The 65,577-nt window shown below is 34.7% G+C and overlaps 4 protein-coding genes across 4 annotated transcripts; 2 read left to right on the plus strand and 2 right to left on the minus strand.

Moving 5' to 3' along the window:
* The first annotated feature begins 467 nt into the window (after window positions 1-467).
* Window positions 468-1,963, plus strand: LOC129795198 (odorant receptor 4-like). The gene is made up of 2 exons (XM_055836283.1): window positions 468-1,140; window positions 1,372-1,963. Exons 1-2 carry the CDS (start codon window positions 592-594, stop codon window positions 1,426-1,428), a joined length of 606 nt encoding a protein of 201 aa, XP_055692258.1. The 5' UTR covers window positions 468-591; the 3' UTR covers window positions 1,429-1,963.
* A 19,134-nt stretch (window positions 1,964-21,097) lies between these two features.
* On the minus strand, window positions 21,098-23,332 carry LOC129794549 (sodium-coupled monocarboxylate transporter 1-like). Its single transcript, XM_055835304.1, has 6 exons — window positions 23,178-23,332; window positions 22,867-23,110; window positions 22,494-22,657; window positions 21,763-22,327; window positions 21,419-21,618; window positions 21,098-21,353 (listed from the first exon to the last, which is right to left on the minus strand). Exons 1-6 carry the CDS (start codon window positions 23,330-23,332, stop codon window positions 21,098-21,100), a joined length of 1,584 nt encoding a protein of 527 aa, XP_055691279.1.
* A 10,612-nt stretch (window positions 23,333-33,944) lies between these two features.
* Window positions 33,945-39,892, minus strand: LOC129794550 (juvenile hormone esterase-like). Its single transcript, XM_055835306.1, has 6 exons — window positions 39,851-39,892; window positions 39,172-39,787; window positions 38,561-39,090; window positions 38,385-38,495; window positions 38,145-38,325; window positions 33,945-33,982 (listed from the first exon to the last, which is right to left on the minus strand). Exons 1-6 carry the CDS (start codon window positions 39,890-39,892, stop codon window positions 33,945-33,947), a joined length of 1,518 nt encoding a protein of 505 aa, XP_055691281.1.
* A 2,019-nt stretch (window positions 39,893-41,911) lies between these two features.
* On the plus strand, window positions 41,912-43,838 carry LOC129794551 (juvenile hormone esterase-like). Its single transcript, XM_055835307.1, has 4 exons — window positions 41,912-42,629; window positions 42,690-43,219; window positions 43,290-43,400; window positions 43,476-43,838. The coding sequence occupies exons 1-4, from the start codon at window positions 41,912-41,914 to the stop codon at window positions 43,836-43,838; spliced, it is 1,722 nt and encodes a 573-aa protein (XP_055691282.1).
* Window positions 43,839-65,577: the final 21,739 nt, after the last annotated feature.

Consider the following 65,577-nt stretch of genomic DNA (forward strand, 5'->3'; position numbering starts at 1 on the left):
TTTTTTATAAGATTCCTTAACGAATTTTTAAAATAAATTTATTTATAAAAAATCTGAAAAGGATTTTCTATGCAAAAAAAAAAAGAAAAAAAGCAACAGCTCGTTTTGCAATTTATAAGCAGTATTGAGAATATTTTTTAGGGATTTTTCTGAAAGTCCTGAAAGTGTCAAAAAGAGTGAGTTAATTAAGAGAAAGAAAGAACGAACTTTACTTAAGCTTTCGATGTTTGATAACGCCTTGCTTAGATAGGGTCATGAAGAGGAATTAATCCAAAGAATCTCTCAGAATCTCTTAAGAAGAAGTTCTTTCTGAAAATAAAATCAAATATTTTGACGAAAAAAATACACATAGAGCTTTAGGGGTCAATCACGTACCCCATCTTTGGCGTACGGAGGGTTATCAATATTACATTAAAAAATTAAAGGAAACCTCTAAAATGTTGAATTTTCTTTAATTTCAGAACGTACCATATCCTTTTTATTTGCACCGACGTTACTTACACGATTTTTAGTTTCTTCACTAGTGGTAAAAATGGTATTCTCATTGAAATTCCTTTCGCACCAGAAACCTTCTCAGGGTACAAAGGGACAATGCTCCTTATGCAATTGATGGTGTTGCTGAGTGCAGCCATCAATAGTGTGTTCTATGATTCAATAATTGGACTTATTGGTCTTGAACTAATGGCTAATCTCGATGTAATTCACGATTATATCCTCAACTATAGAGACAGAATTCAGGATGATCCTCAATTCCTCCCCACTGTGTTGAAGAGATACTGCAAAGTTATCAAACACATCAACATCTTCAATGATACCTTCAACATTGTCATCTTTTTCCGTCTCTTCATGAGTCTTTTGCTAAATTTAACGGGGATTTTTGTGATTCGCGAAAATATCGATGATATCCCCATTTATTTTGCTCAACTTTGTATTATTTTTCAAATTCTCATTCCTTGTCTTTTTTGCGAAATTATCGTGAATAAAACTGAAAGAATTTCCGCGGTTCTTTATCAAACCAACTGGTATGATCTTGGTGTGAAGGATCAAAAGGCCTTCATCCTTGCCCTGGGGATGACTCAGAGGAATTACGGGATGAAAGCTGCTGGGATGTACGATGTCAACATCTACACATTCATTCAGGTCTGTTGGTGAGACTCTTTTTTTTTAACCCCTTAATGACCAGGAAAAAGAATCCGATTAAGAAGTCAAAATTGAAAAGAAATCAGACTATACTTAACCACTTTAACGGTTTTTGAATTCGAATTAGTTTTTGAAAATTTTAAACATTTGATGGTCTTTAATGGGTTAAAATTTATTCAATTTCTTTTCAAACTTAATAATTTCTTTGCAATAAATTTATTTTCTTTGCAGATTATAAAACTTGCCATATCCTACTGCGCGCTTTTGTACACATTTACTGCAAAATAATCTACTGGAATTTATTCAGATTTCTGATGAAGAATATTCTAAATTTAAATAATTTAACTATGTTATTCGACGAATGCTTAATATATCGATAAAATGCCTAATTTGGATTCATTTTAATTCATTTTCATAGCTTAAAGAACTTCTTTTTTTTTTTATCTAATTTAACGTTTTAGAATTTTAACACCTTAGCTTGACTAAATTACATAATTGTTTGTTTTAAACTAGAGTAGAAGAGTGATGAAAAAAAAACTTTAGTACGGAATTTAAATAAAAAAAAAATCAGGGAATAATAAAAGAACAGAAAGAAATGAGAACATTTAAAAATTAATTTCACGAACATAGAATAATTTTATGTGCAAAAATGGATGAAAATAGCGCAATAAAATACATTTTAATACGCACTAATTTAACACATTCATTACAAAAACTATTGTATCAAGCAAATAAAACATTTTTTCATCCAAACTTTGTTATAATTTTACTCCAGATGCTTAATTTTGCTCCAGATTTGATTTAGAGGCAAAATCGTTGCCCAGACCTAAGATTACTTTTCTATAAAAGAATTACAAAAAATAAAAAAACAATACAGTAGAAGTCCACATCAACGAACAATCGGATGTACTACTCTCGCGCATTGTTTTTAATACGCGAGAATAGTACATCCGATTGTTCGTTGATGTGGACTTCAACTGTATTTGAAATATAAAAAAAAGAAAAAAATCGACTTGAACGTTATTTGAACTGAGGTAAGTTTGCTTGTTAATCCAGATGTTTAAAGTATTGCTGTCTACTTTGTATATTAGCTGTAAATGAAAGTAATTTTAATTATAATTCGATGGAATAGAGAAAATCAAAAGAATTTTTCAGATTTTCCGTATAAGCAATTTAAATGAGATATGCACCAGAATTCTGCACTGTTAAAAAAAATGTGTGCCGTTAAAGTGTCGGTAGATTTGGTAAAAGTGTAGGTAACTTTGGCAAAAGTGTAGGTAATATTGGCAAAATTGTAGGTAATAAAAGCAAAAGTGTCGGTAAGCTTGGTAAAATAGTCGGTAAGTTTGGTCAAACTGAAGGTACTAATTGGATAAAAGGGATAAAAAAAATCTGAAATATAAAACAAAAAGTCAATAATAACGTGTTCAGTTATAAAAGTTGATATAGCTCAACCTGGAGGCGTCAGTCAGTTATTTCTTTTATGAAATTAGTTGGTGTTCCACTTCGTGGCGAACACCAAGTATTTATTTTTAAAGATAAAAAAAAATGGTCATATCTCAAGTTCAATAAGATATTTAAAAAATTCTCAAGTATTTTTAATTAAGAATCAAACTCCGGACGACCGGAAAAATTTTGTGAAATACATTTTTGAGATAGTGAGGACACTAATTCGCGCTTATACCAAGGGGATAGTATAACCCGTATAACCTCTATTTCGAGAAGAAAAGTCATTATTTGTTGAACAAAATGTATGAGGAATTTCTCGAATTTCGATCCCCATTCTAGGAAAATGTTCCTTTTTAAAAGAGGTCTCTTTTTTAGAGGGGGTCCTTTTTAAAAAGAGGCCTTTTTTTAGGGGGGGTCCTTTTTAAAAGAGGCCTCTTTTTTAGAGGGGGTCCTTTTTAAAAGGAGGTCTCTTTTTTAGACGGGGGCCTTTTTAAAAAAAAGCCTTTTTTTTAGGGGGGGTCCTTTTTAAAAGAGGCCTCTTTTTTAGAGGGGGTCCTTTTTAAAAGAGGCCTCTTTTTTAGAGGGGGTCCTTTTTAAAAAGAGGTCTCTTTTTAAGAGGGGGTCCTTTTTAAAAGAGGCCTCTTTTTTAGAGGGGGTCCTTTTTAAAAAGAGGTCTCTTTTTTAGGGGGGATCCTTTTTAAAAGAGGCCTCTTTTTTAGAGGGGGTCCTTTTTAAAAAGAGGCCTCTTTTTTAGAGGGGGCCCTTTTTAAAAGAGGCCTCTTTTTTAGAGGGGGTCCTTTTTAAAAAGAGGCCTTTTTTTTAGGGGGGTCCTTTTTAAAAGAGGCCTCTTTTTTAGAGGGGGTCCTTTTTAAAAGAGGCCTCTTTTTTAGAGGGGGTCCTTTTTAAAAGAGGCCTCTTTTTTAGAGGGGGTCCTTTTTAAAAGAGGTCTCTTTTTTAGAGGGGGTCTTTTTTAAAAAGAGGCCTTTTTTTTAGGGGGGGTCCTTTTTAAAAGAGGTCTCTTTTTTAGAGGGGGTCCTTTTTAAAAGGAGGTCTCTTTTTTAGAGGGGGTCCTTTTTAAAAGAGGTATCTTTTTTAGAGGGGGTCCTTTTTAAAAGGAGGTCTCTTTTTTAGAGGGGGTCCTTTTTAAAAAGAGACCTTTTTTAGGGGGGTCCTTTTTAAAAGAGGCCTCTTTTTTAGAGGGAGTCCTTTTTAAAAGAGGCCTCTTTTTTAGAGGGGGTCCTTTTTAAAAAGAGGCCTTTTTTTAGGGGGGGGGGGGTCCTTTTTAAAAGAGGCCTCTTTTTTAGAGGGGGTCCTTTTTAAAAGGAGGTCTCTTTTTTAGAGGGGGTCCTTTTTAAAAGAGGCGTCTTTTTTAGAGGGGGTCCTTTTTAAAAAGAGGCCTTTTTTTTAGGGGGGGTCCTTTTTAAAAGAGGCCTCTTTTTTAGAGGGGGTCCTTTTTAAAAGAGGTCTCTTTTTTAGAGGGGGTCATTTTTAAAAAGAGGCCTTTTTTTTAGGGGGGGTCCTTTTTAAAAGAGGTCTCTTTTTTAGAGGGGGTCCTTTTTAAAAGGAGGTCTCTTTTTTAGAGGGGGTCCTTTTTAAAAGAGGTCTCTTTTTTAGAGGGGGTCCTTTTTAAAAGGAGGTCTCTTTTTTAGAGGGGGTCCTTTTTAAAAAGAGACCTTTTTTTTAGGGGGGTCCTTTTTAAAAGAGGCCTCTTTTTTAGAGGGGGTCCTTTTTAAAAGAGGCCTCTTTTTTAGAGGGGGTCCTTTTTAAAAAGAGGCCTTTTTTATAGGGGGGGGGTCCTTTTTAAAAGAGGCCTCTTTTTTAGAGGGGGTCCTTTTTAAAAGGAGGTCTCTTTTTTAGAGGGGGTCCTTTTTAAAAGAGGCGTCTTTTTTAGAGGGGGTCCTTTTTAAAAGGAGGTCTCTTTTTTAGAGGGGGTCCTTTTTAAAAGAGGCCTCTTTTTTAGAGGGGGTCCTTTTTAAAAAGAGGCCTCTTTTTTAGAGGGGGTCCTTTTTAAAAAGAGGTCTCTTTTTTAGGGGGGATCCTTTTTAAAAGAGGCCTCTTTTTTAGAGGGGGGCCTTTTTAAAAAGAGGCCTTTTTTTTAGGGGGGGTCCTTTTTAAAAGAGGCCTCTTTTTTAGAGGGGGTCCTTTTTAAAAGGAGGTCTCTTTTTTAGAGGGGGTCCTTTTTAAAAGAGGTCTCTTTTTTAGAGGGGGTCCTTTTTAAAAAGAGGCCTTTTTTTAGGGGGGGTCCTTTTTAAAAGAGGCCTCTTTTTTAGAGGGGGTCCTTTTTAAAAGGAGGTCTCTTTTTTAGACGGGGGCCTTTTTAAAAAGAGGTCTCTTTTTTAGACGGGGGCCTTTTTAAAAAGAGGCCTTTTTTTTAGGGGGGGGGTCCTTTTTAAAAGAGGCCTCTTTTTTAGAGGGGGTCCTTTTTAAAAGGAGGTCTCTTTTTTAGAGGGGGTCCTTTTTAAAAGGAGGTCTCTTTTTTAGACGGGGGCCTTTTTAAAAAGAGACCTCTTTTTTAGAGGGGGTCCTTTTTAAAAAGAGACCTTTTTTTTTAGGGGGGGGGGTCCTTTTTAAAAGAGGTCTCTTTTTTAGAGGGGGTCCTTTTTAAAAAGAGGTCTCTTTTTTAGAGGGGGTCCTTTTTAAAAGAGGCGTCTTTTTTAGAGGGGGTCCTTTTTAAAAGGAGGTCTCTTTTTTAGAGGGGGTCCTTTTTAAAAGAGGCCTCTTTTTTAGAGGGGGTCCTTTTTAAAAAGAGGCCTCTTTTTTAGAGGGGGTCCTTTTTAAAAAGAGGTCTCTTTTTTAGGGGGGATCCTTTTTAAAAGAGGCCTCTTTTTTAGAGGGGGGCCTTTTTAAAAAGAGGCCTTTTTTTTAGGGGGGGTCCTTTTTAAAAGAGGCCTCTTTTTTAGAGGGGGTCCTTTTTAAAAGGAGGTCTCTTTTTTAGAGGGGGTCCTTTTTAAAAAGAGGTCTCTTTTTTAGAGGGGGTCCTTTTTAAAAGAGGCCTTTTTTTTAGGGGGGGTCCTTTTTAAAAGAGGCCTCTTTTTTAGAGGGGGTCCTTTTTAAAAAGAGGCCTTTTTTTTAGACGGGGGCCTTTTTAAAAGGAGGTCTCTCTTTTAGACGGGGGCCTTTTTAAAAAGAGGCCTTTTTTTAGGGGGGGTCCTTTTTAAAAGAGGCCTTTTTATTAGGGGGGGTCCTTTTTAAAAGAGGCCTCTTTTTTAGAGGGGGTCCTTTTTAAAAGGAGGTCTCTTTTTTAGACGGGGGCCTTTTTAAAAAGAGACCTCTTTTTTAGAGGGGGTCCTTTTTAAAAAGAGACCTTTTTTTTTAGGGGGGGGGGGTCCTTTTTAAAAGAGGTCTCTTTTTTAGAGGGGGTCCTTTTTAAAAAGAGACCTTTTTTTTAGGGGGGTCCTTTTTAAAAGAGGCCTCTTTTTTAGAGGGGGTCCTTTTTAAAAGAGGCCTCTTTTTTAGAGGGGGTCCTTTTTAAAAAGAGGCCTTTTTTTTAGGGGGGGTCCTTTTTAAAAGAGGCCTCTTTTTTAGAGGGGGTCCTTTTTAAAAGGAGGTCTCTTTTTTAGAGGGGGTCCTTTTTAAAAGAGGCGTCTTTTTTAGAGGGGGTCCTTTTTAAAAGGAGGTCTCTTTTATAGAGGGGGTCCTTTTTAAAAGAGGCCTCTTTTTTAGAGGGGGTCCTTTTTAAAAAGAGGCCTCTTTTTTAGAGGGGGTCCTTTTTAAAAAGAGGTCTCTTTTTTAGGGGGGATCCTTTTTAAAAGAGGCCTCTTTTTTAGAGGGGGGCCTTTTTAAAAAGAGGCCTTTTTTTTAGGGGGGGTCCTTTTTAAAAGAGGCCTCTTTTTTAGAGGGGGTCCTTTTTAAAAGGAGGTCTCTTTTTTAGAGGGGGTCCTTTTTAAAAGAGGTCTCTTTTTTAGAGGGGGTCCTTTTTAAAAAGAGGCCTTTTTTTTAGGGGGGGTCCTTTTTAAAAGAGGCCTCTTTTTTAGAGGGGGTCCTTTTTAAAAGGAGGTCTCTTTTTTAGACGGGGGCCTTTTTAAAAGGAGGTCTCTCTTTTAGACGGGGGCCTTTTTAAAAAGAGGCCTTTTTTTAGGGGGGGTCCTTTTTAAAAGAGGCCTTTTTATTAGGGGGGGTCCTTTTTAAAAGAGGCCTCTTTTTTAGAGGGGGTCCTTTTTAAAAGGAGGTCTCTTTTTTAGACGGGGGCCTTTTTAAAAAGAGACCTCTTTTTTAGAGGGGGTCCTTTTTAAAAAGAGACCTTTTTTTTTAGGGGGGGGGTCCTTTTTAAAAGAGGTCTCTTTTTTAGAGGGGGTCCTTTTTAAAAAGAGGTCTCTTTTTTAGAGGGGGTCCTTTTTAAAAAGAGACCTTTTTTTTAGGGGGGTCCTTTTTAAAAGAGGCCTCTTTTTTAGAGGGGGTCCTTTTTAAAAGAGGCCTCTTTTTTAGAGGGGGTCCTTTTTAAAAAGAGGCCTTTTTTTTAGGGGGGGGGTCCTTTTTAAAAGAGGCCTCTTTTTTAGAGGGGGTCCTTTTTAAAAGGAGGTCTCTTTTTTAGAGGGGGTCCTTTTTAAAAGAGGCGTCTTTTTTAGAGGGGGTCCTTTTTAAAAGGAGGTCTCTTTTATAGAGGGGGTCCTTTTTAAAAAGAGGCCTCTTTTTTAGAGGGGGTCCTTTTTAAAAAGAGGTCTCTTTTTTAGGGGGGATCCTTTTTAAAAGAGGCCTCTTTTTTAGAGGGGGGCCTTTTTAAAAAGAGGCCTTTTTTTTAGGGGGGGTCCTTTTTAAAAGAGGCCTCTTTTTTAGAGGGGGTCCTTTTTAAAAGAGGCCTCTTTTTTAGAGGGGGTCCTTTTTAAAAGGAGGTCTCTTTTTTAGAGGAGGTCCTTTTTAAAAGAAAGTCTCTTTTTTAGAGGGGGTCCTTTTTAAAAGAGGCCTCTTTTTTAGAGGGGGTCCTTTTTAAAAGAGGCCTCTTTTTTAGAGGGGGTCCTTTTTAAAAGGAGGTCTCTTTTTTAGAGGGGTCCTTTTTAAAAGGAGGTCTCTTTTTTAGAGGGGGTCCTTTTTAAAAGAGGTCTCTTTTTTAGAGGGGGTCCTTTTTAAAAAGAGGCCTTTTTTTTAGGGGTGGTCCTTTTTAAAAGGAGGTCTCTTTTTTAGAGGGGGTCCTTCTTAAAAAGAGACCTCTTTTTAGAGGGGGTCCTTTTTAAAAAGAGGCCTCTTTTTTAGGGGGGGGTCCTTTTTAAAAAGAGACCTTTTTTTAGGGGGGTGCTTTTTAAAAGAGGCCTCTTTTTAGAGGGGGTCCTTTTTAAAAAGAGGTCTCTTTTTTAGAGGGGGTCCTTTTTAAAAAGAGACCTTTTTTTTAGGGGGGGTCCTTTTTAAAAGAGGCCTCTTTTTTAGGGGGGGTCCTTTTTAAAAAGAGACCTTTTTTTAGGGGGGGTCCTTTTTAAAAGAGGCCTCTTTTTAGAGGGGGTCCTTTTTAAAAAGAGGTCTCTTTTTTAGAGGGGGTCCTTTTTAAAAAGAGACCTTTTTTTTAGGGGGGGTCCTTTTTAAAAGAGGCCTCTTTTTTAGAGGGGGTCCTTTTTAAAAGAGGCCTTTTTTTTAGGGGGGGTCCTTTTTAAAAAGAGGCCTTTTTTTTAGGGGGGGTCCTTTTTAAAAAGAGACCTTTTTTTAGGGGGGGTCCTTTTTTAAAGAGGCCTCTTTTTTAGAGGGGGTCCTTTTTAAAAACAGGCCTCTTTTTAGAGGGGGTCCTTTTTAAAAAGAGGTCTCTTTTTTAGAGGGGGTCCTTTTTAAAAAGAGGTCTCTTTTTTAGAGGGGGTCCTTTTTAAAAAGAGGTCTTTTTTTTAGAGGGGGTCCTTTTTAAAAAGAGGTCTCTTTTTTAGAGGGGGTCCTTTTTAAAAAGAGGTTTTTTTTTTAGAGGGGGTCCTTTTTAAAAAGAGGTCTCTTTTTAGAGGGGGTCCTTTTTAAAAACAGGTCTCTTTTTTAGAGGGGGTCCTTTTTAAAAAGAGGTCTCTTTTTTAGAGGGGGTCCTTTTTAAAAAGAGGACTCTTTTTTAGAGGGGGTCCTTTTTAAAAAGAGGCCTCTTTTTTAGAGGGGGTCCTTTTTAAAAAGAGGCCTCTTTTTTAGAGGGGGTCATTTTTAAAAGGAGGTCTCTTTTTTAGAGGGGGTCCTTTTTAAAAGAGGCCTCTTTTTTAGTGGGGGTCCTTTTTAAAAGAGGCCTCTTTTTTAGAGGGGGTCCTTTTTAAAAGAGGCCTCTTTTTTAGAGGGGGTCCTTTTTAAAAGAGGTCTCTTTTTTAGAGGGGGTCCTTTTTAAAAGAGGCCTCTTTTTTAGAGGGGGTCCTTTTTAAAAGAGGCCTCTTTTTTAGAGGGGGTCCTTTTTAAAAGGAGGTCTCTTTTTTAGACGGGGGCCTTTTTAAAAAGAGGCCTTTTTTTTAGGGGGGGTCCTTTTTAAAAGAGGCCTCTTTTTTAGAGGGGGTCCTTTTTAAAAGAGGCCTCTTTTTTAGAGGGGGTCCTTTTTAAAAGAGGCCTCTTTTTTAGAGGGGGTCCTTTTTAAAAGAGGTCTCTTTTTTAGAGGGGGTCCTTTTTAAAAAGAGGCCTCTTTTTAGAGGGGGTCCTTTTTAAAAAGAGGCCTCTTTTTTAGGGGGGGTCCTTTTTAAAAAGAGACCTTTTTTTAGGGGGGGTCCTTTTTAAAAGAGGCCTCTTTTTAGAGGGGGTCCTTTTTAAAAAGAGGTCTCTTTTTTAGAGGGGGTCCTTTTTAAAAAGAGACCTTTTTTTTAGGGGGGGTCCTTTTTAAAAGAGGCCTCTTTTTTAGGGGGGGTCCTTTTTAAAAAGAGACCTTTTTTTAGGGGGGGTCCTTTTTAAAAGAGGCCTCTTTTTAGAGGGGGTCCTTTTTAAAAGAGGCCTCTTTTTTAGAGGGGGTCCTTTTTAAAAGAATCCTCTTTTTTAGAGGGGGTCCTTTTTAAAAGAGGCCTCTTTTTTAGAGGGGGTCCTTTTTAAAAGAATCCTCTTTTTTAGAGGGGGTCCTTTTTAAAAGGAGGTCTCTTTTTTAGACGGCGGCCTTTTTAAAAAGAGGCCTTTTTTTTAGGGGGGGTCCTTTTTAAAAGAGGCCTCTTTTTTAGAGGGGGTCCTTTTTAGAAAGAGGCCTCTTTTTTAGAGGGGGTCCTTTTTAAAAAGAGGTCTCTTTTTTAGGGGGGATCCTTTTTAAAAGAGGCCTCTTTTTTAGAGGGGGTCCTTTTTAAAAAGAGGCCTCTTTTTTAGAGGGGGTCCTTTTTAAAAGAGGCCTCTTTTTTAGAGGGGGTCCTTTTTAAAAGGAGGTCTCTTTTTTAGACGGGGGCCTTTTTAAAAAGAGGCCTTTTTTTTAGAGGGGGTCCTTTTTAAAAGAGGCCTCTTTTTTAGACGGGGGCCTTTTTAAAAAGAGACCTTTTTTTTAGGGGGGGTCCTTTTTAAAAGAGGCCTCTTTTTTAGAGGGGGTCCTTTTTAAAAGAGGCCTCTTTTTTAGAGGGGGTCCTTTTTAAAAAGAGGCCTCTTTTTTAGAGGGGGTCCTTTTTAAAAGAGGCCTCTTTTTTAGAGGGGGTCCTTTTTAAAAGAGGCCTCTTTTTTAGAGGGGGTCCTTTTTAAAAGAGGCCTCTTTTTTAGAGGGGGTCCTTTTTAAAAAGAGACCTTTTTTTTAGGGGGGGGGGTCCTTTTTAAAAGAGGCCTCTTTTTTAGAGGGGGTCCTTTTTGAAAGAGGTCTCTTTTTTAGAGGGGGTCCTTTTTAAAAAGAGGCCTTTTTTTAGGGGGGGTCCTTTTTAAAAGAGGCCTCTTTTTAGAGGGGGTCCTTTTTAAAAAGAGGCCTTTTTTTTAGGGGGGGTCCTTTTTAAAAGAGGCCTCTTTTTTAGAGGGGGTCCTTTTTAAAAGGAGGTCTCTTTTTTAGAGGGGGTCCTTTTTAAAAGAGGCCTCTTTTTTAGGGGGGATCCTTTTTAAAAGAGGCCTCTTTTTTAGGGGGGATCCTTTTTAAAAGAGGCCTCTTTTTTAGAGGGGGTCCTTTTAAAAAGAGGCCTTTTTTTTAGGGGGGGTCCTTTTTAAAAGAGGTCTCTTTTTTAGAGGGGGTCCTTTTTAAAAAGAGGCCTCTTTTTTAGAGGGGGTCCTTTTTAAAAAGAGGTCTCTTTTTTAGAGGGGGTCCTTTTTAAAAGAGGCCTTTTTTTTAGGGGGGGTCCTTTTTAAAAGAGGCCTATTTTTTAGAGGGGGTCCTTTTTAAAAAGAGGCCTCTTTTTTAGGGGGGATCCTTTTTAAAAGAGGCCTCTTTTTTAGAGGGGGGCCTTTTTAAAAAGAGGCCTTTTTTTTAGGGGGGGTCCTTTTTAAAAGAGGCCTCTTTTTTAGAGGGGGTCCTTTTTAAAAGGAGGTCTCTTTTTTAGACGGGGGCCTTTTTAAAAAGAGACCTCTTTTTTAGAGGGGGTCCTTTTTAAAAAGAGGCCTCTTTTTTAGAGGGGGTCCTTTTTAAAAAGAGGCCTTTTTTTTAGGGGGGGTCCTTTTTAAAAGAGGCCTCTTTTTTAGAGGGGGTCCTTTTTAAAAGGAGGTCTCTTTTTTAGAGGGGGTCCTTTTTAAAAAGAGGCCTTTTTTTTAGGGGGGGTCCTTTTTAAAAGAGGTCTCTTTTTTAGAGGGGGTCCTTTTTAAAAGAGGTCTCTTTTTTAGAGGGGGTCCTTTTTAAAAGGAAGTCTCTTTTTTAGAGGGGGTCCTTTTTAAAAAGAGGTCTCTTTTTTAGAGGGGGTCCTTTTTAAAAAGAGGTCTCTTTTTTAGAGGGGGTCCTTTTTAAAAAGAGGTCTCTTTTTTAGAGGGGGTCCTTTTTAAAAGAGGTCTCTTTTTTAGAGGGGGTCCTTTTTAAAAGGAAGTCTCTTTTTTAGAGGGGGTCCTTTTTAAAAAGAGGTCTCTTTTTTAGAGGGGGTCCTTTTTAAAAAGAGGTCTCTTTTTTAGAGGGGGTCCTTTTTAAAAAGAGGTCTCTTTTTTAGAGGGGGTCCTTTTTAAAAAGAGGTCTCTTTTTTAGAGGGGGTCCTTTTTAAAAAGAGGTTTATTTAAAAGACGACTATTTAAATTAAAGCATTAGCCGCAATTAATCAAATTTTAGTTGCAAAATTTCTTTGAATGCAATTTTAACCCATTGTGGTCTCTGGGTTGTGCGTTGACTCAATCATATAACAATAAAAAATTTCCTGATTTTAATATTTTAATTGTATTTTACAAGTTTGAAATGTATTGAATTTGAGGCCAAAAAAGACTATTCGACTTTGAAATGTTTCACGAGGACGTCAAAGGGTTAATATTAATTTCTGTTCATAAGCAATTTATGTTATTTCTCTGCAAATGACCATACATTGTAAGGAATTTTATTAAGAACGAACCAACCATGAGTGCAGGGCATTGTATGAGATAGTTTGTGCCAGAGAGAAACTCATTTAGCCCCACTGTGAGAAGTTACGCGGGGCATAAAAGTGTCAAGGCGACGGAAGAGAGTTGAAAAGCACCGAAAAAAAATGTAGTGTCGTAATGAAAATTAAAGAGGGTGGACGGAAATGAGTTGGAAAAAGTAATTTTGGGGACTTTAAGCGCACACATAGAGTGGGGAGATGGAAGAAAAAAAAATGAGGTGCGGATGAGGATATAAAATTTGCAGGGCATGGAAGGATGTGTTTAGGAGGTGTCGCTGAAAATCTCCTCTACCCCCACAGGGTGATCCCAACCACTTTGCTCTATGCTCTCCACTAATTTGCATACTTTAGTCTGAAACCCATTTTTGCAAACGAAGAGTGCACCACAAATTCATGCGGAGACTCTTCCTGTTGGGGGATTCGCTTCTCTTTGCGAGGTTACTACACTCCTTCTCCAGCAAATTCTTGCTTGAAATTTAGCACCCACCCACACACACACGGGTGTAAAGTAGAATGAAGAAAATTCCACGGAATTCCCGGGGAAATGGTAAAGAAGACGGAGCGGGAAAAAAGAAATGAAATCTCTATAATTATCACATCCACGCCACAAAATCCTCCAGCACGTCCATGGGCATGGAAATCTTCGCAAAAGGAGTTAGTTTAAAGCCCCCACGACGGGTTGGGGGGGATGTGGGGTTTAGACAAGGGGATGTTCTGGCTGTGATTATAATGCGCCAAGTTTTTCGCATTTTCCACCAGTTAATTGCTTTTGTCTGCCAACATATTCCCTCCGTCTCTTCCAGCTTGGAATGAATGAACATTTCCCTCCATGCCACCCCCGCAAGAACTCATCTTCTCTCTCTCTTGGCTACATGAGAGACAGTCCAGTTTCGTGCTGAGTGTAACTATCTACAGTGTTGGGGGGTTTTCTTGCTCTCTTCCTTTTTTTTAGTGTTTTAAACCACAGAGCTGAAGAAGAATATTGAGATAAAAAAGGAGACTATTCATTTTTAGTCCTTTCATTTTAATATTGCCAATTAATCCAATTATTTGCTTCGGATAATCAATACTCCTCGATGAAAATCGAAAACCTTTTCCAGGCTTTAATTTACTACTTTTATCTCCTAAACTTGAGCCTTTGTAAGACTAAAACCTAAATCTGTTGGAGCCTTTTCAGTTTAAATTAAATTCTCTTCAAGTTGGAATTAATTACTTTTACTGGATTCTTGTCCTTTAGGCTAAAAGGAGCCCATGCGCTTGATATGGGCGAAGTACCTAATTGAAGGAAACGCAGAAAACAATTTTAACCCACCCAGTCTTGTAGGGAATCAAAAAAGGATAAAGAATCGCCAAAAATATTCACCATTTTCCACTGGGGTCACAACGAAAAAAGGCAATAAAGTTTTGAAAAAATTCAAAAAAAATTGACCGCCATTCGCCATTTTGTCTCTTTCAATGCATCAAGCAGATGTTTCAATGCTTCGTCATGAGCTTGTCGATGGGAGTTTGACATTTCATTCATTTTTTTTTGGGAGAAAATAAAAAAAAATTGCGTATTTTTTTTTAATTTAATTATCGTGGTAAATGTGTTTTACGTGTTGTTCAAGAGTGATTTTTATATCTGAATACCTGAAGGATGAATTCCCGCACAGCTTGTGACCGTTTCAGCGAGCACATCTCTCGTTACAAAGCAAAGCAATCCAAAAACATTGGTCGTGGATCGTCTTGAAGATGACTTTTTCACGAATTGAGAGATCCTCTGCGCTGGAATCCTTTGCGTTTCACACCACCACGACGGACAAGACGATGGATTGCTGGTTTTGTGATTCCCTGGATGTTGTCATGCAAAACCTTACGATGTTTATTGGCACCACCTTTCCCAAGACCTTTTCCACGACCAATATTTTTGGATTGCTTTGTGTGGTAACGATAGATGTGCTCGCTGAGACGGTCACAAACTGTGCGGGAATTCATCCTTCAGGTATTCAGACATAAAAAATCACTGTCGAACAACACGTAAAACACATTTACCACGATAATTAATTAAAAAATACGCTTTTATTATTTTCTCCCAAAAAAAAAAAAATAAATGAAATGTCAAACTGTCATCGACAAGCTCATTGACGAAGCATTGAAACATATGATTCATGCATTGAAAGAGACAAAATGGCGAATGGCGGTCAATTTTTTTGAATTTTTACAAAACTCTTTTGCCTTTTTTCGTTGTGACCCCAGTGGAAAATGGTGAATATTTTTGGCGATTCTTTATCCTTTTTTGATTCCCTACAAGACTGGGTAGGTTAAAATTGTTTTCTGCGTTTCCTTCAATTAGGTACTTCGCCCATATCAAGCGCATGGGCTCCTTTACTACTTTTCAGACTTTTACTTTTTTACTTTTCTTCATGGAAGTTTCGGCATAATATTACTTTTTAATAAAAAAATCTAATAATGCTCTTCCCTCAACTCTGCTTTAGAGTGAATAAAAAAGGCTGCAAAAGGGCATAAAGATGGTGTTTTTTTTCACCGTCAAACTAATTCCCTTGCATGGTAATAATAAGACATGCAGAGAACGCAGAGATGGTGCGGGATTAAATTTAAAATCACAGTTGAAAAAAAAATGGATTTTTTACTCCACACGTTGCCCCTTTTTGGCCCTACTCGCATTGCCATCACCCTATTGTATGCATATACCATGAATATTGCAGTCAGGGTTGGAATTTTTTCATTGTCTGCTGGCGCTATTTTTTCCCTCACACCACCCACGCAAGAGAGGGTGAGAAGTGGGGTGCAATGGAAGAGAGTTTGCAACACTATAAATGCGAAAATTGAGAGTAATAATTTCACATAAAACTTTCCATTGAATTGAACACTAATGAAAGTCCATAAAGTATCACCCTATGCGCGGTGAGGTTTATTATTAAATTCAGAAAAGCATATTTTGCTTTCAATTAACTTCCTGCTAGCTGAATTAACTTTCAGCTCACAGCAAAATATTACTTTTTAGTATGATATTTTGTGTGCTGGATATTGCTTTCTCTCATTTCCATGATGATTTTTCCTCATTTATGAATTATTAAATTTTCTCACGAGGTGGCTCTGTGTATTAGAACTGGCCCTCTTGTGGGAAATTTTGTTTTATGATTTTCCTAATTCTTCAGTCAATCAGTCAATTTAAATTCAAAGGAAGGAAAGTAAATTAAATTTTAAATTAATTATTATTTTTTTATAATTATTCAGTCAATTTTGTAATTAGGTTTCTTTCTTCTAAAACTATTTTTCTCTATTTCTTTTTTTTCAGTCATTTAGTTAATTTTATTTAAAAAAAATGGTGTGAGTAATGGAAATTAAATATACTTAAGGATTTTTTCTTTGCTGGTTTTGCCCACAAGATGGCTTTATGTATTGACCTATTGCTGCCCTCTAGCGAGTAAATATTATTTTGTTTTTTTTTATTAATTCACTTAACCTTCTTTTAAAGAAAATCCCTTAAAATTTCTTACAAATAATAAAGTAAAGAAAAAATCTAATAAATAAATATATGTGATTTTTTTCTATATTTTTTTTAATACGTTGTTTCAATAAATTGTAGTTCATTTAATTTTCTCACGAGATGGCTCTGTGTATCTTTTGTCCCTCTGGTGGGTAAATTCGTTCTTTTTCAAATTTTTAACCTAATGTAATTTCAACTAACGGGTTTTTTTCCTACAAGAAAAATAAATAAAATTCTTCACAGTAAATAAAAATTCCTTTAAAGAATACAAAGGAATTGGAGAATTTTAATGGAATTCCTTCGTGTATTTAGGGATAAGAAAAATTCCAAATCAACAAACTTCGTATCAAATATTATAAAGAAAACCCCAAAAAAGATTCTTTCTTTCATCTCGCTCTTCACAAAGGACAAATGGAAATGAATGTTGGAATTTGATCATCAATCTCCATTAGAATATTCTTTCGTAATAAAAATTTAAAGGAAGAAATGAATCCAACAGTGGATGTAAAACAATGAGCGTAGGTGGTTAAAAAAAATGGGAGCTCGCTCATAAAAGTCTCTACCCCGGAAACATCATCACAGAGGATGGACGCGTTGGCAAATAATGTTATGTCAATGTAATTGGTGGGTGGAATCCAATGCGTCAGAGCTTTTCCTCCCTCGCAGCAATTATATTCCTTCGAACGTGGATCAATTTTATATTTCTTTTTTGCATGGAAAAAAGGTGCAAGGAAAGAAAAATAAAAATGGCATTGACTCGAAAGGTGAGATCCACAGTCGTGACTCCAATTTCAAAGACCAAAATGGTAACTGTTGCTAACCCAGACTTAACACAGAGCACACACCTTCAGGTGAACATTAAAGGGAAAGTGAGAACATTGAGATGATACGAGGACAGATTAATACTTCCGACAGATGACAGATTCTCCTTTTTTTCATGCTCTTTTGTGCTTCATTTATTTCTTTTCTTTTCTCTCATCCTCATGTGGGTGGAGATATTTATTCTACGTACATAATATGTAAGAGATTCCGTGTTGCTTTGAGACTTCTTCATCGTTATTCTTGTAAATTATTATTGTGAGTTTTTTCTTCAAATGGAGAATATGATTCCATCATTTTGGGATTCTTTTGTGTATTTTCCGTAAAAAGAGAATAAATTGGAGGGAGTTTACATATGTTTTTAAGATGTTTAAAATGACCTTTATAAAAATATTTTTGTTGGAAAAGCTCACAAAAAATTTTATCAAATTTATTGAACTCAATTTTATAGCAATATATTGGAAGAATTTGTTTAAGAAATTTATTAATTACCTGATTGATTAAAAATTACTCAATGTTTAACCAATGAAATAAAATCACTGCAGAATGACAAATACTAGGTTTAATTGAAGATTGAGAAGACTTTGAAAGAAAATTGACTGGAGATTGAGGGAAAATTGAGCGAAAATTGAGTCAATATGATTTATCAAAGATTGATTAATTCCGGCAATATTTAAAATCATTGTTTGAATATAAATTGTAATTTTCATTCTTAATTAATCGTGGAAGAAATTTTAGGAAAAAATATTTACTCAATCACATAAAATCACTATAAAATAAGAAATTCAGAAATTAAAGGGATATTGAGGGATTATTGAGAGGCAATTGGACAATTATTGTGTCAAAATTTATTCATACTTTACATGAAAAAAAAATAATTCAGACACTTTTTCAGGCTCTCCTTTGTTTTTAATTTTTGATTATTTAATCGTCGATATTTGATCAATTAATGATAAAAATTAATATCTTAAATTGAGTCATTACTTTATACTCCTAATCACAATATTGAGCAGAGCAATCATAAAGCTTTAAGTTTTACCGTTTTTTGAGTAATTTCTTACCAATAATTTATCAGTGAATTCAATAGATTTTCATGTTCAGTTTTTATTCAATTAGTTTGACTAAAAATATATTGAGCATTAATTGACTTAATCATTTTCGCAAGTAACCCAAAAGGCTCCTTAAAAGTTTTAAAGAACTCAACGAATGCTCAATAATTCCTCAATATTTGCCTCATATTTTACCTTATATATCAACCAGGCGCCTCCATCCACTCTACATTTGTTATTCAAATGTTTTCCCGCCAAAAAGCATAATTTTAAATTTTAATGAGTAATAGGGAGGTGGGAAAACAGGTAACGTGGTGAAATTGAAGTTAATTTGCAAGTATGTACTGAGCAGCAGTTCACTATTTTTTTCCCTCATGAGTATTTTTCCACACTCTACAGTTTCTTTTTTTCTCCATTCCTTCGGGATATGCGGCGTCTCTCTTGTAAATTCATTTGTTTCACCCCCAACACTGAAAAGCCCGTCGAGGGTTGAGAGGGTGGAGAGAGAACTTGAAATTCATGGTAAATTCACCATTAATTACAACCACACCACACACACCAAACCCCTTCTTCTGCAACAGAGTCGAGTCGGCACCATGTCTCTAATTTTTGCACTTGCCGGCACACAATTTCGCGACCCAAACCCCTCTGGAAAGTGGGAATGGGGTGTAAATTATTTGAATTGCTTCCCATTTGTTGCAGTCTCTGTGCACCACCACCCGTCGTGAGGCTGCGATGTTGTTTAATTTGGCCACCGCCTCAACAGTGCAGGTGTTGAATGTCATTTTAACTGCTGCTCGGCACAGCCTTGAAGTCAAATATACATTTCGTTATGTTCTTCCGGTACATGGGGGTTGCACATAATAAAATTAAATTTATACGTCGTCCATGTGTTTCAATCAATTAATTCGCAATGGCTGAGAAGAAAATTTCAATGGAAAATTGTGTGGTGGTTTCTTGGGAGTGTGCCAAAGTTGTGTTAATTGTGGCGCTGCAATAGTTAAAGGGGACTCAAGGTGGCGTCCTTTTGCAAAGTCGCTATTTTGCAATAATGAAATATTTAATGCTTCTCAAAATATAGACTTTTGAAAAGCTGAAACACCTTTAAAATATCTTCTTGGCTATGCCACTTGCAACAATATTACCTTCTCATGACTTTCTTATCTTATTTTTTCAAAGAAATATATTTTCAATAACCCTTCGTTTGTCTTTTGTAAATATTTTCCCTCCTGTGCTGGTTAACCAAAAACAAGAATATTTCTTTGGAAAAAAAATAGAAGAAGAGAAAACATTTCACAATAAAATCACAATTCAATATTGAATTGAGGGTGGACGTTTTTTACGGTGTGGCAATCAAAATAGGAATATTTCTATCAAGTCAGAGCGGGAGTTTTGTTGTTTTTAAATAGACAGAACAACAATTGAGAATTTCCATTCATAGAATATGAGAAAAAAGAAGAATCTGTGGCGAGTACAGAAAGGGGTAAATAAGTGGCGTATTCTCATTTCCATATCTTCAGCATCAATAATTTTTCATGCCATCCAATATTGGTGGTGCGCCATTATCAATTCAAGATGCTCGCGCGCGCCCTTCTTGAATCCATCAAATAATAACAAGATTTCCTTTTTCTCCTTTTTTTCTTCTCTTGTTTTTGTTGTTGGGGTACCATTAAAGGGCCCCAGCGAGCACTGATGTACTACGGGGGGAAAGGTTGGCATACAAGAAGAAGAAGAAGATGGATCTTGAATAAACAAATATGCTTTTTTTTCCTCCTCTTTCTTCCTCAATCGTTGGTGGCTTTGCGCGGGAATTTCATGTGAAATGAAAAGCTGGAATAATAACGCGGAATTTGTGCTATAAATTATTCATAATAAAATTCTCGGGGTGCAGGTAAAGGCAAAACAAGGGGGTGGAGTCAGTTTGTACCGCCAAGTCTTCTCCTTAGTCTCAAAATGCGCCCTAAATCAGAAATTTGAAGAAAAAAATATTCCTCCATGTCTTGGTAAACATCTCCTGTTTGAAGATGGGTGGAGTTTAGAGGAGTTTTATGGAGGTACAATATTATCACATAGAGAGTTTGAATTTAATTAGGTGACTCTGTGCTGCTGCAACCCCTGCTTGTCATGCATCTAATTGTATTATTATCCTTCCTAACATTGAGCTCACATACACGCTCCTTGATACTCCTCATCATGATGCTCTCTGATCTAAAACATGGATTTACACCCAAACCCGCCTCTTTTGGAAGCTTTTAAAATTTTTGATCGGTAAATTTGGTTTTTAAGTCAGGAAAATGTTAGATTTTGATCAGTAAAAGGATTAATTTTAATTACAAGAATGTTTTTTGGTGTGGAAAGCTCGAGAGAAATATTTTAAAAATAATTGAACTGCCTAATTTTTTGTAGCTCTCGAATCATTACCATGATGTTTCATATGAACGTTTCGCTTTCACGTGAAACATAAATTCATTGAAATATTTTTTATCACGATTTATGAATGCTCCCAGAGGTCATTTCTCAGTCAAAACGCCCTCTTTGGCCTCTTCTGTATGACTTTAATACATTTCCAACATCGAGAAATAGGAAAATAAAATGTTTCACGTTTAGGTATGACCCAAAGAACGCGAAATGGTTAGATAATTCTATGCAGATTGTCAATATTTTTTTTATTTATGAAAATTAATGTTAATTCATTGAGAAACATAAATCATGAAACATTCAATAAAACGATTCAGACCACTTTTCAACGGATTCTAATATACGTTCGGCCGGTTCGGCCTAGAAAATATTAACCCTTTCGCGTCATACGTAGATCCAATGTGAATGCATCAAATTCACACAAAAGAGGCCAAAAAAGACGTTCTAACTGCGAGAAAAGTCCTCTGAAAGCATCTGCAGAATAAATATGTCGTGATAAAAAGAACACATGTTTCAATGTTTCACTTAGAAGCGAAAGGGTTTAAAAGGGTTGTCTTTTACTAAATTTTTTAATGATCTAATTTTTAGCCTCATTTTCCTTCATTATTTATTGATTTTCTTTGGAAATTTTCAAAGCATATTGGAATTTGTTTGGCCAATTATGTAAAATCGTGACATTTGGGTGTAAAATTGATATTTTTCTTTATTTTTTCTCCCAGAAAAGCGAATAAAATTAAAAAATTTTACTGATTAAAATGAAATATTTAACAGATTAGCTTTTACATGTTCTCCTGATTAAAATAAAATATTTTCTTGACACAAAAAAATATTTACTGATCAAAAGAATTATTCCCATTATTGGGATATTCCTCTCACGGCAAAACACCTGCAAATTGAAATTAATTTAATTTTGTTACCCCCTCAAAGAAGCTTCTTCTTCGGGATTTATTTTGTACATATCTTTCTTGACAATACCGAAGGGTGGATGATGGATAAAAATTCATTATAAATGTCTCCTTCCTATTGGCATTAAAAAGGCATTCACCTTCTCTCTGAAGCATAAAGATAATCGAATGATTTTCTCCAACAAAAGGTTTTTCTGTTGAATTCAATAAAAACTCAAACCTTCAGGGAAATTTTTTCTCCTTTTTTTTTCTTCAACGATTTGAGATAAATAAGTAATAACAGAAAAATTAAGAGTCTTATATAAAATTTATTTTTATTATAAATTAACATTTTCTAAAGGAATATAAAAGATTAATTATCAGTCTAATGGAACTTTGCCCTTAATTTTTTTTGGGGCGAATATTAAAAATTAATTCTTCACGTGGATTTCTCCAGAAGGTCAAGAACAAGAAAGTTTATGCAGCTTTTTATACGATTGGATATTCCTTAGAGTAGTTAATTAGTAGATCTGTTGATTCAGTTGTAACTGAATCTGAAGGACTCTTCGGTAGGGAATTGTCCTTGGAAGATTTTTCGGAGCGCCAAATGAGTGAAGCATCAACGGAATCAGGAGCATTTCCTCCCAAAAAGAGTTTTGCAATGAAAGCCATAAGGATCGTTGTGATGACTCCTATTGCAGGATAGTACAAATAGGATATTCTATGTAGGAACATTACGTCTGACCTAGAAAAATCAGAGAACGTTAATTTAACAAAATCTTAAGAAGATTTTTAATATTTTATCCTTACTTTGCAACAGCTACTGTTAAGCCTGATGCAAGACTTGATGGAAGGTCTGACGCAACGGTTACGTTAAACATTTCTTGGCATCCGCTCGTGTTAAATGGTTTCGTTGCAAAAACCAACTCTTTTGCTCCAATAGCTGCATTGGCTGAGAAGCTGATCCATCCAACGAGAGCTAGGCTACATACTCCACCAATTAAGGTACACTAAAAGCATGAATTAATACAAAAAAGTTAACAAGACGTACAACCTGCTCTTACGCTTTAAAATTACAGACTAAACCTTACCGTTCCGTTTATGGAGGGAAAGAAGATTCCAATCGCAAATACACCCATCATAGTTCCACTCACAATACTCTCCGTACTTAAGCCGAATTGATTAATTGTATCGGACTTTTCGATAATTGAAAGGAAGAGTATAGGTAGGAGACCAAATACAACAACCACACTTCGCATGATGATACTCTTTGAACGTGCTGTGAGGTTGCCTCTGTAGAAAGTCTTGCAGAAGTCTTCCAGAGTCACCGCTGCTAGACTATTTAGTAAAGTTGAAATACTACTCAGGGCTGCACTAAACATCCCTCCAATGAAGATTCCCGATAAGCCTGGGAGGGATTTGTTGAGGAGAACAACGAAAAAGGGGAGGATTTGATCATTAGCCTGAATCATTCCTGCTGATTTGGGATCGCAACTACTGAAGAATGCCGTTAAAATGGTTCCTCCGAAGAAGCCAATTGCAAAGATTGACCATATTAGGCAGCCATAGAACCAGCAAGCTTTCTTAGCCTTCGGGAGTGTTGGGAGTGACAGAAAACGCTGCAGAGATGGTTGATTGCAGAATGTGTACATTATTATCCAAATTCCACCAAAATAGAGGGACCAAAAGGAATTGCGAATTGTTGGATCTGGAGTAAGTCTATAAAAAGATGAAGAAATTGGTTTTAACTTTTGTCTGATCTGAGCCTGATCTACGCCTAATCTGAGTCTGATCTACGTCTGAACTACGCCTGATCTGTGTATGATTTACGCCTGATCTACGTCTGCGTTCTGACGGTTTCTAACGATTTTTTCAAAATACTCACGTTGGAAATTCAAATCGTTTTGCTTCGTAAGTTTTTTGGAAAATCCCCATGAAACCAATGTCTTTGGACATGTTGATGTATCCTAGAGCCATGACAACAACAACGGATCCAATCATTATAATAGCTTGGAAGACATCAGTCCAAATAGTTGCTCTGTAGCCACCCTGTTAAAATTAATTAGAAGGAATTTATTTTAGAAGAATAAATTCGAGATTTTGAAGGATTTGTATACTAACCAAGCATGTATAGAAGATAACAATGAAAGCTAGAACATAGCAGGAAGACTTGACATCAATACCAGTCACTGAAAATCAAAGAAGCTAGTTTGTAAGAAATACTTTTCCAAAAAAGTAGCAACTAAAACGAATCCTACAGATCCAAACAGCCTAACTCGTCGGTCGAAGCGCATCTCCAAGTATTGGTACATCGACGTAATTTCCATTGCATGAAACACAGGCAGGACATACTCACTGAAGATGTAGGCAGTGAGTAGGACAGTTAGCACGAGAAATGTAAAACTACTCCCGTAAACGTACATTTCCGTTGAGAAGCCTACTAACGTCAAGGCGCTGAATTTACTTGCAAAGAGACTTATGCCAACGGGTATAACTGATAATCTGCAATAACAGACAATACTTTAATTAATTCTTATTCTTGAACACTTTAAACCTTCACGGAACTAACTTTTTTCCCGCCATCAGGTATTCTAGCTCATCTGTATTTTTGCGATTCCTCAAACCATGATAGATACCGATTCCAATTGAAATTGCAAGTGTTAAAAATACTAAACTGTAGTCAATTGCACCAAAGGCACTCTCAATGTCTCCTAGTCCGATCATTTTCTTCTTGAGCGTGAAACTAGACTGATGTTAGGGCACATCTGGTGGTGGGCTTATATCTGATTTAATTATTTTTTTTAGTTAGTTTTATGAGCTATTAATTGCCTAACAATTAAGGCTATAAAACTGTTTATGACATTGTGTGTAAAGTCTATCTATGAATGAGAGTTAGATCTGTGAGATCATTACTTTATTATCTTTTTTGTATTTTTATAGGTTTTAGGTAGATTAATTATGACGATTTTTACCGCAAGTGACGTCACTGTACATAGAGTTGTTTTCGTATTTACTATATTTTTGATGACGAAAGCACCTTTGGCCTTTAATTAATTTTCTTATAGTCAATGAAAAGAGAAATGAGGTAAACTGTAGTTTTTGGGGGTTTTTCATTTTAAGAAAATAAATCTACGATGCTTTTTAATTACAATAAAAATGAGGGAATACAATGGAGGCGCCTGGTTGTTGTATAAATCAAATTTATATTATTTTAAAAATAATTAATTAATAAAAGTTCATGAAGCTGCGTTGTAGTAACTTGACGTATCCTTTTCACTGCTAAATCAATGAAATTTTTAGACAAAGTATTAAAGTTCATTTTCCCACTAGATGACATTAGTTTGGTGATTGATTAAAAGTTGTTTCGTTAATGTTGTTCCTGACAATAATTTATAAGTCAAGTGATTTTGTGGAAAAACTCCTGTTTAAATTTTCTTTTAGCTGACACTTGTTTACACTCTAATTTTCAAACTAGATGTCGCTTGTTTGACAATTTAGAGCTCTTTCAATATTAGGAAATTTTTATGTATTTTTATTGTTTTATATTACCTTCTTCTCCTTTGAAAATCCATATATTTTACCAATTAACTAAAGTTGCAAGTACGGTGAAGGTATTGTTTAGTCACTAGATGGCGCTAGTTGAACAACTCTAGGCCCTTAATCCTTACGCATTTAGCTCATAAGCATACCTTAATATGTAATCTTGGTCATTTAAATTAAAACACACACGAGTTAAAGAAAAGAAAAATTAACCACAAGAAAAGACCAAGATTCAAGACAATCTGATATTTTCTCCTTAGATGGCGCTAGTTTGAGGATACTTCTGAATGCCAGTGAGACACATTTAAGACATTTAATTTTTATCAAACTACTTTTTGCAAAAGAAATGACGATAGTTTGATAAATATAATCACATTTTATGCTTTTCAAACTTTTAGCAAACAGATATTTTCACAGTAGATGGCGTCAGATAAGCAACTATTCATTTAAAATCAATGAAATTTTTAAACCAATTCATGCAATACTCTCGTTGTGGCTCATTTTAAGCCTTTCGTAGCCACAAAATCGTTAAAATCTCAATCAAAATATTTTGTGGCCCCAAAATCAAATCCATTTACCGTCAAATCTTCAAACCATATTTACATCCAAACTCGCAGGCACATTAATAAGGAGCTTAAGTATTGCATTTTGCACATAAAAGGCGCATAAATGGGGGATTAAAAAGGCACAATATGACAGCGAAAAATAACACAAAACTCCAGAGGTTTATTCGGCAACAAATGGTGGGTGGGAAAGAAGTAGAAAAAAAAAGCAAATGGAATTTGGAATAATTTTGAAAGTCTCTTTTTGGGGGAGATGATGAAAAATTTGTCATCAAGAGGCGATTAAATAAAAATATAAAATTTATATTTTTTTTGTAAAATATTTCCGTCTGTTGTATTTGGATGTTTTTTTTTTTCTTTCCTCTTTCCTTATTCGGTACACCTTCAGAGTGGATTATTCTTTTGCCTTCCTTCTCTACAGTATTTTTTTTGCACGTGCGTGAGAAGAAAATCTCTTTGGGTGAGGAAGAGGAGAAGAAATGGACTGAAAGAAGCAAAAAAAGAGAAATTCTTTGACGGTTTAATGCGCTTAAAAAAATGTCATTTTCATCCGATTACGTTTTTTTTTTTGGGGAGAAGTAGAGAAAAAAATTTCTTCCCATATAAATAGGAATATTACACACAATAAAAAAGGATTTAACTCACTTTATGTCTCCTTTTGATTCACGAAAAAGAAGCGTGTGGATCTACAACCCCACCCACGCCTTGAGCTCGAAATTTGGTGTGTGACATCCGATGTTCCTTTGCGGGAGTGAATTAAGACAAATTTCTAAATCTCAAGTGAAATATTAATTCTATTTGCCATCCCTGAGAGAATCTCTCCCACGAGTGGAGCTATAAATCTCCTCTAGCGTGGGAGGAGGGGGTATCGCATTAAAAAGAAAGTGAATTTTATGGCCCAAAAGAAGGGATGAGCTTTGGAGTTTGTCAATCACTGTAATTCCCTGCCCTTTCTAAAAAAAAATTATTCGAATCGTTACGAATGAGAGAAAAATTCCGAATAATTAAAAAACTCCAAGAAAATTGACAGTGTAAGTGTTATGAACAATAGATGGCGTATGTAGGTGGAAAGGGGGACGCGCCATTTTCACAAATGGCCAACATTTGCCCCATTTCTCACTCTGCTGAATTAAATAAACCCTTTTGCACACAAAGGAAGGTAAAATATTGATGCAAAAATTCTATAATTGGACACGAAGTATTTCCTTTTAGCCCTTTTTGTACATTTTTATTCCTCAGTTTGGTTTTCTTTCTTGCCGCGACTACAACTTATTTGGCAGTTAAGAAAAAAGAAATGGCAGTTCAGTTGGAAGAGTTTACAAAGAACAAACCAAATTTTGATTTTCAAATCTCAATTTTAACATTTAATATCTTTTCTTCGTCACCAAAGGAATGTCTTTTCAATTATTTCGTTGCAATTTACAATATAATTGCCCTCCCACTTGTTCTCTTGCATTTATTCAACACATTCAATGGGGAAATCAATGAAAATATCATGAATTCTATTTTATATGCAATTGGGATGTTTTTATATTTGATTAAGAGTTTCTTTGGTGCCCATCAACGGAAGAAAATTCAAGAATTACGTGAGAAAATTGAAAATTTATTCAACACAAAGGAAATTGATGGAGATTTACAGCAAATTCTTGAGGAGCGCTTGAAAGATTCTCTGAAAATTTGGAAACTTTGCACCAGGTGAAATATTAAATTAAATACATATCTCATTTTAAGTTCTTTCGAATTTTTAAATTACAAAATTGGATAATTTTTTTTTATCTTCCTTTTCAGATGGGGGCTTCGTCTTGTCTTTCTTTGTACAATAATTTATGGTTTGAAAATGCGATTAAATACAAAAATTGGCCTCATTATGGATATCCCATTCACAAATATTACATCACCTGTGTGCAAAGAGGCCCTTCTTATCGCTCCAGCTACTTTTATAGTGCTAATGGGGTATGTTTTTATCACAATGGAACTCGCTGTTCTCTTTCTGGGTGTCCCAATTGCATCAGAAATGAATATTCTCGAAGACTTTATCCGGATTTCCAATGAAAAATTCAAATTAACCCCAAACTTCTTCAGGCAACTCATTGAAAAACATTGTAACGTATTTGGGAATGTTAACCTACTCAATGAGGCATTTTCGGAGATGACTTTCATTCAATTTTTCTCCAGTATTGTAGTTTTTCTTGTTGCCTTTCTATTTCTACGAAAGAATACGGAACAAATTGAGAACTACATGTTGTGTCTCTGTGCACTGATGCAGCTTCTCCCATTGTGCCTCCTTGGGCAGTATATTAAGGTTAAAACGGATAAATTATCTGATACATTGTACTTGATAAATTGGTACGAGCTGAGCTTAAAGGATCAGAAAACTTTCTTGATTATCCTTGGAATGGCTCAAAGGGAGTACGGACTAAAGGCAGCCGGGATGTATGAAGTTAACCTCAATACTTTCATTCAGGTTTACATTATTAATCTTTGTTAATTTTTTAAAGTTTTTTATAAAGTCTTTAATTTTTTTTTTTCAGATCGTCAAACTTGCTTTCTCCTACTGCACTATTCTCTACACTTTTAGCACATAAATCTTCTTTAACTTCTCAATAAATACTTCAGTTAATAAATATCTGCCACTAGATGGCTCCACTGAAAGCAAAGAGGGACGCTTATTGTAATATTTGTCTTTTCTCATATTTTAATAAAAAACACTGTTGAGATAACTGGTTCATAAACAGCGGACGTTTCTCACGGCTTTTTCCATTCAATTTTATTCCTTTAATTAAAAAAAACAACCTTCGTCGTTTAATTGGAGAAATATTGATTGTTTATTTCTTAATTGATTTAATTGCAAATCAATGCGAAAGTTTACGTTTCAGCCTTCTTCTAGCTCATACAAACTAACTATATTCAGTTTGATTTCCTTCCTCGTCGAGTTCGCGAGTTTTCCTTTTATCGGTTATTTTTTTCTCTTCAAAATGGCTGTTCAGTTGGAAGAATTTACAAAGAACAAAGCATTAATTGATTTTCAAATTTCTGTTTTAACTTTTAATATTTTGTCTGGTCCACCAAAGGAACGTCTCTATATTGGCTTGATTGGATTTTTCAGCTTTATTGTTTTTCTGCTTGTTTTGTCGCATTTATTCAATGCATTCAACGGGGAAATTAATGAAAATATCATGACGTCTATATTGCATATCATGGGGACGTGTTTGTTTTGTCTTAAAACATTCGTTGGGTGGTATCGACGCAAGGAAATACACGAATTGCGTAGAGAAATTGAAGATTTGTTGAAAGTGAATGAAACTGATGAAGATTTAAGACGAATTGTGGTAGAACGTATGAAAGATTCATTGAAACTTTGGAAACTTTGCACCAGGTAAAATAATTATTGAAATAAACAATTAGAAAATTTTATTATTTCTTATTTTTAATTTATTTCTTTAGAATTTTTATAGCACAAAATGTGTCTTGACTTAAAATTTTTTTATTTCAAAGAATTTTTAAAGAAATTACGTCATCTTTTCTTTGCCAGATGGGGCATTCCTCTTGTATGTCTGTGTGCATCAATTTATGCTATTATGGCTCGATTAAATCCAAAAATAGGCCTCATAATGGACATTCCATACACCAATATCACATCATCTGTGTGGAAAGAGGTCCTGCATGACATACCAGGTGTTTTAATTATATCAATGGGGCCTATTTTCATTTCAATAGAGCTCGCTATATTATTCTTGGGCATTCCGATTGCATCAGAAATTGATATTCTTGAAAACTACTTAAAAGTTTACAATGAAAAAATTAAAACGACTCCGCATTTCATGAGAAAACTTATTGAGAAGCATTGCAAGGTTTTACGAAATGTTAATCTGCTCAATGTTACATTTTCTGAGATGACTTTCATTCAATTTTTTGCCAGTATTATAATTTTTCTTGTTGTGTTTCTATCTGTGAGAAAGAATTCAGATCAAATTGAATATTATATGTTATGTGTTGCTGGACAAATGCAACTTCTCCCATTTTGCCTTCTTGGGCAGTATATTAAGGTTAAAACGGATAAACTTTCCGATACTTTGTACTTGACTAATTGGTACGAATTGAGCTTGAAGGATCAGAAAACCTTCTTAATTATACTTGGAATGGCTCAACGGGAGTACGGACTAAAGGCAGCCGGGATGTATGAAGTTAACCTCAATACTTTCGTTAAGGTTTGCCTTATTAATCCTTTTCAGTTTTCTAAAGTTTTTTCTTATTAAAAATTCCTTATTTTTTTCAGATCCTGAAATTATCCTTCTCATATTGTGCTATTCTCTACACCTTAAGCAAATAACTGCTATTCAAATCACCGATTAATTGGTTAGTTTAATTGCATTTGCTACTAGATGTCTCCACTGTGAAAAAAGAGGGACGCCTATTGAAATATTGTCTGTTTTATTAAATTAAACTCCTTAAATTAAATGAATCAACTTAGAATTAATTCTAATTTCTATTGATCATATTTCATATTCAGTTTTATTCCTTTAATTAAAAAAACAATCTTCAGGTCGTTTAATTGGACAAATATTGATTGTTTATTTTTTAATTGATTTAATTGCAAATCAATGCGAAAGTTTCTCTTTCACCTTTTTTTTAGCTTATGGAAGAAAAACTAATTTTCAGTTTGATTTCCTTCCTCGTCGAGTTCGCGAGTTTTTCTTTTGCCAGTTATTTTTTTTCTCTTCAAAATGGCTGTTCAATTGGAAGAATTTACAAAGAACAAAGCATTAATTGATTTTCAAATTTCAGTTTTAACTTTTAATGTGTTCTCTGGTCCACCAAAGGAACGTTTCTGTATTGGATTCATTGGATATTTCAGTTTGGTTGTTTTTCTGCTTGCTTTATCGCATTTACTGAATACATTCAACGGGGAAATTAATGATAATATCATGGCGTCCATATTGTATATAATGGGGGCGTGCTTATTTTGTCTTAAAACATTCGTTGGGTGGTATCGACGCAAGGAAATACACGAATTGCGTAGAGAAATTGAAGATTTGTTGAAAGTGAATGAAACTGATGAAGATTTGCAACGAATTGTGACGGATCGTATGAAATATTCATTGAAACTTTGGAAACTTTGCACCAGGTAAAATAATTATTGAAATAAACAATTAGAAAATATTATTATTTCTTATTTTTAATTTATTTCTTTAAAACTTTTGTAGTACAATATGTGTCTTTTTGGTATTTTCTTAAGAATTTTAACTTTCAAGTATAATCTTTAAAAATGTTACGTCATCTTTTTTTTTGCCAGATGGGGTATCCGTCTTGTATGTCTGTGTACATCAACTTATGCTATTATGGCTCGATTTAATCCAAAAATAGGCATCTTTATGGATATTCCATTTACAAATGTTACATCGTCTGCGTGGAAAGAGGTCCTGCATGACGTACCAAGTGTTTATATGATATCAATGGGGCCTATTTTCATCTCAGTAGAGCTCGCTGTACTATTCTTGGGCATTCCGATTGCATCAGAAATTGATATTCTTGGAAAGTACGCACAGGTTTCCAATGAAAAAATAAAATCAACTCCGGATTTCTTCAGAAAACTCATTGAAAAGCATTTCAATGTTCTCCGGAATGTTAATCTGCTCAATGATACATTTTCGGAGATGACTTTCATTCAATTTTTCTCCAGTATTGCAGTTTTTCTTGTTGTTTTTCTATCTGTGCGAAAGAATACGGATCAAATTGAATATTATATGTTACTAGTAAACCCTAGCCCCCAATCACGTGTGAGCAAACTCCATTTTAAGCTATAAAAGAGGGGCGTATATTAGTCAAGGGGGATGAATAATACGGTACCCCGAGAAATTCTAAAAATAAAAAATCCCGTTATCTGACCCTTCAGCAGGTAGAAAATGGGAAAAAATCAATTTTTCTGTGGGGGCGCTATAAAGGGGGGTTGGGGCGGAATCCCATATAGCGCTTGCAACTCGTATTGACCCCCTCTACCCCCATACCAAATTTCATCCAGATCGGCCCAGCCGTTTAGGAGGAGTTCATGTGCCACAGACAAACAAACATTTCAGCTTTATATATTAAGATGTGTTGCTGGACAAATGCAACTTCTCCCATTTTGCCTTCTTGGGGAATACATTAAGGTTAAAACGGATAAACTATCTGATACACTTTACTTGACTAATTGGTACGAGCTGAGCTTGAAGGATCAGAAAATCTTCTTGATTATCCTTGGAATGGCTCAACGGGAGTACGGACTAAAGGCAGCCGGGATGTATGAAGTTAACCTCAATACTTTCGTTAAGGTTTGCCTTATTAATCCTTTTCAATTTTCTAAAGTTTTTTCTTATTAAAAATTCCTTATTTTTTTCAGATCCTGAAATTATCCTTCTCATATTGTGCTATTCTCTACACTTTAAGCAAATAACTGATATACAAATCACCGATTAATTGGTTAGTTCAATTATATTTGCCAATAGATGGCTCCACTGTGAACATAGAGGGACGCTATATATAAAAAAAACGTTATGAATTTATGTTTTGTTGTTGAAATCTTTCAGAAAGCGATAAAAGCCTGCAACTAAATTTAAAATATTGTAAGATTTTCTTTTAAAGATCTATAAAGTTGTTTTAAAAAAATATATGTAAATGATTATTAAAACAGAATTTGTGAAGAAAATGTATTCTAATATCAAGCAACTGAAATAAATAAATTTCTGCACATAATTTTTGTTTTTAATTAAATTTTGAGATTAATTTTGAATCAATTTGTCTCTTTAATTAATCCTTAATCAATGATGTAAATGTTTAAGTCGCTTTGCTGTTCAATTTAATGCTATTTAGTGAATGTTATTTCACCATAAGAGCTGCATTTGGGATTCATTGCTTGCATGTCAATCTTCTTCTCTCTCTCCGTGGGGGAAATTCTCCTGCTTGACCATTTTGTATGCGACAAATCCTGCCATTTAATAATACGAGGGCGGTGGGGGACCCATTGGAGATTGTGGCACGTGAAGGGTTGAAATTACGTAGCGTGTGTGAGATAATGCAATTGAAAGGCACCTATTTGTAAAATGTAAATTATCTCTCACATTGATTTGCTTGATTTGTAACGTTGCAGGGATTCTGTCCATTTGTCCTTTCCCTTTCACATTTAATACAATAAACTTCCCAAATGCCATTTTCAATACCCAGAGAGAAATTGCCTGTTGACACCTACAAATGAACGAGTGGCTGACTTCCAAACACACCCCTCTGGAGCTGACCTGTGGGATAGTTGGAATTGTAGAAATTAATAGGAAATGTGTGTGGCGGCTAAATGCGGCAGCAGTTTGAGGGTTAACAGAGTCTCAGAGAGAATTTTGAATTGCGCGCGCCTCCCAAAATTATTTTTATGGCTATTAAGTGATGCAAAAAAAAAGAGGCACAAAGTCAGGGGATGGGCTGGCGTGTGCTGCAGCGACACTGAGGCGGAGATTTCCCACAAAGGATGGTCTTCTAAAAGAGATTTGTCAACTTTTCCCCGACTAATCCCGGCCCTTAGATAGCTGCATTTATTTTTTTCTTCACCAAAATCATGGGAAATTTGCCATTAATTATCGTTGATTTTTTTTCTTTTGATTTTTCTTCCGAAGGGGCATTTAACTGTGAGAGATCGTAATTCTAGGGGAAGTATTCAATAAATTTTCACTATATTATTTGAAATGATTATAAAAACAGAAAAAATATTTAAGAAGTTAGTTAATTAGTTGGTGTTCCACTTCGTGGCCAACACCAAGTATTGTAATCGTCGGAAAAACCGACCACCTCAGATCGGGCTCAAACTTGGTATGAGCACGTTTTAGACATCCCACATTACGAAAATGGTGGTGGAAAATTTTTGATCCGGCCGGCCTGCCGGCCTGCCGGTGGTCCAAACTTTGCCTTATAGCTCGAGAACGGTAACAGATAGAGACTTCTGGTTTGAAGTTTTCTATAGAAATGTGGGTGTAAAATTTCATTTTTTCGCATTTTCAAAATCCAAGATGGCCGCCATCCGCCATTTTGAAATACTGTCAACCACTTCCCTTACAGCTAGAGGTCTGAAATTTTAGTATGTTGTAGAGCTGAGTGAGACGTTTTCATCGACAATTCATACTTGAAAATCGGTCAAGCGGTTTAGCAAATATGGCGGCCTAAAGCAAAAAGTGTTTTTTCAATATAACTCGAGAACGGCTTGACCGATTTTGATCATCTTGGTATCAAATGAAAGGTATTGAGAAGCCCTACAACTGTCTAGAACATTCCAAGTTCCAAAAACGTCCGCAAGAGGCGCTAAAAACAAAAACAAAAATTGCCTAACTTTAAGGGGCAATATCTCCGAATCCCCATTAGGCAAATCTTTTAAATTTTGATATGTTGTAGCCTGACTCAACATCTTTCACCAGTCCGAAAATGAAGAAAATCTATGTCGCCGTTTAGAAGATATGGCCATTTGAAAAATTCTTGAATTTGAAAAGTTCTAAGAGCCATATCTCCTGAACTGCTTGTCCGATTTTGCTCAACTTGGTATCAAATTAAAGGTTTTGCAAAACTCTACAACTTTCTAGAACATCAGAAACCTCTAGAACTATTCCTTCATGATAAAAAATGCCAAAAACTGTTTTGGTGAAACAAAAATCCGCCATTTTGTGTTCTAGTGGTGACATTGAAATGTATCGAAACATATGTCAGATTATAGCTTATTTCAATACCTTTCCATAACTAGTCAAGAAATTTCTGTAGGTTTTATAGAACTTGAGATATGACCATTTTTATGCATCAAATTACTGAATTTTACAAAAAAAATCAACTTTGCCTACTAATACTGATCACAAATCGTATTATAACGCATAAACTAACTTCTATACGTTGTGGGACACCAACTCTTATAACTGGACGCGTTATGATTGACTTTATAAAGATTTTTTTTCGAAAGAATAGATAGTGGAACAATTCATAAAGAATTTATGAAAATATTTAATTTATATTTACAAATATTCCGACTAAATATTCCAGTTATTTGCCAGATAACCACCCCTTGCATTCAACGACAATAAGAGAATAATTTAATGATTTTCTTTACAGAATTTAGTCAGATATTAATTTTTCTGCAGTATTCAGAAATACGAGAACTTTACCAAATATTTGACAGATAATCACCCTTTTAATTGAAGAAATTCTTCCAATTTTGGGAAGTTTTCTTTAAGGACTTAAACAGTTAATTGAGCGAATCTTTCCAAAGGATTCCCTACTGTGTGGAATTCCTGTGAATAAAATTAGATCAGCAAAAGGTTTTTGAGAAATCATATAAAAATTGGGGAAAAGCTTGACTTTGGACAACCAAATTGAGGATTTTTTGTGAGAGATTCATATCAATTGTTGTATTTTATGTGCGAGTTGGTGGTGATTGGCATCACCACGGCGGGAGATTTGGGAAGAAGATCCATCTATTTTGAGCCCTCAAATTACTCTCTTCACTCTGCGTTTTCCTACCATTTGGAACGGTTAAAACACACCCCCCACTGGGAGGACAAATGTGTGAAGGGAAATTAAACTTAAGCACTTCTGTTTTGACTAATTTATCATTATTTTCTGTCGAAAATTAAGGGATGAATTCATCAATTCAAGGAATGAAAATTCTTTTTTTTATCTTTTTTTTAAAATTCTTATTCCTTAAATTAACAAAAGTTGAAATGTTTTTTATTTGCAAGAGAATAAAATATTCTAATCCACGATATATGCAAAACCAGGCGCCTCCATCGTTTTTAATACATTATAATTAAACAGAAAATGTCTTGTTTAAGCTTCCTTGGGGTTTGCTTGAAGGTAAATTTCCCTCAAAAACGTTGCTAAATAGTGTTTTAAATATTAATTCAAATTATTAATAAAAGAATTTTAGATTTTCATTCCCAAATAAACTTAAATCGGTTAAAACTAGCAGAAATATATTTCAAAAAGTTGATAAAACTGACCAGAAATTACTTCTGATCCCCTCCTAATTCAAGCTGCTTTTCACGAAAGTTGAGTAATTCCGTGGCTTCTTCTGTAACTTCCTTTGAAGGACTCTTCGGTAGGGTATTGTTTCTGGATGATTTACCAAAGCGCCAAACAAGAGAATCATCAACGGAATCAGGAGCATTTCCTCCCAAAAAGAGTCTTGCAATGAAAGCCATAAGGATTGTTGTGATAACTCCTACTGCAGGATAGTAAAAATAGGATATTCTGTGCAGGAACATTACGTCTGATCTAGAAAAGCCGGGTAAGTTGATTTGACAAAATCTTAAAAAGATTTTTAATATTTTATTCTTACTTTGCGTCACTTGCCGTCAAGATTGGTGCAACGGTTACATTAAACATTTCTTCACAGCCAGCATAGCCAAGGGGTTTAGTTTTGAATGTTAAATCTCCTGCTGCAATAGCCGTATTAGCTGCCCAACTAATCCATCCAACGAGGAACATGCTGCAAATTCCTCCAATCAAGGCGCACTGAAAGTAATATAAAAGAAGGTTTTCTGACTTTTTTTAATATATGTAAAACCTTTCATACCGTTCCATTTATTGATGGAAAGAATATTCCAAGAGTGAAAATTCCCACAGTTGTTCCACTTGCAAGACTCTCGATACTCATTGCAAACTGAGTGATGGTATTGGTCTTCTCAATGATGACAATTAGAGGAATGGCCAGAAGGCCAAAGATAACCACAACACTCCTCAAAATGATGGCCTTAGCACGTTCACTTAGTCTGCCCTTGTAGAAGGGCTTGCAAAAGTCTTCAAGAATCAGTGCAGCCGTACAGTTAAGCAGAGTTGAGAATGTACTGAGGGTTGCACTGAATGTTCCTCCAGTGAAGAGTCCAGAGAGCCCTGGAAGAATATGCGTCATCATAACTACGAGCAGTGGGACTATTTGATCCTTTGCCTGAATAGCTTTTGCCAATTTTGGATCACATTCACTGAAGACAGCAGTTAGGAGGGTACCTCCGAAGAAGCCTATTAGGAACAGGATCAACGTTAAAATGCCAAAAATCCAGGAAGCTTTCCTAGCCATTGTGAGAGTTGGTAGGGAAAGACATCGCTGTACGACTATTTGGTTGCTAAAACCAAAAGCTGCGCTACAGATGCCTCCTATGTAGACGGACCAGAAGGAGATTCGTACAGTTGGATCTGGATTAAAGCTAGAGTAGATCATTTGTTAGAATTTGAGTGAAATTCTCTAGTCAGATCTCTTAAGTTTTCTTAAGATTTTTTTTAATTTCCTTAAAAATTTTTCAATTTTTCTTAAGCAATATTTAGGATTTTCAATATTTTTCAAAGGATTTTTTGAGTTTTCTTAAGCGGAACTTAAGATTTCTGAAGTCAGGCTAAATCGGCCTAAATGGATATTCTCGAAGATTTTTCCTGATCATCTTTGGGCTTTGAGATTTGTAAAAAAAAAAGTAAAAAAAAACATGTATTCAGCCTGATTCAGCCTGACATTAGAAATTTCAAATTTTTTAAAAAAGAGAATTTAAGTTTTTCTTAAGAAAACTTAATACATCTTAAGATCTCTTAACTTTCGCTTAGTAAACAGAGGAAGTTTTAAAAAAATTAAAGATATTTTTAAAAACTTTTTAAAAAGGCTTAAGAACTCTTAACTTTCGCTTATTAAACTGAAGAAATCTTAAGAGAATTTAAAGAAATCTTTAAGAACTTTTAAAAAATCTCAAGAACTCTTAATTTTTGCTTAGAAAACTAAAGAAATTCTAAGTTTCGTTAAAGAAAATTAAAGTAGGTAATCCTATGTTTTTTTAAAGAAAACTTAAGACATCGAAGTGAAATATTTCTTAAGAAATCTTAAGGCTGTTTAACTAGCGAATAAACAAGTAAAGGAATTTTCAAAGGGAAAATTCTTACGTTGGAAATTCGTAACGATCCTTTTCGTAGGCTGTTCGAAATATTCCTGATAGTCCAATTTCACTGGATGTACGGATGTAGCCAATGGTGAAGATGAGGATAACGGAACCAAACATAACGAATGTTTGGAATACATCTGTCCAAACGGTTGCTCTGTAGCCACCCTGTGTTTTAAAACAAAATTAGCAACATAAAAAGACGGTTAATGGGCCTTATTCAGTGACCAAGAAACCTTTAAAATATTTAAATTTTGTACTGAAATTTAAAGATTTCAAACGAATTTCAAGGGATTTTTGGTCGCTGAATAAGGCCCATTGGGCCTTTATACTATAAAAGAAAGACCGACCAAACATGTGTAGATTACAACTATCAAGGCCAAAACTATGCAAGTGAGCTTTACATCAATTCCGGTCACTAAAACATAGATAAGAAAAGCTCATTAAACTGAAGATAATAAACTTTTAATGTGAGTTTTTACTCTGATTGAAGCATAAGCCTGGCATGTAGAGAACAATGGGTAGGTAGAGCGTAACAACGATCACAAAAACAGCCGAAGCGAATACCCTGATTGCTCGATTGAAGCGCTTCTCCAAGTAGTGATACATAGAAGTTATCCCCAATGGATGAATGATTGGTAGGACGATTTTGTTGAAGGCATAAGGCATCAGGACATAATTAAAAATAATAAATGTAAAGTTACTTCCGTAAATGTACATTTCCGTTGAGAAACCAATCAAAGACAGAGCACTGTAGCTGCTACCAATGATACTAATTCCCACAGGAATAACAGATAGTCTGTGAGAAAAATTTAGTAGCCAAAGATAATTCCAGAACTTTTGATGATTTTTTTTTCTTAAGGCTTCATCTTACTTCTTTCCTGCCATTAGGTATTCAACCTCGTCCATATTGTTGCGATTACGGAAACCATGATAGATACCAATTGCAATGGAAATAATGAGTGTGAGAACAACAAGAATGTAGTCAAGGGTACTGAAGGAATTACTAAAATCACTATATTGAACCATTTTCACGTCAAAAGTCAAAGAGAAACTGAGCTGAAATAAATTTATTTTGCACAACTTTTCATTTTATTCTTTACGAGGTAGTTATGAAAACGAAATGATCTTTGTATAAAAACTTTTAAGACTGATTATTGTCGTTTATTGTCAGACGTCTAACCACCATCTATGGAAAAACTTTTTTTTTTTAAAGAGTTTTAGAGTAGTTTGAAAGTTTAGGCAGCTGTCGACATTGCAGTTAACAAGGCCAGACAAATGGAAGAAAATCTAGCTTAGAGGTCAGACAGATCAGGTTATTCTATCCTAACTATTTTAACGTAGCATAAGTATCAATTTCATCCCAAAATTCCACCATTTCTTCGTCAATTTGATTTGTAACATAAATCATAATTTTATCAGAATCTGTTGTTCTAGATCGCTCAAACACCTGACGATCGCAGAATGGATCAGCCGTAGCAGCTTCGCAAGGCCTAAATGTTTGCCAAGTCTTCACTTTGCCAGTTTTGGCAAAATTAACAAAACTTTCCACATAAATATCCACCATTTTGCGCTCTAGAGAATTAGCCTTGAATGGCGGGAAGAAATCTGGTATGGTGAAGAGGAAGAATAGATCATCTGCATGTGCAACTCCTAAATTTACATCCATTCCTGTATTAACTTTGGCGTAAGAAACTGAGCTCTGGAACAAAACAAAAGATTGAGGCATTTATAGTTTAGAGCATAAATTAGTTTTCAAACCTCAAAAGCAAATTCAAGAAGGTAAATGGGATTCAAAGCTACATCAACGTGCTGCAAGTACTGACGCACAGTCCTAATTATAGGCTGATCTAAAAGTCTATCTCCGAACATCTGGAAAGAGATTAATCTCTTACTTAGCAACACAGATGACTTTCAATGCTAAAAGAACAACTAACTTTGTAATATCCTCTGACGTTCGTCTCATCAATGTAATCCTTATCTCCTAGATAGTACTTCATAACATAAGGAGTAGCCTTAGGTGGGAAGCCTAATTGAATTGGTAGAAGATTGTAAATGTCATCATTAAAGGCTTTGAGCAGGCTTGCATTAACAGTAATGGGAACTACGAGAAGTCCTTCATCTCGTGTTGTACTCATAAGAATTGGTTTAGGAGAGAATCGTCCTTCAGCCCAGATTTTCTTTGGATCCTCCGTAAGGAAAGCTCCTTCCCAGTTTCCTTCTAAACAAGGTCTAACGGGTGTTGGGGGGATTTCATAGAAAATAAACATTTCTTCCAGAACTTCAAGGAAGATTTCGGCTTTTTCCTTCTTCAATTGTAACGCAATTTCGATTAACGAAGCTGTGGCCCAATTTTTAATACCAGAACTTCGAGCTACTTGACGAAATTGGGGCTCACTTTTGTTATTGTAGAGAGCCCAGGGATCAAGAGCACAACCACTTATTAGAACAATTTGTTGGAAGAGAGCTAAAAGAAACAATTTTAACAAAAATTTAAATTTTACTGACTTTTGATCTGCTGAAAAAATGTTCGTTAACGTCTATTCACCCTGAGATACAGGATTCATCATATGAAGATGCGCTGCAGCACCTCCTGCACTTTCACCAACAAGAGTTATTGACTTGGGATTCCCTCCGAATGCCTCAATGTTAGAAGCCATCCATTTTAGGGCCATTTGTTGATCTTTAAACCCAAAATTGCCTTTAACAGCTTCATCACCAGAGCAGAGGAAGCCAAGTATTCCAAGTCTGTAGTTTAGAGTCACTAAAATCACTTCTCCGTTATCCATAAAATACTCTGGACCAAACAAACGAGGTTTGGAGGAGAAGGTAAAAAATCCTCCACCATGAAGAAGTACCATTACGGGTAGTTTAGCAGATTTTCTCTTAAGAGGACGGTAAACATTGAGGTACAGGCAGTCTTCGGAGCCAACAACAGGCTGACTTGCTATGTAAACGTTTCTCTGCAGGCAATCATTTCTTGGGTACGAAGCATCCCAATAGCCGTACCAACCACTATGCGGAAGAGGATCTTCAAATCTCAACTTCCCAACAGGTGGTTCAGCATATGGAATCCCATAGAAGGCCTCATAAGGCTTTTCAAGTCCACGCTCATACTTTCCACGAAAACAACCAATTTCATCTGCACAAACTTTCGGTTGAGACTGAATAAATTTTATAAAAGAAAATCTATGAAAATGGTGTCCAATATGAGCATTAATTCCCACTAATAAACATCCTGAGAGAATTAAGAGGAGCTCTAATCTCATTTTCTAATCTTTACTGTCTGAGAACAGGGAATAAACTGAATTAAAATCAATAAATTACGAATAACAAACATATAAACATAAAACTTTAAGGTAAAGAAGTTTTTGCATAAGAAGAGTTTCAAGGAAAAAATTAAAAAAAGAAAAAACATTTTATTACTATTTACTTTTTCTAGCTTCTTTTTCCAGGTATTTGTTGATGTAACTATACAGAGCTGTTCAGTAATTTAGTAGTAGGTACTTTATCTAGTGAAAAATTTAAAATTAATTAATTTTTTTTTTAAATTAATTACTTCTTTATTAGAAAATCTATTATTTTGTTCTTACTGTAGCGATTTATATATATTTTTATATATAATAATTTGTAAGATGATAAATCGGACAAATCTGTGCAATATTGTTGAGATTTAAGTGGGATTTTATCAAATAAAGAAAGAGAATCCCTTCATTCTGACAACAAAAGGAGGGTGTGTGCATTTTCACCCCCCTCATGATAGTTTTGCCTGTCTGTGTACGTATAGAAAGCGCATCTAATTTCGTGAGTACAACCCCGATGGGGATTCCTCTGCCATGGGTTTTGTATGTCATAAATAACGCAACGATATGTGATCAAAATTTGCTCTTCTCAAGAGACAATCCCGGTGGATGGTGGTGGTTGATTGCAATCTCTGTGCCAGAAGTGCTCAACCCCGAGCCAATAATTCTCCTTGCGGTATCACCAACCACCCACCCTCGCGTACCACCCCCAAGCATAAGCATAGACAGGGGTTTGAGTGAGTCGAGAGATAACGCAATATGCACAAAGACTGATTAATAGACACTAAGCGCCCACAAGGGGCCTTGACTCTGCCTTGACTAACCCCTCATACACAGATATGCGTTGAAGTTTAGTTTTAGCCCTGAAAAGGGGTGCCAATACAGACTTTTTTCTACCCTCTGGCAAATTCATCAAACTCCTCGCGCGCGTATCTCTTCTCCATAAACTTTGCTGTGTCTGTATCATTTTTAGTAGGTCCCACCGCAACGAATTTGTCTCTCTGAATCACCCTACAAGAATTCTTGGAGGTTTAGGGGTTGGTGATAGTTTAAGGCGAACATGAGGGTTGGATTGAATTAAGAAAACACGAATTGCTAGTTAGTTTAAAAAAAATACGTTAAATTTATTTTAATTCATCAAAGGAGTTTACATCGTTTTCTTTTGAAATAAAATATTATAAGATGTTTAATTTTTCTTTTAATTTTTTTTAGGTTTGAGGTGTGTATTTTTAATAAAATTTTTACATAATAAATTACATTAACGTATATTATTTACATAATGCGTAAGAATATATTGTCTTGTATTATAGTGATCCTTCACGTGTTAATTAAATACATACCAATTTAGCACAAATTGTTCTTCATACTTCCTTATTGTTCTGCTTGTGTTTGTTTAATCGCCATACATTAATTTTTTAGTTTTTGTTTTAATGAGATTTAAAACGCAAAAGAGTACCCAACGTACAGTTGTGTGAGGCAAAATAGTAGCTTTAATTTTAATGCTAACACTTTAAGAACTTTTTCAAGCTCCTTGCCGATCTTTTATAAAAGACTAACAAAAAAAAATTACGTAAAAAATTAAAAGATTTGTTAAGAGATTTTAGATAATAATTTGAAAGTATAATTTTTTTTTTCAAAATCTCAATTAAGCTAAAAGGTAATTTTAAAGTTATTTGTGCAGTTAAATAGCTTATTCAGACCTTAAGATTAGGTCTCAATTTTTTTTTATTAAATCACGATTTAAGTCTCAGAACTGTAGAGGAAATAAAACTTGAAAATTACCTTCCTAAAGCGTCTTTTGCCTTTTTATTAAATCATAAAACTGCTATTTTATCGAACATCTCTATATAAAGTTATTCAGAATGTAGTAAATCATTGAGAAAAATAAATACTTTTATTACTTTTATGTACTCCACACGTATAAAGGTGATTTATCTAAAATTTTAATGTAGTTTCCCGTGTTAGTTCAAACCGCAAAGACGTAAAATGAAATTTTTAGCACTGTTCATAGTTCTTGGAGTTCTAGGAATCAAAGCTCACGAAGGAAGGCATTTTTTCCACAAAGCTGTCTTTATTAAGTTCATTCAATCCCAACCAAAAGTTTGCACAGATGAAGTTGGATGTTTTCAGGGGAAGTATGAGCGTGGACTTGAGAAGCCTTATGAGGCCTTCTACGGGATTCCATATGCTGAATCACCTGTTGGGAAGTTGAGATTTGAAGATCCTCTTCCGCATAGTGGATGGTACGGCTATTGGGATGCTTCGTATCCAAGAAGTGATTGCCTGCAGAGAAATGTTTATATAGCAAGTCAGCCTGTTGTTGGCTCTGAAGACTGCTTGTATCTGAATGTCTATCGTCCGTTGTTAAGGAGTTCAGAGAAGCTACCTGTTATTGTGTACATTCATGGTGGAGGATGGTTCACCTTCTCATCCAATCCCCGTCAATACGGTCCGGAGTATTTTATGGACAACAGGCAAGTGATTTTAGTGACTCTTAACTACAGACTTGGAATACTTGGCTTTCTCTGCTCTGGCGATGAAGCCGTTCGTGGAAATTTTGGCCTAAAGGACCAACAAATGGCCCTTAAATGGGTGGCTTCAAACATTGAGGCTTTTGGAGGGAATCCAGATTCAATAACTCTGGTTGGGCAGAGCGCAGGAGCTGCTTCCACTCATTTTCACATGATGAATCCTGAGTCTCAGGGTATAAAAGATTGAGGCTTCAAAGACTAAATTGAAGATTAAATAAAATATTTCATTTTAGCTCAATTCCATCGAGCTGTCATGATGAGTGGTTCTGCTCTGAGTCAATGGTCTCTGTACTATGACAACTACGAACCTAGGTATCGTCTTAACGCTAAGTATGCAGGAATAGAAAATGCAGACTCAGCTTCAACCTACGAATTGGCGAATGAACTAAAGAAATTGGATGCAATGAGTTTCATTGAGGCTACTGATAAAGAACAGATCGTTTTTGGAGTTCCTGTAACGCCTCATCGTCCCTGTATTGAGGGTGATTGGATTGGAGCATTCATCAAGGAAGATCCAATGAAAGTCTGGACTGAAGGACGTTTCGTGCAGAAGCCAATCCTAGCTGGATATACAAGGGATGAAGGAGTTTTTGCAGCTGTTACAACAACGAATTCTACAGCATTGGAGGAGTTTAATCGTGATATTTACAATATTCTTCCGATTGCGTTGGATTTTGATCCTGAGTACACAGCAGATGTCATAAAATTTTACTTTGGGAATAAGGACTACATAGATGAGACGAATGCTAAGGAGTATTACAAAGTAAGATCTTAAAGATATTTAATTGACAAAAATCCGTTAAAATTGTGGAGTTTTTTTTTAAATCTTTTAGATGTTTGGTGAAAGATTGATTACTCAGCCAATGATTGTGACTTTTAAAGAGTACCTAAAGTATGCGGATGTCGGAAGAAATCCTCTCTACCTGTACGAGTTTGCTTTTGAGGTTTGTTGAAGGAAGACGTTGAAGCCTTAATTGATAAATCTTAAATTTTCTCTAACTCGGAAAATTTCCTTTCAGGGTCCCTACAGTTTATTAAGTATAATGTCAGGGAAGGATTTAAATTTAGGAGTTAGTCATTCAGATGATCTGCTCTTTCTCTTCACCATGACAGACTTCTTTCCACCCTTCGAGGTGAATTCTGTTGAACGCCGAATGGCCGACATTTACGTGGAGACTTTAGTTCATTTTGCTTCTCACGGGCAAATGAAGATTTGGCGGAACTTTAGGCCTTGCACAGCTGCTACGGCTAATCCCTACTGTGATCGTCAGGTGTTTGAGCGTTCCAACAAGGAAGCTGATTGGGATCAAATTATGGTGACTGTTACAAATCAGATTAATGAAGAAATGGTTGATTTTTGGAATCGAATTGATGTCCGTTGATGCAACGGTTTAAATGTTCATTTGTTTGGTGGTTAATACGACGTATAGATTTGTAAGGATTTAATAAAAATTTAAATAAAAAATGAAGCAACTAAATTTCAACTAAAGTTAATCAAAAAGTTCGTGAAACATAAACAAATTGATGTGAAAAACTCCTAATTCGAATGAAATTCTCCCTGTAAGGAAACCTTTAGAATATTAAAGATGTTTTTTTCTTTTCTTCTTACTCTAAAAGTCCTTCATTCATCTAATTTTAGCACCATAAAAAATATAAAGTGTCTCCCCTTCTTCGACTCTTCCCATTTGTTGCTTTTCCCAAGAAAAGTAGGAAAATTAAAGGGCTTTAAAACAGGTGCAAATATTGACGCAATTCCACCTGCATTACTTAATCAATAACTAGCTAATCACAGAGCAGGGATACTCACCCCATTTCTCATATTTGTCCATGATTCACCTGAATAGTTCTTTAGTAAAAAAGAATTTTTCAGTCTATTTTCGCTTCTTTGTGGAATCTGGTCGTTTTCTTGATAAAGATTATAAAATTCTTAAGGAATTATCCTTTTGCTAAAGCCAGCTAAAGCTGTCATTTGCTAAAAATGTCCACTCAATTGGAAGAATTTCTCAAAGCAAAACCCAGAATTGACTTCTTAATTGCTCATTTGACATTAAAAGTTGCTTCAGGACCACGAAAAGATCGTTTTATAATACTGCTTGTGGTATTTTTAAATATTTTATTTATCTTCTTTGTATTCCTACATTTGATGCATTTCGAAAATTTTGAGTTAAATTTTAACTCTTTGATTACGTTTCTTACAATTGGTGGATTAATTAATTATGGATTCAGGATGTTAGTTGGTCTCATCAATAGGCAAAAATTTGAAAAGCTTCTCAAGAATATTAGCGAAATGTATGAAGAGCAGGAAGAAGACGAAGAACTTGGTCGAATTTTTAAGAAACATTTAATGAATTCTTTGAAGCTTCTTCAGTTCTGTGATCGGTAAGGTGATAAACTTTGTTTTTTAATAATTAAACGCAAATAATTTAAATTATTTATTTTTGATTTCTCCTAGATGGGGAATTCGAATGTTTTTTATTGGAGGTTTTTTGTGTACTTTCCAATTTCGTTTTAATGAAGATTATGGGCTTATGTATGACCTACCATTTATTGCATCAGACTTCAAGGATAATTTTTTATGGAATAATTTTCTATATATCCTACAAGCTTTGTTTTATATTAACTTAGCTACCGCATTAATTTCCTTTGACGTAGGAATTGTATTTTTGGGCCTTCAAGTAATTGCAGAAATTAACATTCTCAGTGACTACATAAAGTTGTTAAATGAAAAAGTCAAAACAGATACAAAGTTCTTGAGGAAAGTCATCAAAAAACATTGTTCTGTCATTGAAAATGTTAATTTATTGAGCGATATTATTTCTGAGACGTCATTTTATCAACTCGTTCTTACCTTTATCGCTCTTTTATTTGGAATGACATTCCTGATTTCATATGCGACGGGAATTACAAATTATATAATAATTATGTGTGGTGGGTCATTGAGCCTGCCAATTTGCCTTCTTGGAGAAATTATAAAAAATAAAATTGATGATTTATCGGATATCCTGTACCTGACTAATTGGTACGACCTGAGCTTGAAGGATCAAAAAACTTTCTTAATCGTCCTCGGAATGGCTCAACGAGAGTACAGATTGAAGGCTGCAGGAATGTATGAAGTTAATCTTTATACATTTATTCAGGTATTTTTTTATTAGTTTTTTTTTGTAAAATATAACATTTTTTGTTTTTTTTTTCAGATCTCCAAAATTGCGTTTTCTTACTGCGCCCTTCTTTACAGTTTGAGCCAATAATCCTTCACATTTGAATTTTAAGGATTAATTACCGCTAGAAAGCGCCACTGCACACTAAGAGGGACGCCATAACTTATCAATTGACGTCATTGTGCATCTGTTTGTGTTCTCACTCCACTGAAAGAGCAGAGGCAGGAATTGATGCAATAAACTATTATTTATTCACTAACTAGCTAATCACAGAGCACAGATACTCACACCATTTCCCTTATTTGTCTGCAATGTTATAGATTTATTGTAATATTTATGAATAGAAAAGGGTTGTTTGTGGAAAATTTCAGCTAGAAAGTTCTTCTATTAAAAATCAATGTAAAAGTTTTCAGTTTGATTTTACTTCTTAGTGTGTGCTGTGCTGATTGTTTTGTTCTTAACATTTAAATTAACCCAAACCCAGATTATTAATTAAGAAGGATTTTTCTTAAGCTTGGTTAATCAAAAAATGACTCCTCAATTGGATGAATTTAACAAAGTAAAGCCAAAAATTGACTTTACAATCGCCCTTCTAACATTAAACGTCATTTCTGGCAATCGGAGAAATTGTTTTTTTGTATCCCTTTTTGCTCTTTCTAATCTCGTTTTTATCTCCTTCATATTCTTACATTTGAAAAGGGCATTCAGCAGTCAAATCAGTTTTAACTTATTATGTTCATTTCTCATATTAATTCTGTTTTGTGGGTATGGAATTAGAACTTGTGTTGGGTTTTCTAAGAGTGAAAAGTTTCAACAGCTCATTCAAAAAATTGAAAATTTATACGAGGAACAGGAAGAAGATGAAGAACTTGGGGAGATCTCAAAGAAACATTTAATTAATTCTTTGAGAATTTTTATGAATTGCAATAGGTAAGAAAAGACGCATCATTTTACCTTTAAACAAATGTTTTTTTTTTATCTTTTTATTTTATTTTAGATGGGGAAAACGAATGTTTTTTGCAGGAGCAATTTTTTGTACTTTCTATTTTCGCTTAAATGAAGAATTCGGACTTATGTACGAATTACCATTTATTGCATCAGACAACATTAAGATGGAACCTTCATCATTTTTAAGGAAGGAAGCATTACATGTACTGCAAGGTGCTATGCTTTGTGTAATGGCTTTTGCTACGATTTCCTTGGATTTAGGAATTACTTTTATGGGCCTTCAAATAATCGCACAGCTCAACATTCTCAATGATTACAAGAAGTTGATAAATGAAAAAATCAAAACTGACCCAAAGTTCTTGAACAAAATCATCCAGAAACACTGCTCCGTCATAGAGAATGTTAATCTTTTGAGCGAAATTACGTCTGAAACGTCATTTTTGCAACTAATCTTGATTTGTGTTGCAATGCTATTTGGTTTTACTTTCTCTATTAAATATACAATGGATCTGGCAAATTATATAATGATTATATGTGGAGCAGCACTGAGTCTACCGATTTGCATTTTTGGGGAATTTATTAGACTTAAATCTGAAGGATTATCTGAGACACTATACTTGATCAATTGGTACGAACTGAGCTTGAAGGATCAGAAAACCTTCTTAATCGTCCTCGGAATGGCTCAACGTGAGTACGGACTAAAAGCAGCAGGAATGTACAACGTTAATCTTTATACATTTATTCAGGTAATTTGTTAATTTTTTTTTAAGATTTCTTTTTTAATTTAATTTTTTTTTATTTTTTCAGATCTCTAAAATCGCGTTTTCTTATTGCGCCGTTCTCTACAGTTTGAGTCAATAATTCTTCTTCTTGCATTATACGTTAACAATTAATTACCGCCAGAGGGCATCACTGTACACTAAGAGGGACGCCATATCTTAAAAATTCGTCATCATTGTGCATCTGTTTGCGTTCTCACCCCACTGAAAAAGCAGCGTAGTGATGCAATAAAGCATTATTTATTCACTAACTAGCTAATCACAGAGCACGGATACTCACCCACACCATTTTCCCTTATTTGTCTGCAATGTTATAGATTTGTTGAAATATTAATGACAAAAAAGGGTTGTTTATGAGAAAATTCAGCTAGAAAGTTCTCCTAATAAAAATCAATTTTAAACTTTTCAGTTTGATTGTGCGTTTTATTGAGTGGTGATCAGTTTCATTGTTAAAAGAAAGATTCTTTAGCTTGAAGCATTTCTTGGCAAAAATGACCCCTCAATTGGAAGAATTTCTCAAAGCAAAGCCAAGAATTGACTTCTTAATTGCCTATTTGTCATTAAAAGTTCCTTCAGGACCACGAAAAAATTGTTTTGTCATACTCTTTTGGGTATTTATTAATATCCTGTTTTTCTTCTTTGTAATCTTACATTTGCTGCATTTCGAAAATTTTAACTTGAATTTTAACACTTTAATTACGTTTCTTTCAATTGGGGGATTAATTGAATATGGATTCAGGTTGCTTGTAGGACTGTTTAAAAGGCAAAAATTTGAAAAGCTTCTTCTAAATATTAGCGAAATGTATAAAGAGCAGCAAGAAGATGAAGGACTTGAACAAATCTCAAAGAAACATTTAATGAATTCTTTGAAGGTTTTTAAATTTTGTGATCGGTAAGATGATATTTTTTTTAATGAAACGTAAGTAATTTGATTTTTTTTTAAATTCAATTTTTAGGGTAGGAATCCGATTGTTTGTTACAGCAGGTGTTTTGTCTGGTGTCTATTTCCGTTTAAACGAAGATTATGGGCTTATGTTCGAACTACCATTTATTGCATCAGACTTCAAGGATAATTTCTTATGGAATAATTTTCTATATGCTCTACAAGGTTTCTTTTACGTTTACATGGCTACCGCATTAATGACCTTAGATGTGGGGATTGTATTTTTGGGCCTTCAAGTAATTGCTGAAATTAATATTCTCCGAGATTACATGAAGATGCTCAATGAAAAGATCAAAACTGATCCAAAGTTCTTGAAGAAAATCATCAAGAGGCATTGCTCTGTTATTGAAAATGTTAATCTGTTGAATGAAATAATTTCTGAGACGTCATTTTATCAACTCATTCTTACCTGTAACGCTCTTCTATTTGGAATGACATTTCTGATCACCTATGCAACAGGAATTGGAAATTATATGATCATTATGTGTGGTGCATCATTAAGTCTACCGATCTGTGTTTTTGGAGAAATTATTAAAAATAAAACTGATGACTTATCGGATAACCTATACCTGACCAATTGGTACGAGCTGAGCTTGAAGGATCAAAAAACCTTCTTAATCATCTTGCGAATGGCTCAACGAGAGTATGGGCTGAAGGCTGCAGGAATGTATGACGTTAATCTTTATACATTTATTCAGGTTATTTGTTTTTTTTTAAAAAATTTTTTTAATTAATAATTTATTGTTTTTCTTTCAGATCTCTAAAATTGCGTTTTCTTACTGCGCCGTTCTCTACAGTTTGAGTCAATAATTTTTCTCATTGCATTATACGTTAACAATTAATAACCGCCAGATGGCATCACTGTACACTAAAAGGGACGCCATATCATAACAATTTGTCGACATTATGCATCTGTTTGCGTTCTCACTCCACTGAAAAAGTAGTGTAGTGATGCAATAAAGCATTATTTATTCATTAACTAGCTAATCACAGAGCACGGATACTCACACCATTTCCCTTATAGCAATGTTATAGATTTGTTGTAATATTAATGAATAGAAAAGGGTTGTTTGTGAAAAAGTTCAACTAGAGAGTTCTTCTAATAAAAATCAATTTTAAACTTTTCAGTTTGATTTTGCGTTTTAATGAGTGCTGATCAGTTTTATTGTTAAAAGAAAGATCCTTTAGCTTGAAGCTTTTCTTGTAAAAATGTCCCCTCAAATGGAAGAATTTCTTAAGGCAAAGCCAAGAATTGACTTCTCAATCGCTCTCTTAACATCAAACGTGGTGTCAGGACCTCCGAAGAATCGCTTTCTTGTAGCTTTTCTTACTATTTTAAATGTATTTTTTACCTTTTGCGTATATTTACATTTAAAAATTCACCATGGCGTGAGATAAATTTTAACTTCTTAAGCTCTCTCCTTTTCTTCGTAATACTCTGTGGTTATGCAGTTAGAACAAATGTGGGTCGTTTTAAGAAGACCAAAATGGATCACCTTGTTCAGAACGTTAAAGAACTTTTTGATGAGCAGGAAGAAGATGAAGAACTTGGGCAAATCTTGAAGAAATATTTGATGAACTCAATGAAAATTTTTCATTTCTGTAATCGGTAAGAAAATTTACATGATAACGTAAAAAAGTTCTTTAAACCTTTTTTTTGTTTATTTTAGATGGGGGATCCGCATGTTCTTGATAGCAGGAGCTTTTGCAAGTTTCTAATTTCGTTTAAATGAAGAATTCGGGCTTACATATGACCTACCAATTATTTCATCAGAAAATTTTGTATGGAAGGATACCTTACATGTTCTACAAGGTGTCATGTATTGTGTTTCTGCTTTTGCTATGATTTCTTTGGATCTCGGAATAATTTTTCTGGGGCTTCAAGTTATAGCAGAACTCAACATTCTCAGTGACTACATGAAGTTGTTGAATGAAAAGATCAAAACTGATCAAAAGTTCTTGAGAAAAATCATCAAAAGACATTGCTCAGTTGTCAAGAATCTCAATCTTTTGAGCAAGATTATTTCTGAAACAACATCCTTACAACTACTGCTTACGGGTGTTGCTCTTCTCTTTGGATTTACTTTTCTTATAAAATATACAACGGGCATTGGAAATTATATAATAATTATATGTGGTGGATCATTGAGCCTGCCAATTTGCGTTCTTGGAGAATTTATTAAACTAAAAACAGAGAATTTATCTGAAACACTGTACCTGATTAATTGGTACGAGCTAAGCTTGAAGGATCAGAAAACGTTCTTAATTATCCTTGGAATGGCTCAACGGCAGTACGGACTGAAAGCAGCAGGAATGTACGACGTTAATCTATATACCTTCGTACAGGTTCGTTAAAAATTCAAATTTCTTTATTACAAAACAAAATAATAATTAAATTTCCTTTCAGATCTTCAAAATTGCCTTTTCCTACTGCGCTGTTCTCTACAGTTTGAGTCAATAATTCCTTTTAAACAAAAAATTACTACGAGAGGGCACCACTGCACGCAAAGAGGGACGCTCACAACGTTTAAAATGCATGTATTACCTTACCTTGTAGAATGTAGACTTTTTATCACAATTTAAAGATTATTAAAACCATTTTTCACTACATAAAAATTAATCTACAATTCGTTTTTAGATTTAATTGAAAAAAAATCAATCAATGTTTATTCTACAAGGATTGTTTCACTTAAAAGACTTAAACAGAGAGGAAAGGTACGTAAAAGGTTTGGTGGAAGGGCCTCATTGTACATCTGTTTCACTTCCCACTCTTGCAGTAAAGGCCAATTACTACTTCGTGGATCGAAACCTTTCCAAGCTGCAAAATGACTTAATTACCCCCATTTCAAGGCTTTCTGCGGGGCTCAATCCTACGTATTCTTTTAATTTTCCCTTCAAAATTCCATCAGTTGCAGTTTATTCGTCAAAATGGCTCGACACTTGCAAGAGTTTATCACTGCAAAGCCTCTAATTGACTTCTTGATCGCCCTTTTGACACTTGATGTCTTTTCTGGAACATTAAGAAATCGTTTAAAAATAATTTTTCTAACAATTTCTAACGTTTTATTCATTTTTTTACTCTTCTTTCACGTGAAAAATACAATAAGATTGCAAATTAATACAAACTTTATGTGGACATTTCTTTTGTGGAACAATATAAGTGTTTTTTTTATCGTAATGATTTTAAATGCATTTAAGAGAAACAAATTTCATCTGCTAATGCAAAGTATTCAAAAATTGTTCGAGGAGGAGAAAGAAGATGAAGAACTTGATGAGATTTTGCAGAAAAATCTAGAGTATTCAATGAAAGTTTTCAATTTTCTTAATCGGTATGAATAATATTTTTAAAACTTATTTATTTTTTTTAAATTAAACTTTATTCTTTTTCAGTTGGATAATACGCATAGGTTTGGGTTTACCTATAATGGGTGGAATTAATTTTCGCTTAAACAGAAATTTTGGCTTAATAATTGAATTTCCTTATTTTGAATCAGACAACTTTCTCTGGCGGGAGAGCCAATATATTTTCCAAACTGCTTTTGGTTTTTTTACATCCTACACTGTAATGTCTATAAGTGTAGGATTCATCTTTTTGGGGCTTCTGGTAATGGCAGAAATTAACATTCTCACTGATTACATGAAGTTGTTGAATGAAAAGATCAAAACAGACCCAAAGTTCTTGAGCAAAATGATCAAGAGGCATTGCTCAGTCATTGAGAATCTTAATCTTTTGAGTGATATTCTCTCCGATACATCATTTTTACATCTTTTTGCTAGTTGTGCTACATTTATGTTTGGATTTTCATTTATAATGAAATATCCGGAAGAATTTCTTAACTATTTGCTAATTTTAGCTGCAACTATGCTTAGTCTACATATTTGCATTCTTGGGGAATTTATTGGACTTAAATCTGAGAGTTTATCTGAAACACTGTATCAGACTAATTGGTACGAGCTGAGCTTAAAGGATCAGAAAACCTTCTTAATTATTCTTGGGATGGCTCAACGGGAATACGGACTGAAGGCAGCAGGAATGTACGACGTTAATCTTTACACCTTTGTACAGGTAAATTGTATTTTAACTTGCCTTAGAAAACATTTTATTAATATAATCATTTTTTTTTAGATTTCAAAAATCGCTTTCTCCTACTGCGCTATTCTCTACAGTTTGAGTCAATAATTCCTGCTTTACTGCTGTTAGTTCCGCTGCAACTTTTAACAACTTTTTCCGCTAGGGTGCACCACTGCACGCTAAGAGGGACGCTTGTAGTGCATTACCACCATTAGGGGAGACCGGGGTAAAAATAGTCATTTTCGAATTTTCAAATGCCAATTTCTCCGAAGTTATTAATCGGAAAAATCGGAAAAAATTAGGGTGCAAAGCCTTACCAACCTATAATTTTTGACAGTAATTTGGAGGTTATCCGATCAGTACTTTAGGAGTTAAAAATGAAAATAGATTTTTGGCCCATTTCCCAAACTTTTGCGTATTGAGAAAAACGCGTTTTCCGAAGTTTTCCTTCGGCAATTTTCCAATCTGCTAATTTTTCTCACTAGCTGGGTTACTACAGAAAACATTGCCAAGGTGTATTCTTCAATAACTTTTAATGATTTTTCTCTACAATTTTTTGAATCAAAACATACCCCTTGGGGTAGATCTAGTCATCCCATGTAAATCATATGGGAGATCGAAATTTTTGGCATATTTTCTATTCATTTGTTGCAAAATGGCGTGTTTGAGAAAATCGCAAAATTCTCTGTTTTAGTGCGTATAAAAGTGAAATTCCTTGTCGCGGATCAAAAGGTGAGAAGTTTAGCTATCAACTACTATCAATCTCTCAGGTGGAAAATCATTGGAAATGTCGGAAAATTCGACCGACTTTATTTAGCCTACTGGTGACTATATTTACCCGCCGCGTTTAAAAATAGTCAGAAGCGGAAGGGTTTAGGAAAAGCTCGAAAACTCATATTTCCCGTGGAGATAGAGAAAAGTGGTCTGAGACAAAGTTGTAGGCCAGGAAATTTCCTATAAGAATGACCTATCGAGGAAATTTTCTTGCCCTTGGGGAATCCTGCAGATAAGGATTTATGCAAATTGACTATTTTTACCCCGGTCTCCCCTATTCATTCAATTTTTGTAGTTTTTCGGTGTTTTAACTTCTTGTAAACGAATAAAATATTCTCTATTTTTTAGCTTCTATGTAAAAAAAATCAATTGTGTTTTATTGTTTACAATTAATAAGCTACGCAAAGAAGGTCGGCACGTGGAAGGCTAGAAAGCTTCGCTGTGCATCTGTTTTAGTTCTCACTCTGGTAGTGAAGGCCAATTACTTTGTGGGTGGAATCCTTCAAGTCTCAAATGGCTTTTAATTACCACAATTTCAAGGCCTTCTGTGGGACTCAACCCTACGTATTCATTTAATTTTCCCTTCAAAATTCCATCAGTTGTACTTTATTCGCGAAAATGACTCGACATTTGCAAGAGTTTATCAACACAAAGCTTTTGATTGACTTCTTAATCGCCCTTTCAACCCTTGATGTGTTTTCTGGAGCATTTAAAAATCGTTTTAATATTATTCTTCTAATAATTTTTCACGTTTTCTTCGTGTTTTTACTCTTCTTTCACGTGAAAAATACAATCAGTTCGCCCATAAATACAAACTTTATGTGGACATTTCTTATGTGGATTGTTTTGAGTGTTTTTCTTATCGTAATGATTTTAAATTCTTTTAAAAGAAAGAACTTTCATTTGTTAATGCAAAATATCCAGAAATTTTTTGAAGAGAAAGAAGAAGATGAAGATCTTGATGAGATTTTGATGAAACATCTGACGTATTCAATGAAAGTTTTCAACATTTTTAATCGGTATGAAAAATATTATTAAATTTAATTTTATTTTAACAAATTAAACTTAATCCTTTTGCAGCTGGTTAATACGCATAGGCTTGGGTTTATCTTTAATAGGCGGAATTAATTTTCGTTTAAATCAAGAATTTGGCTTAATTATTGAACTTCCTTTTATTGCATCAGACAACATTCTTTGGCGAGAGAGCCAATATGTCATACAAACTGCTTTTGTCTTAGTTGCAGCCTACATTTTAATGTCTATAAATGTAGGATTTATCTTTTTGGGCCTTCAAGTAATTGCTGAACTCAACATTCTCACTGATTACATGAAGTTGTTGAATAAAAAGATCAAATCAGACCCAAAGTTTATGAGGAAAATCATCAGAAGACATTGTTCTGTTATTGAAAATCTTGATATTTTGAGTGAAATTTCCTCTGAATCGTCATTTATGCAGATTTTTGCCAATTGTGTTACATTTATGTTTGGGTTTTCTTTTTTAATGAAATATTCGGATGTAATTGTTAATTATATGCTAATTGTAGCTGGAGTTTTGCTTAGTCTACATATTTGTATTCTTGGGGAAATTATCAGACTTAAATCTGAGAATTTATCTGAAACACTGTATCAGACTAATTGGTACGAGCTTAGCTTGAAAGATCAAAAAACTTTCTTAATTATCCTGGGAATGGCTCAACGGGAGTACGGACTCAAGGCAGCAGGAATGTACGACGTTAATCTTTACACCTTTGTACAGGTAAATTGCATTGTAACTTGCCTTAGAAAACATTTTATTAATATAATCATTTTTTTTTTAGATTTCAAAAATCGCTTTCTCCTACTGCGCTATTCTCTACAGTTTGAGTCAATAATTCCTGCTTTACTGCTGTTAGTTCTGCTGCAGATAACAACTTTTTTCGCTAGGGTGCACCACTGCACGCTAAGAGGGACGCTTGTAGTGCATTACTACCATTATTCATTCAAATTTTGTAGTTTTTCGGTGTTTTAACTTCTTGTAAACGAATAAAACATTATCTATTTTTTAGCTTCTATGTAAAAAAAATCAATCGATTTTTATTCTTTGCAATTATGTAATGAACTACGCATCGAAGGACGGCAAAGCTTCGTTGTGCATCTGTTTTCATTCCCACTCTGGTACTTAAGTTTAATTACTCCCTCGTGGATTGAATTCTTCGAACTGGAAATAACTCAATTACCCCATTCAAGGCTCCCTCCCTGCTTGGCTCCTTCTTTTAAGGATTATTTTATTAAGTTCAGTTGCACTTTATTCGTCAAAATGACTCGTCATTTGCAAGAGTTTATCAATACAAAATCAGTGATTGATTTCTCGATCGCCCTTTCGACACTTGATGTGCTTTCTGGAACATTAAGAAATCGTTTAAAAATAATTTTTCTAACAATTTCTAACGTTTTATTCTTGTATTTGCTCTTCAGTCACATTAAAAAATCAAATGGTGCTCAATTTGATGTAAATTTTATGTGGACATTTCTTATGTGGATACTTTTGAATAATTATCTCGCTATAATGATTCTAAATGCATTTAAGAGGAAGAACTTTCATCTATTAATGCAAAATATCCAAGAAATGTTTGAAGATCAGGAAGATGATGAAGATCTTGAGGGAATTTTGAGGAAAAATTTGAAATTTTTTCTGAAAAGTTTCTTCTTCATTGATCGGTAAAGAATTTGGTGATTTGTGTCAGAAAATAATGATTTTCCTAATAAATTTTTATTGTTTTCAGTTGGGAAAAGCGCTTAGGTTTCCTATTAGTGTCAACTCGTTGCCTAATTTTTCGCTTCAACCATGATTATGGTTTAATTGTGGATTTTTCTTTAATTTCATGGAATAATGTTCTTTGGAGAGAGATTCAATTTATGCTACAACATAGCCTTTTCGCTTGTATATCTTATACTGTACTGACAATGAACTTAGGAATCACTTTCATGGGACTTGCAGTCATTGCAGAAATCAATAATCTCAATGATTACATGAAGTTGTTGAATGAAAAAATCAAAACTGATCAAAAGTTCTTGAGGAAAATCATCAAGAAGCATTGCTCGGTTATTGAAAATGTTAATCTGTTGAATGAAATAATTTCTGAATCGTCATTCCTGCAAGTTTTTGCCAATTGTGTGGTTTTTCTGTTTGGATTTTCCTTCTTGATGAAAAATCCTTCAACTTTTATCAACTATTCGATTGTTGTAACTGGAACGATGCTCAGTCTACACATATGTATCCTTGGACATTTTATCAAGATGAAGACAGATCAACTATCGGATATCCTCTACTTGACCAATTGGTACGAACTGAGCTTGAAGGATCAGAAGACTTTCATAATTATCCTGGGAATGGCTCAACGGGAGTATGGGCTAAAGGCCGTAGGAATGTACGACGTTAATCTTTACACCTTCGTACAGGTTCGTTAAAATTTTGAATTTATTTAATCATAAAAAACAAAACAAGAATTTTCTTTCAGATCTTCAAAGTTGCCTTCTCCTACTGCGCCGTTCTCTACAGTTTAAGCCAATAGTTCTTCTTGAAATCTTCTCTACTGACTTCACATTAGTTTTGCTGTAGTTGACAATAAATTCCCGCAAGAGGGCTGCACTACACATGAAAAGGGACGCTTGCTTCGCATGCATTGCCGCCATTACTCTTCTAGCTCGTTGTTTACAATTTAAAGACTTCTGGTGTTATTTTTTAACATTCTTTCTAACTTTTTGTAGATTAAAAGTTATTAAAATATTCTTAATTTTTAGCTTCTTTAGAAAAAATCGATTGTGTTTCATTCTTTGGCTAATTTTCTCCATTTAAATGGCGACACGTAGAAGGGATCTGTTGTGCATCTGTTTTATTTCCCACTCTGGCGGCAGTGAAGGCCAATTACTACTTCGTGGATCGAAACCTTCCCTAGCAACAAAATGACTTAATTACTCAATTTCAAGGCTTTCTCTTTGGCTCTACGTACGAATTGTCGATTCAAAATTCCATCAGTTGCAGTTTATTCGTCAAAATGGCTCGTCATTTGCAAGAGTTTGTTAAAGTTAAACCCCTGGTTGACTATTTTATTGCTCTTTCAACCCTTGATGTGTTTTCTGGAACACCGAAGAGTCGTTTGAAAATAATTTCTCTCCTAGTTTCTCATTCTTTCTACAGCTATTTTCTCTACATTCACGTGAAAAATTCAATCCATTCGGAAGTTAACATAAATTTGATGTGGACTTTTCTTGTTTGGGTCCTTTTGAGTGATTACATTGCTATAATGTTTTTAAATATCTTCAAAAGAAAGAACTTTCACGTTCTTTTGGAAAATATCAAGGAAATGTTTGAGGAGGAAGAAGAAGATGAAGAACTTGGTGGAATTTTGGAAGATCGTCTAATGACTACGCTGAGAATCTTTAACTTTCTAAATCGGTAATGTATACAAATGATTTTAAACTAACATTTCTCTATCCAATCTATTTGAAAAAAAAAATTCACTATTTCAGCTGGGAAATTCGCCTTGGTGTGATTTTGACAATTTTTTGTGGGATTAATTTTCGCTTAAATCCTGACTATGGCTTAACTATTGAGATTCCTTTCTTTACGTCGGAACATATCCTTTGGCGAGAGGGCCAATATATCATACAAATTATTTTTGGTACAGTTACGGCCTACAATATGATGTCCATCAATATGGCAATATCCTTTTTGGGACTTTCAATCATTGCTGAATATAATATTCTCACTGACTACATGAAGATGTTGAATGAAAAGATCAAAACTGACCCAAAGTTCTTTAGAAAAATCATCAAGAGGCATTGTTCTTTCATTGAGAATGTTGATGTAATCAATGAAATAATCTCTGAATCATCATTTCTGCAACTTTTTGCCAATTGTGTGATTTTTCTTTTTGGATTTTCTTTCGTAATGAGACATTCTTACACATTTGCCAACTACATGATAATTTTTGCCGGACTAATGCTTAGCATACACGTCTGTGTTCTTGGACATATTTTAAAGATGAAAACTGATAGACTATCTGATACTTTGTACTTGACCAATTGGTACGATCTGAGCTTGAAGGATCAGAAAACTTTCTTAATTATCCTCGGGATGGCTCAACGGGAGTACGGGCTAAAGGCTGCAGGGATGTACGATGTTAATCTTTATACTATCATACAGGTTTGTCTTTTAGATTACCTTAAGACGATTAATAAATAAAAATTTTATTATTTTTCTAGCTTTCTAAAATTGGCTTCTCATACTGCGCTGTTCTCTATAGTTTGAGTCAATCGAGTCAATAATTCCTGCTTTACTGCTGTTAGTTTTGCTGTAGTTAAGAACTTTTCCCGCTAGGAGGCTGCTCTGCACGTAAAGAGGGACGCTTCTTACAAACTTATTTCCACCGTTAAGTTTTTGGTACGTTGTAAACCATTTGAATATTGCTTCAGTAATATTTTTTTAGAATTTTAACTTCTTAAGAACTAAAACTTCTTAAAATATTTTTTCTTTTTATTTTTAGACTGTATTCTAAAAGAAAATCAATACCGTTCCATGCTTCATTTAAGTTGCATTAATTAAATATTCAAACAAGGACGACACGTGGAAGGCTGGAAGGCATCGTTGTGCATCTGTTTTAATTCCCACTCTGGTATAGTTAAGTTTAATTACTCCCTCGTGGATTGAATCCTTCAAACTAGAAAAAACTCGACTACCCCCATCAAGGCTCTCGGTTGCCTCGTTTAGTTTAAAAAATATTAGTTTATTTTATTCAGTTGCACTTCATGCACTAAAATGACTCGTTATCTGGAAGAATTCGTTAAAGTTAAACCCTTAGTGGATTATTTGATCGCCCTTTCGACACTTGAAGTGATTTCTGGATCGACAAAAAATCGTTTAAAAATCCTTTTTCTAACAATTTCTCTCGTTTTCTATTGGTATTCGATTTGCATTCATGTGAAAAATTCAATTGGCTTGCAAATTAACATAAATTTCATGTGGACATTTCTTGTGTGGATTATGTTCAATGATTATGTTGTTATAATGATTTTGAATGTCTTTAAAAAGAACAAATTTCATCAGCTAATGCAAAATATACAAAAAATGTTTGAGGAAAAGGAAGAGGATGAAGAACTTGCAGAAATTTCAAAGAATAATTTAAATTTTTCAATGAAAGTTTTCTTTTTTGTAAATCGGTAAAGTATATTCCGTTATTTACCAAATTTCATTTTTTTAAATAAAATATTCCACTTTCAGGTGGGAAAAGCGTCTAGCTTGCAGTGTCGTGATAATTGGTAGTACATATTTTCGCTTTAACCAGGATTATGGCCTTATAATGGATTTTCCTTATATCCATTCGAATAATGTGCTCTGGCGGGAAAGTCAATATATTTTGCAATCTATTTACTTTGGTCTTATGACCTACACTATATTGACTATTAATATGGGAATAATTTTTTTGGGTCTACAAGTAATTGCACAACTAAACATTCTCAATGATTACATAAAGGTGATGAATGAAAAGATCAAAACTGATCCAAATTTCTTTAGAAAAATCATCATCAGACATTGCTCTGTAATTGAAAATGTTAATCTTTTGAGCGAAATTATTTCTAAGACGTCTTTTTTGCAACTTTTTGCCAGTTGTGTGGTTTTTCTTTTTGGATTTTCATTCATAATGAAAAGTTTCTCCACATTTGTTAACTATTCGATTCTTTTAGCTGGGGTTATGCTTAGCCTACATATCTGTATTATTGGTGAATTTATTCGGTATAAAACTGATGAGTTATCCGAAACTCTCTATTTGACTAATTGGCACGAACTAACCTTAAAGGATCAGAAAACTTTCTTAATTATCCTGGGAATGGCTCAACGGGAATACGGATTGAAGGCAGCAGGAATGTACGATGTTAACCTTTATACCTTCGTGCAGGTTCGTTAAATTTTATTTTATTAAGGTGGGTCTCTTTTGAGAGCTGGTGAAATTCAATGATTTTATTTTTCTTAAGGTTTTTCTTAAACTTGGTTTTCAAATGTTGGTCACATTTGAAGACTTATTATTGAAGAATAAGAAAATCAGTTTCCGCCATCTTAGGTACGACGCCATCTTGAGATTTTCTTCAAAACACAAAGGTAGGTTTTTCTCAGGATCCACTGGATGGATTTTGATGGAGTAAAAAGCAAATGAAAGAGGAAATACCAATGCAGATTTTGATGTACCAGAATTTTGAATTTTTATTCTGGGGCTGAGAAAAGTGGAAAAATGTGACTTTTGGTTAGATATTTTTGACGTTTTTCCACTTTTCTCAGCCCCAGAATGGAAATTCAAAATTCTGGTACATCAAAATCTGCACGGGTATGTCCTCTTTCATTTGCTTTTTACCCCATCAAAATCCATCCAGTAGATCCTGAGAAAAACCTACCTTTGTGTTTTAAGGCAGTTCTGTGGAAAAGACGGAAAATCACAAGATGGCGTCGCACCTAAGATGGCGATAAATGATTTTCTTACACTTCAATAATTAGGCTACAAATGTAACCAACATTGGAAAACCAGGTTTAAGAAAAACCCCCAAAAATTGCAACATTAAATATGTGTAAATTCTAACAATTTTCCCAAGAGACCTCCCTTAAATCAAGAAGAATGAAAATAGAATTTTCTTACAGATCATCAAAATTGCCTTCTCCTACTGCGCTGTTCTCTACAGCTTGAGTAAATAGTTCTTCAGCAAATTCACGCTAGTGGGCGACACTGCACTTAAAGAGGGACGCTTGAACAACAGATAATTATACGGAAAAGAAGTTCTTTCTCTAGAATCTTAGTAAAATCTATTTTACACTTTCATTCGTGGAATTTACTACATTCTACAAGTGTTCAGTACATAAAAAAATGATCCTAATCGAAGCAAAAACAATCACCTGATGACTTCTATCACTTTAATTCTTGTTAAATTAATATTTTTACACAATAAAGCATTAAACTAAATTAGTCTAATTTCTTTCCATTGATTTAGAAAAATGAATTCTTTTTTAATGCGTTAAAATGCAAATTATTCAAATATTGAAGCTACTAAAGAAGTGTAGGTACTGGTAGAGAGGAGGAGAAAGTCATTCAAATGAAAGCTCATTGTCCTCATTAACTTTCCCTCGGTATGAAATGCTGCAATGCGGAATGGAACTAATTTTGCATTTTTTCCTTCATAGTAGTTGTTGTTATGTATATAATATTAATTTAACCAATTCAACTAGAGAGTTCTGTATTTGTTGAGTTTCCACCCAGAGAGAGCAGTTCATTGCTGCTATACAAAAATTGACTGGATGGTGGCAAAAGTTTCACAATGATGAAGAAAAGTTCTTCAAGCTTTGCTTTTTTTCATCCGAATTTCATCTGTGCTGACTGCAACGTGTGAGGGTGGATTGGGGAGCTAAATGTATGTATTTTTTCCATTCCTGCTTAGGAAGTAAATAAAAGTTGACAAATTTTTCCTCAAACGACGGTGGGAGATTTTTTTTGGTTCCATTAGGTTGTCCAATAATGATTCTTCTGCGATATTTATTTTTTTTTAGGAGAAGTATCAGATTTTTTTTTTATAAATCCTCATACTTTTTCCTCTGGATTTTGGATACATATTGAACAAAATATGGGACAACTCATCATTTTTTTGGGCTAAAAGATCCCCCAAAAAAATGAGAAAGTTTCATGAGAGGAAGAAAAAAAGTTTAAGGAATTAAGAATTGTATTTATCATCTCTTTCAATTTTCCAGCACAAACATCGTTCGTGGAAATTTGTTCTTTTCTATATTAAAAGTTCAATGGATGTCATTAGGAGGTTTTTTCTAGCAATATTTTGGGGGACTTTCAATTTTTCTTATTTTCCTAATTTCATAAAATTCGTCTCAATGTTCTTTCGTGTTTTTTGAGTTCTTCTCGGGGACTTTGTAGTCCCGCCACAAGTCCCTTTCTTCAATTTTCTTTGAGGCATCAGCTTCTTGAGCAGTGAATCACGCGGCATAATTACTTGATAACAAGGCTCCCTCTCACCTCAAGAGCCATCCAACAACTCAATTTCCATTTATTTTATATTAAACATCACTGCGCGCATCAGCCCTTCTATTGAAAGTGAGATGCTCCGTCGCATCTTTGACAGACTGATAAGGCAGGTGTTGGTTCCTTTTTCTTTTGAACAAAACTTCACGCTTCTCCGCATCAATTTCGGGAAGTGCCCTCAGTCCATTTGGAATTGATTGTCTGTCGATTAGAGACAACTTTAACTCCTTCGTCAAGGGATTTATCATCACAACTCTGCGGCAATTCCACTCATGTTGTGTCAATTAGACCATTTTTTTCCCTCAATCTTCTCCCATTTTTTCTCTACTTCTTCAATCTCCTTCTGAAAGAGAAGGAGGTGTAGGAGGAGGAATATGAAAGAAGAAAAAAAAACTGAATGAGTAATAAGATGCGTTTTGGTGGGGAAAATGGTGCAATAAAAAGAAATAAAACTAAAAGCCTCCATTGGCTTTTCGGGATAATATTCGATGAACAATTGTGAGAGGGTGGAAAAAAGAGCTGCAGAGGGTTGTAAAAAAAATTCCCCACACGTTGAATGACATCACTGCTGGATGGGGATGGAAGAGAGGAGGTGGGTGGATGGTCAGAAATTGGCATAAGACAATATCGCTGAAATATTGGTCACATCGAGTGGCAGCCTTGGCTTATCAGCTAAATTGCATCCTGACCCTCGTTCAGTATTTGCCATACCAAAAACAAGGGGCCGTGTAAGTGGCGTGCAAGGGTCAAGGGGCATTCATCTGTGAAAAAAAAACTGTTCTGATTTATTCGAAATATTTGATGAAAACTCCGAATATTCGAATTTTTTAAGGAAAAAAGGTAATATTAAATTAAAAGAAAAATTCAATTTTATAAAAAAAAAAAACGCGAACAGTACAAGAAATTCTCGAGATTCCTTTACAAAAATGAATTCGGCAAAAAATATTACGAATATTGTCAGTCATTAACATTACCTCTTTATACACGAAAGAATAAATTGAATTAGATTTATGCTAACAAGAGAAGCTTTATTTTAAAACTTTTAAAACTTATTTTACCAAATAAAAATTCTTGAGAATAAATTGACAATATTTTCTACAAGAATTTGAGGAAACTTTTTAACAACAGTGTAGTGTTTTGTTTGAGGTAACTTCGGATCGCAGTCAGAAATAATACAAGCTTATTTTATGCTAAATAGCGACGTTTCGCTAATAAATTTAATTAGCATCATCAGGCTCTGGGGGGGGGGGGGGGGGGAGAAAAATTACAAAGTTATCTTTAGGAAAAATTTAACAAAATTTTTTTAAATTTAATGGAAAAAACTAATAAGTCAAAAATTTTTGAAGAAAAATGCGTACAAAATTCCTAAAGAAAACTTTGTAATTTTTCTCCCCCCCCCAGAGCCTGATGATGACAATTAAATTTATTAGCGAAACGTCGCTATTTAGCATAAAATAAGCTTGTATTATTTCTGACTGCGATCCGAAGTTACCTCAAACAAACTACAAGAATAATCATAAATATTCGCCAGATAATCTCCCCTTTTGGCAAGGGGTTGATTTCTTGCATCGCCCCCAATACAATAAAAAAGGGCACAGGAAGATTGCTGTGGGGGATAAATTTCAATGTCTGGATATGTGACAGGGGTTGTTTGTCATTTTATTGTTCTCCACCTCCACCCACACCCTCTGGGCCTGTGGTGAATACCACCTTCCCATCTTCTAAGGGGGATGGTCAGCTGCAAGTTTACCATCAGAATCAACCTGCCTTGCGCTGTGGTTGATGTTAAATTTTTGTTTTTACAGAAAGAGATTTATTCACGAACTGAACTTATTTTAACATTTTTTTAAAATTGCAAAATGAATTTTATTTTATGTTTGAAATTCCGTGTTAAAGGAGTTTATTCATTTCTGTGTGTGGAAAATCTCTCAATTTAAAAAGAGACGTGATCAAAGGGAAATGCCCGAGAAAAACCAGCAAAAAATTGACTAAAAAAATACACAAAGTGACGTCATTGTTCACATTTTTGAGTTAAAATCTTTACCAATTTTTCCCAAATGATTCTGCAGTAAAAATAGGAAGTAATTTATTATAAGTGAGTAAAAAGTAATTTATTAATAAGTTAATTTGAATTTGGCTCATGAAAGCGTGATCGTGAAAGGACTTTATTCGTTCTTGTATGGGATAATCCAACATTTGCACAGGAATTGTACAAAATCTTGTATATATGACCGAAAAAAAAAAGAAATCGCTTTTTTATCATTATTACAAGTTTATCATTATTACAAGGTTATTCTGTACTAATTCTGATGGTTTTTCATTTAAAGTGAGATTATTTCATAGAGAAATGAATAAATTCCTTTTCCAACACGGTTTTCTGTGCGAAATTCTTTTTTTTTTTTTTAATTAAATAATTTATGAAAAATCGTCAATTTTTTGAGATTTTCTCTGGTAAATTAATGTATGTATATCTGAGACTCTTGCTGCATTACATACATATTTTCTATATATACTGCCACTCTATGTAGCTTAAAATCTTGTGGGTAAATACAAATATGTTGCAGTGGGAGAGAGCATATATAGTAGCTTCCACATACAAGAGGGGCAGCAATCGATGAATTGTGGTCTTGTGTGGACCAACAGAATAAATATATTTAGTGTTTTCACAATGTCACTGGTGCTGTGCAAACATCCCTTTCACCGTCGGTGTGGCTTGAATGACATTAAAAGGACGCGCCATTCGAGATGGAATCGCTCTTCTCTTCTCTTTTTTTTATGCTCTCTCACCCTGCAATGTTTTTCTTATGTCAATTCCACACTCTTTTGGATTTTTTTGCTGCTGCAAAAAATCATCAAATTGAAATTCTTTGGAGTCCATGGCCAGACCAGGCACAGAGAGAGTATTTAGAGAGGTAGACAATGGACAAATAGACAGTTGGTCCTACTTAGGCATCCACTTGAGTGTGCAAATTGTTCCCTTAACAAAATACAATCCACCAAAGGACATGTCAAAGGACGAAAGAGAGACGTTTCGCATCGGCGGAAAAATAACAAATTGACTATTTATTTTGTAGCATGAGATTTTTTGATCTACTACAGCATCAGTCTTTTCGCTTAGGTTTCCTCAATCAACACTTCCAGATGGTTGGTTGAATGAAAAGTTGTTGAGAGTTTGTAAGAGTGGGAATTGAATTTCATCATTTATTTTTTTAAAGATCATCACCATTAACGTAAGAAAAGGCAGATGATAAAAAAAGTTTGAAGTACAATATATATTTTTTTTAAATACAGATTTATATAAAATGTTGGGATAGTTATACTCGGAGATCCCAAAAATCATATACTTCAGAAGGATATGCTTCTCGTGCATATGCTTCTTGTTGAAAAAAAAAGTTTTATG

The sequence above is a fragment of the Lutzomyia longipalpis genome, chromosome 4 (assembly GCF_024334085.1).
Source record: "Lutzomyia longipalpis isolate SR_M1_2022 chromosome 4, ASM2433408v1".
In the NCBI taxonomy this organism is placed as follows: Eukaryota; Metazoa; Arthropoda; class Insecta; order Diptera; family Psychodidae; genus Lutzomyia; species Lutzomyia longipalpis.

Excerpts from the sequence above, each read along its gene's own strand:
- LOC129795198 (XM_055836283.1), top strand. The coding sequence starts at position 592 with ATGCTCCTTATGCAATTGATGGTGTTGCTGAGTGCAGCCATCAATAGT. Across the intron at positions 1,141-1,371 it reads ACATCTACACATTCATTCAG|ATTATAAAACTTGCCATATC; the intron begins GTCTGTTGGTGA and ends TTTTCTTTGCAG.
- LOC129794550 (XM_055835306.1), bottom strand. The coding sequence starts at position 39,892 with ATGAGATTAGAGCTCCTCTTAATTCTCTCAGGATGTTTATTA. Across the intron at positions 38,326-38,384 it reads TTCTTGAATTTGCTTTTGAG|AGCTCAGTTTCTTACGCCAA; the intron begins GTTTGAAAACTA and ends GTTTTGTTCCAG. Across the intron at positions 33,983-38,144 it reads TGTTAATTTTGCCAAAACTG|GGAATCCTTTGGAAAGATTC; the intron begins GCAAAGTGAAGA and ends TCCACACAGTAG.
- LOC129794551 (XM_055835307.1), top strand. The coding sequence starts at position 41,912 with ATGAAATTTTTAGCACTGTTCATAGTTCTTGGAGTTCTAGGAATCAAA. Across the intron at positions 42,630-42,689 it reads GATGAATCCTGAGTCTCAGG|CTCAATTCCATCGAGCTGTC; the intron begins GTATAAAAGATT and ends ATTTCATTTTAG. Across the intron at positions 43,220-43,289 it reads ATGCTAAGGAGTATTACAAA|ATGTTTGGTGAAAGATTGAT; the intron begins GTAAGATCTTAA and ends TAAATCTTTTAG.
- LOC129794549 (XM_055835304.1), bottom strand. The coding sequence starts at position 23,332 with ATGATCGGACTAGGAGACATTGAGAGTGCCTTTGGTGCAATTGACTAC. Across the intron at positions 22,658-22,866 it reads GAGTTAGGCTGTTTGGATCT|GGTGGCTACAGAGCAACTAT; the intron begins GTAGGATTCGTT and ends TAATTTTAACAG. Across the intron at positions 21,619-21,762 it reads GCTTAAGTACGGAGAGTATT|TGTACCTTAATTGGTGGAGT; the intron begins GTGAGTGGAACT and ends TCATGCTTTTAG.